The sequence below is a fragment of the Chiloscyllium punctatum genome, chromosome 49, assembly GCF_047496795.1.
Source record: "Chiloscyllium punctatum isolate Juve2018m chromosome 49, sChiPun1.3, whole genome shotgun sequence".
NCBI lineage: Eukaryota > Metazoa > Chordata > Chondrichthyes > Orectolobiformes > Hemiscylliidae > Chiloscyllium > Chiloscyllium punctatum.
The window spans coordinates 26,119,710-26,191,798 of record NC_092787.1 but is presented as its reverse complement, the minus strand read 5'-3'; the positions used below and the strand labels follow the sequence as shown (position 1 = coordinate 26,191,798).

At 48.8% G+C, this 72,089-nt stretch overlaps 1 protein-coding gene across 2 annotated transcripts; it reads right to left on the bottom strand.

Moving 5' to 3' along the window:
- Positions 1 to 28,407: 28,407 nt before the first annotated feature.
- On the bottom strand, positions 28,408 to 66,068 carry LOC140469438 (fibrinogen C domain-containing protein 1-like). Of its 2 annotated transcripts, none has more exons than XM_072565954.1 (7): positions 65,727 to 66,068; positions 45,376 to 45,849; positions 44,257 to 44,419; positions 40,275 to 40,411; positions 35,398 to 35,494; positions 33,049 to 33,228; positions 28,408 to 29,773 (listed from the first exon to the last, which is right to left on the bottom strand). In XM_072565954.1, exons 1-7 carry the CDS (start codon positions 65,790 to 65,792, stop codon positions 29,514 to 29,516), a joined length of 1,377 nt encoding a protein of 458 aa, XP_072422055.1. In that variant the 5' UTR covers positions 65,793 to 66,068; the 3' UTR covers positions 28,408 to 29,513. The 2 variants fall into 2 exon arrangements, with proteins under 2 accessions (XP_072422055.1, XP_072422056.1); XM_072565955.1 differs by lacking the exon at positions 65,727 to 66,068 and adding an exon at positions 65,588 to 65,659.
- Between the last annotated feature and the right edge of the window lie 6,021 nt (positions 66,069 to 72,089).

The window sequence follows — 72,089 nt, the reverse complement described above, 5'->3', positions numbered from 1 at the left end:
CTCAACATCTCTTCTTAGCGAGCACTCCTCAACCTCTCTTCATAGCTAGCACTCCTCAACATCTCTTCATAGCTAGCACTACACAACCTCTCATCAACGCTAGCACTACACAACCTCTCTTCATAGTGAGCACTACTCAACTTCTCTTCATAGGTAGCACTGCTCAACATCCCTTTCAAGCGAGCACTTCTCAAAATCTCTTCACAGCTAGCACTAGTCAACCTCTCTTCACAGCTTGCAGTGCTTAACCTCTCTTCATAGCGAGCACTACTAAACCTCTCTTCATAGCTAGCACTACACAACCTCTCATCAGAGCTAGCACTACTCACCCTCTTCATAGCGAGCACTACTCAACTTCTCTTCATAGCTAGCACTACTGAACCTCTCTTCATAGCTAGCACTACACAACCTCTCTTCAAAGCTAGCACTACTGAACCTAGCACTGCACAGCCTCTCTTCATAGCTAGCACTACTTCCTCTCTCTTCATAGCTCGCACTACTCAACCTCTCTTCGTAGCTAGCACTGCTCAACCTCTCTTCGTAGCTAACACTATTCAAGCTCTCTTCATAGCTAGCACTGCTCAACCTCTCTTCACAGCTAGCACTACACAACCTCTCATCAGAGCTAGCACTACACAACCACTCTTCATAGCTAGCACCACTCAACATCCCTTTCAAGTGAGCAATACTCAACCTCTCTTCATAGCGAGCACTCCTCAATCTCTCTTCATAGCTAGCAATCCTCAACATCTCTTCACAGCTAGCACTGCTCAACTACTCTTCATAGATAGCACTACTGAACCTCTGTTCATAGCTAGCGCCATTCACCCTCTCTTCATAGCTGACACTGCTCAACCTTTCTTCATAGCTAGCACTACTCAACTTCTCTTCATAGCTGGCACTACTCAACTTCTCTTCATAGCTAGCACTACTCAACCACTCTTCATAGCTATCTCTACTCAACATCTCTTCATAGCTGGCACAACTGAACCTCTTTTCATAGTTAGTACTACTTAACATCTCTTCAAAGCTAGCACTACTCTACGTCTCTTCATAGCTAGCAGTACTCAACCTCCCTTCATAGCTAGCACTACTCAATCTCTCTTCATAGATAGCACAACTCAACTTCTCTTCATTGCTAGCACTGCTCAACCTCTCTTCATAGCTAGCAGTATACAACCTCTCTTCATAGCTAGCACTACTTAACTTCTCTTCATAGCTAGCAGTACTCAACCACTCTTCAAAGCTAGCACCACTCAACCACTCTTCATAGCTACCTCTACTCAACATCTCTTCATAGCTTGCACTACTGAACTTCTCTTCATAGCTAGCAGTACTCAACCTCTCTTCATAGCTAGCACCACTCACCCTCCCTTCATAGCGAGTACTACTCAACATCTCTTCATAGCTTGAACTGCTCAAATTCTCTTCTTAGCTAGCACTACTCAACCTCTCTTCATAGCTAGCACGACTCAACATCCCTTCAAAGCTACCAATACTCAACCTCTCTTCATAGCTAGCACTACTCAATCTCTCTTCATAGCTAGTACCACTCAACCTCCCTTCATAGCGAGCTCTACTCAACCTCTCTTCATAGCTAGCACTACTGAACCTGTCTTCATAGCTAGCACTACTCAACTTCTCTTCATAGATAGCACTACTCAACCTCTCTTCATTGCTAGCACTACTGAACCTGTGTTCATAGCTAGTACCACTCAACCTCCCTTCATAGCGAGCTCTACTCAACCTCTCTTCATAGCTAGCACTACTGAACCTGTCTTCATAGCTAGCACTACTCAACTTCTCTTCATAGCTAGCACTACTCAACTTCTCTTCATAGATAGCACTACTCAACCTCTTTATCATAGCTAGCACCACTCAACCTCTCTTCATAGCTAGTACCACTCAACCTCCCTTCATAGCGAGCACTACTCAACCTCCCTTCATAGCTAGCACTACTCAACATCTCTTCATAGTGAGCAGTACTCAACCTCTCTTCATGACTAGCACATCTCAACATCTCTTCATAGCTAGCACTACTCAACATCTCTTCAAAGCTAGCACTACTGACCCTGTCTTCATAGCTAGCACTACTCAACTTCTCTTCATGGAGAGCACTACTCAACTTCTTTTCATAGCTAGCATTACTCAACATCTCTTCATAGGTAGCACTACTGAACCTCTGTTCATAGATAGCACCACTCACCCTCTCTTCATAGCTGCACTACTGAACCTCTCTTCATAGCTGGCACTACTCAACTTCTCTTCATAGCTAGCACTACTCAACATCTCTTCAAAGCTGGCACTACTGAACCTGTCTTCATAGCTAGCACCACTCAATTTCTTTTCATAGATAGCACTACTCAGCCTCTCTTCATAGCTAGCATTACTCAAAATCTCTTCACAGCTATCACTGCTCAAGTTCTCTTCAAAGCTAGCACTACTGAACCACTCTTCACAGCTAGCACTACACAACCTCTCTTCATAACGAGCACTTCTCAACATCTCTTCAAAGCTAGCAGTACTGAACCTGTCTTCATAGCTAGCACGATTCAACATCTCTTCATAGCTAGCACTACTCAACATGTCTTCATAGTTAGCACTACTCAACCTCCCTTAATACCCAGCACTACTCAACCTCTCTTCTTAGCTAGCACTACTGCACATCTCTACTCATAGCTAGCACCACTCACCCTCTCTACATTGCTAGCAATTGTCAACATCTCTTCATAGCTAGCACTACTCAACATTTCTTCAAAGCTAGCACAACTGAACCTGTCTTCATAGCGAGCACTACTCAACCTCCCTTCATAGCTAGCACCACTCAACCTCTCTTCATACCTAGCACTACTCAACCTCTCTTCAAAGCTAGCCTTCTGAACCTAGCACTGCACAGCCTCTCTTCATAGCTAGCACGACTTCCTCTCTCTTCATAGCTAGCACTACTCAACCTCTCTTCACAGCTAGCACGACTCAACCTCTCATCAGAGCTAGCAATACACAACCTCTCTTCATAGCTAGCATTACTCAACTTCTCTTCATACCTAGCACTACTCAACATCTCTTCAAAGCTAGCACTACTGAACCTCTCTTCATCCCTAGCACTGCACAGCCTCTCTTCATAGCTAGCATTACTTCCTCTCTCTCTTCATAGCTAGCACTACTCAACCTCTCTTCAAAACTAACACTACTCAACCACTCTTCATAGCTATCTCTACTCAACTTCTCTTCATAGGTAGCACTTCTCAACCACTCTTCATAACTAGAACCACTCAACATCTGTTCTTAGCTAGCACTACTCAACCTTTCTTCATAACTAGCACTACTCAACATCCCTTCAAAGCTACCAATACTCAACCTCTCTTCATACTAGCACCACTCACCCTCTCTTCATAGCTAGCAGTACTCAACCTCCCTTCATAGCTAGCACTACTCAATCTCTCTTCATAGATAGCACAACTCAACTTCTCTTCATTGCTAGCACTGCTCAACCTCTCTTCATAGCTAGCAGTATACAACCTCTCTTCATAGCTAGCACTACTTAACTTCTCTTCATAGCTAGCAGTACTCAACCACTCTTCAAAGCTAGCACCACTCAACCACTCTTCATAGCTACCTCTACTCAACATCTCTTCATAGCTTGCACTACTGAACTTCTCTTCATAGCTAGCAGTACTCAACCTCTCTTCATAGCTAGCACCACTCACCCTCCCTTCATAGCGAGTACTACTCAACATCTCTTCATAGCTTGAACTGCTCAAATTCTCTTCTTAGCTAGCACTACTCAACCTCTCTTCATAGCTAGCACGACTCAACATCCCTTCAAAGCTACCAATACTCAACCTCTCTTCATAGCTAGCACTACTCAATCTCTCTTCATAGCTAGTACCACTCAACCTCCCTTCATAGCGAGCTCTACTCAACCTCTCTTCATAGCTAGCACTACTGAACCTGTCTTCATAGCTAGCACTACTCAACTTCTCTTCATAGATAGCACTACTCAACCTCTCTTCATTGCTAGCACTACTGAACCTGTGTTCATAGCTAGTACCACTCAACCTCCCTTCATAGCGAGCTCTACTCAACCTCTCTTCATAGCTAGCACTACTGAACCTGTCTTCATAGCTAGCACTACTCAACTTCTCTTCATAGCTAGCACTACTCAACTTCTCTTCATAGATAGCACTACTCAACCTCTTTATCATAGCTAGCACCACTCAACCTCTCTTCATAGCTAGTACCACTCAACCTCCCTTCATAGCGAGCACTACTCAACCTCCCTTCATAGCTAGCACTACTCAACATCTCTTCATAGTGAGCAGTACTCAACCTCTCTTCATGACTAGCACATCTCAACATCTCTTCATAGCTAGCACTACTCAACATCTCTTCAAAGCTAGCACTACTGACCCTGTCTTCATAGCTAGCACTACTCAACTTCTCTTCATGGAGAGCACTACTCAACTTCTTTTCATAGCTAGCATTACTCAACATCTCTTCATAGGTAGCACTACTGAACCTCTGTTCATAGATAGCACCACTCACCCTCTCTTCATAGCTGCACTACTGAACCTCTCTTCATAGCTGGCACTACTCAACTTCTCTTCATAGCTAGCACTACTCAACATCTCTTCAAAGCTGGCACTACTGAACCTGTCTTCATAGCTAGCACCACTCAATTTCTTTTCATAGATAGCACTACTCAGCCTCTCTTCATAGCTAGCATTACTCAAAATCTCTTCACAGCTATCACTGCTCAAGTTCTCTTCAAAGCTAGCACTACTGAACCACTCTTCACAGCTAGCACTACACAACCTCTCTTCATAACGAGCACTTCTCAACATCTCTTCAAAGCTAGCAGTACTGAACCTGTCTTCATAGCTAGCACGATTCAACATCTCTTCATAGCTAGCACTACTCAACATGTCTTCATAGTTAGCACTACTCAACCTCCCTTAATACCCAGCACTACTCAACCTCTCTTCTTAGCTAGCACTACTGCACATCTCTACTCATAGCTAGCACCACTCACCCTCTCTACATTGCTAGCAATTGTCAACATCTCTTCATAGCTAGCACTACTCAACATTTCTTCAAAGCTAGCACAACTGAACCTGTCTTCATAGCGAGCACTACTCAACCTCCCTTCATAGCTAGCACCACTCAACCTCTCTTCATACCTAGCACTACTCAACCTCTCTTCAAAGCTAGCCTTCTGAACCTAGCACTGCACAGCCTCTCTTCATAGCTAGCACGACTTCCTCTCTCTTCATAGCTAGCACTACTCAACCTCTCTTCACAGCTAGCACGACTCAACCTCTCATCAGAGCTAGCAATACACAACCTCTCTTCATAGCTAGCATTACTCAACTTCTCTTCATACCTAGCACTACTCAACATCTCTTCAAAGCTAGCACTACTGAACCTCTCTTCATCCCTAGCACTGCACAGCCTCTCTTCATAGCTAGCATTACTTCCTCTCTCTCTTCATAGCTAGCACTACTCAACCTCTCTTCAAAACTAACACTACTCAACCACTCTTCATAGCTATCTCTACTCAACTTCTCTTCATAGGTAGCACTTCTCAACCACTCTTCATAACTAGAACCACTCAACATCTGTTCTTAGCTAGCACTACTCAACCTTTCTTCATAACTAGCACTACTCAACATCCCTTCAAAGCTACCAATACTCAACCTCTCTTCATACTAGCACCACTCACCCTCTCTTCATAGCTAGCAGTACTCAACCTCCCTTCATAGCTAGCACTACTCAATCTCTCTTCATAGATAGCACAACTCAACTTCTCTTCATTGCTAGCACTGCTCAACCTCTCTTCATAGCTAGCAGTATACAACCTCTCTTCATAGCTAGCACTACTTAACTTCTCTTCATAGCTAGCATTACTCAACCTTTCTTCATAGCTAGCATAACTCAACCTCTCTTCATAGTTAGCACCGCTCAACCTCTCTTCATAGTTAGCACCGCTCAACCTCTCTTCATAGTTAGCACTACTCAACCTCTCTTCATAGCTAGCACCACTCACCCTCCCTTTATAGCGAGCACTACTCAACATCTCTTCATAGCTCGAACTGCTCAACTTCTCTTCATAGTTAGCACTCCTCAACCAATATTCATAGCTAGAACCACTCAACATCTCTTCTTAGCGAGCACTACTCAACCTCTCTTCATAGCTAGCACTCCTCAACATCCATCATAGCTAGCACTACACAACCTCTCATCAACGCTAGCACTACACAACCTCTCTTCATAGTGAGCACTACTCAACTTCTCTTCATAAGTAGCACTGCTCAACATCCCTTTCAAGCGAGCAATACTCAACCTCTCTTCATAGCGAGCACTACTCAACCTCTCTTCATAGCTAGCACTACACAACCTCTCTTCATAGCTAGCAGTGCTCAACCTCTCTTCATAGCTAACACTACTAAACCTCTCATCATAGCTAGCACTACACAACCTCTCATCAGAGCTAGCACTACACAACCACTCTTCATAGCAAGCAATACTCAACTTCTCTTCATAGCTAGCATTCCTCAACCTATCTTCACAGCTATCAGTGTTCAACATCTCTTCATAGCTAACACTACTCAACCTCTCATCATAGCTAGCACTACTCAACATCTCTTCAAAGCTAGCACTACTGAACCTCTCTTCATCCCTAGAACTGCACAGCCTCTCTTCATTGCTAGCACTAATCAACCTCTCTTCATAGCTAGCACGACTCAACATCTCATCAGAGCTAGCACTACACAACCACTCTTCATAGCGAGCACTACACAACCACTCTTCATAGCGAGCACTACTCAACTTCTCTTCATAGCTAGCACGACTCAACATCCCTTTCAAGCGAGCAATACTCAACCTCTCTTCACAGCTAGCACTGCTCAACTACTCTTCATAGATAGCACTACTGAACCTCTGTTCATAGCTAGCGCCATTCACCCTCTCTTCATAGCTGGCACAACTGAACCTCTCTTCATAGTTAGTACTACTTAACATCTCTTCAAAGCTAGCACTACTCTACGTCTCTTCATAGCTAGCAGTACTCAACCTCCCTTCATAGCTAGCACTACTCAATCTCTCTTCATAGATAGCACAACTCAACTTCTCTTCATTGCTAGCACTGCTCAACCTCTCTTCATAGCTAGCACTGCTCAACTTCTCTTCATAGCGAGAACTACTCAACCTCTCTTCATACCAAGCACGACTCATTATCTCTTCAAATCTATCACTACTCAACCTCTCTTCATAGCTACCACTAATTAACCTCTCTTCATAGCTAGAATTACTCAACATCTCTTCATAGCTAGCACCACTCACCCTCTCTTCATAGCTGGCACTATTCAACCTTTCTTCACAGCTAGCATAACTGAACCTCTCTTCATAGTTAGCACTACTCAACCTCTCTTCATAGCTAGTATCACTCACCCTCCCTTTATAGCGAGCACTACTCAACATCTCTTCATAGCTCGAACTGCTCAACTTCTCTTCATAGCTAGCACTACTCAACCAATATTCATAGCTAGAACCACTCAACCTCTCTTCATAGCGAGCACTACTCACCCTCTCTTCATAGCTAACACTATTCAACTTCTGTTCATAGCGAGCACTACTGAACCACTCTGCATAGCTAGATGAACTCAACCTCTCTTCATAGCTAGCACTACTCAACATCTCTTCATATAGAAATGCAAAACTGCGCCTCTCCCCTCACTTCTCTCCAAGGTCCCAAGGAATCCTTCCAAATCCGTCACAAATTCACCTGCACCTCCACACACATCATTTACTGCATCCACTGCACCCGATGTGACCTCCTCTACATTGGGGAGACAGGCCGCCTACTTGCAGAACGTTTCAGAGAACACCTCTGGGACACCCGCACCAACCAACCCAACTGCCCCGTGGCTGAACACTTTAATTCCCCCTCCCACTCTGCCAAGGACATGCAGGTCCTTGGCCTCCCCCATTGCCAGACCATGGCAACACGCCTGGAGGAAGAGCGCCTCATCTTCCGCCTAGAAACCCTCCAACCACAAGGGATGAATGCAGATTTCTCCAGCTTCCTCATTTCCCCTCCCCCCACCTTATCTCAGTCCCAACCCTCGGACTCAGCACCGCCTTCTTGACCTGCAATCTTCTTCCCGACCTCTCCGCCCCCACCCCCTCTCCGGCCTATCACCCTCACCTTAACCTCCTTCCACCTATCGCATTCCCAACGCCCCTCCCCCAAGTCCCGTCTCCCTACCTTTTATCTTCGCCTGCTTGGCACACCCTCCTCATTCCTGAAGAAGGGCTTATGCCCGAAATGTCGATTCTCCTGCTCCTTGGATGCTGCCTGACCTGCTGCGCTTTTCCAGCAACATATTTTTAAGCTCTGATCTCCAGCATCTGCAGTCCTCACTATCTCTTCATACCTAGCGCTACTCAACCTCTCTTCATAGGTAAAAACAATGACTGCAGATGCTGGAAATCAGATTCTGGATTAGTGGTGCTGGAAGAGCACAGCAGTTCAGGCAGCATCCGAGTAGCTTCGAAATCGACATTTCGGGCAAAAGCCCTTCATCAGGAATCATCAGCCCTTCCTGATGAAGGGCTTTTGCCCGAAACGTCGATTTCGAAGCTACTTGGATGCTGCCTGAACTGCTGTGCTCTTCCAGCACCACTAATCCAGAATCTCTCTTCATAGCTAGCACTACTCAACCTCTCTTCTTAACCAGCACGTACAGACAGATGCAAGAATAGCTTCCAGTCTGCTGTTCTCAGACTTTGGAACGGACCTCTCAATGTTCCTGGTGATCTCCCTCTGCACCTTCTTTGTAGCTGTAACACAGTGTCCTGTACTCTGTTCCCTTACCCTCTTCAGTACTTGAGTATGATCTGCTTGCAAAGCATGTAGGGCAACACTTCATTGTATCTCAGTATACCTGACAATAATAAATAAAATCAAATCAGAACTGGGCGTGTTATTCCAACTGTGGCCTGGTTTATGATGTTGTTCTGTTAGAACCGGAGAATCAGAGACAGGGGAGGATGGAGGGTAATTTGGCATTGACTGGGTTGAGGATCCTGACTGATTCTCAATTTGCACTAATTTGGGAAAAAGTATCACTAGTATTTTTGACTGTAAGTGCCTTCTTAAGACTAACATTTTAATCAGATTAAAAACGCATGCCTGTGTTTGGAGTCTTCCATCAACTGAAGATCCACGTACACTGAATAATGTCATAGAATGACACAAAGTGTAGCACACAGAAACAAGCTGAACTGATCGTATTTATGCTCCACACACATCTCTTCCCATTTTACACCATCTCGTGTTTCTCTGTCTGCAAGCAAGTCCCAACATTTGGGCTGCTTCCTGTTTCACCATTTTACTCTCATGGTCCATATTTCTGTCCTGGATCTGCTGCAGTATTCCAGTGAACTCCAACACATGCTGGAAAAACAGCACCTCAACTTTGCAGCCTTCAGGACTTAACATTGAGTTCAGCAACTTCAGGCTATTGGCGCAATTTTCCATTTGGTTTCCCGCCCCTCTGTGTCTGAAACTTGTTTTCATTTTCTTGCTTTTCAGTCAAAGCTGACCTTTATTCTGTTATTGACACCCACTCTGCTTTCTCACTTCCCTCCACCCATTACCACTTGCGTTGCCATATGCTCTATGACACATTTGATTTCTAATTCTTTTGTACTTTAACCTTTCCATGGCGTTCCCTCTGTACTACTCATTGCGATGTTGAGTTTTTTCAGTGTTGTCTGTTTTTTTATTTCATCTCACACCATCAACATAACCTTCTACATCTTTCTCCTGTGTGTGTTTATGCAGCTTCCCCTTTAAATGCATCTGTACTGTTCACCTCAACCACACCCTCTGATTGTGAGTTCCTTGTGCAAGAGGAATATTTCCCCTGGAGTCTCAGAATAAGGGACAGACCACTTTGGGCAGCTTGGTGCAGATTTGACGGGCTAAATGGCCTTTATCTGCACTGTTTGGGTTCTGCGATGCAATGAGGACGAATTTTGTCACTTGAGCAGGACGAATCTTTGGAATTCTTTATCTCAGAGGTTTTGGAAGCTCAGTCATTGAGTATATTCAAGACAGAGATTGATTGGTCTCTACATATTAAAGTGATTGAGGGTTTTGGAGATAATGTGAGAAAATGGTGTTGAGATAGATGATTAGCCATAATCTAGTTGAATGGAGACTATTCCTGCTCTCATTTCCAATGTTTCTATGTTTCCACATTTCCCGTTGTCTGGGAAAAGAAATTTCTCTTGAATGTTTGATTGGATTTGCTAGGTATTTATTGATATTTGCAGGCCCTTGTTTTAGGATTTCCAGCACCCTGAATTATCTTATGTAAGTTTACTCTGTCAAGCCTATAATAAATTTAACTAGCCCCCATTGAGGCACTTTCTGAAATAAACAGCAACCTGAGGACAAGCGCAGACCCGCTCTCACCGAGACACAGGGTGTCAGGATCAGGGGCATGATGTTTACATTCTAACCCTCTGACACAAACAGGCTCCCCAGTCATTGCTTCTACCCCATTCTCCTGAAATGCATGTTATCCAAAATACAGGGAAAGGGACAATGTTATCAAGAAATATCAATGCCCCCCTGACAGCAGCAATCCTAGCTGTCTGTGATCCAAACTCCAACAGCAGTTTTGCAGCCAAGCTGCAAACAGTCAGCTGTAGCTGAGCACTCCCACTCCACAGTCATGATGGCTGTGGCTTTAATTCTTACACTTTATTACGCTACCCACTCCGCCACAAACTCCTCTCTCTTTACTTATGGAACTGTGATTGAGTCACTCAGAATGATTAAAATAAGAGGATTCTTAAGGGGCTTGAAAGAGTAAATGCTAAGAGGATGTTCCCCCTCATGGGAAGGCCTGTGAGCAAAGGGCACACTCTCAGAATAAAGGTGGGCAATTTTAAGAGAGAGAGATGAGGAGGAGTTCTATTTTTTAGAGGTTTATGAGCTTTTGGAACTCCTTGCCACTGAGAGCTGAGGGGGCAGAGTCCTTGTGTACGTTTACGGCTGAGATAGATTATTGATCAGCTGGGGAATCAAGAGTTATGGGGAAAATGTAGGAAAGTGGACGTGAGGAATGTCGGATCAGCCGTGATCCTATTGAACAGCAGGGTGGGCTTGAGGGGCCGAATGGCCTTCTCCAGTTCCGATTTCTATTGGTATTATAGTAACAGATTGTAAGTTCCAGGCTATGCTCCTTCATTGTCTTTCTATATTGCTCGACATGGTTTTCCTGCCAGGCTGGTGATAGAATTGTTGCTCCATTTGTCTCCAAGAGTTCCAGGCACGATGGGCCAAAGAGCCTCATTTTATGCTGTAACAATTCAATGATTCTGGCTTTGAAAGATGATGGATGTTTTGGTATTCAGGCAAATGATAGTTAAAGAACTAACAATGGTCAGGTGGATGGGCTGGTTGTGGGTGTTTGTGTGGGAGGGTTGGTGGTGGAACAAGACTCAGGTCCATGACTGCCTGAATGGGAACCATTGATGGGATCTCAATGTTGTTGGTGATTCGTCACATAAACAAGCCTGCATTGCCACCTACTGGCTGTATTTTGCATTGGCTTGGAACAGCCACAATATGAAGTGGGATTCTGGATTAGTGGTGCTGGAAGAGCACAGCAGTTCAGGCAGCATCCAAGGTTGCTGTGCTCTTCCAGCACCACTAATCCAGAATCTGGTTTCCAGCGCCTGCAGTCATTGTTTTTACAATGTGAAGTGGTCATGTTAGTAGTCACAGATATTTTAATACACCTGTTCAGAAATGTTATATACACCTCTGGAGCATGTGGGACTTGAACCTGGGCCTCCTGGCTCAGAGACAGGGACTACACTGTCACCTGAGCCTTTGTTAATGGTCACAGATTATTTTCATTCCAGCCTGCTCAGAAATGTTATGACACACATCTGGATCATGTGGGACTTGAACCCAGGCCTCCTGGCCCAGAGATAGGGACTACTCTGCCACAAGACACATTGTTAATGGTCGTAAGTGTTTTGAATCAACCAACTTGCACATGTTGTGAGACATTCCCAGTGGTGTTGGGACTTGAACCCAAACCTCCTGGCTCAGAGGAAGGGACACTATCACTCTATCACAAGAGCCTCAACCTCCTTTGGAAGTAATTCCCAAGCATCCTTTATAGATATAACAATAGACACCTCTGGAAGAGACAGGACGTGAACCTCGAGTGTCTGTCTCAGAGGTAGAGATGACTCTGCCATAAGAGACCTTGTTCATAGTCATTGTACTGGGCTAGCAATCCACAGGTTTGAGTTCAGCAAGTCCACTCAGGAGCTGTGAATAAGCCAGGCTCCCTCACGTGTGACACCCCTCAGTCCAATTAAATTCTTTGGCAGAGCAGGGATTCAGAGAGAAAACCTCATTCCTCAGCACTCTTGCCACCAACTGGCCTTGGGGGTTTGTGTCCTGGGGTATGTGTCTGGGTGTACGTGTCCATCTCTGGACATGACAGAAGGACAAGATCTGGCTGCAATTCTCCCATTATTGAATTGCTGCCACAATAATGTCCATTAGATCAATTGGTACAGGTGAGTTGCCTTGTGTTTCTGGCAACTGAAGAACATGCTGTGAATCTGTCTCCGGAACATCAGCGCTGAGGGAGCACTGCACTATCGGAGGGTCAGCACTGAGGGAGTGCCGCACTGTTGGAGGGTGAGTGCTGAGGGAATGCTGCACTATCGGAGGGTCAGCGCTGAGGGACTGCCACACTGTCAGAGGGTGAGTGCTGAGGGAGGGCTGCACTATCGGAGGGTCAGTGCTGGGGACTGCCACACTGTTGGAGGGTTAGTGCTGAGGGAGTGGACACTGTCGGAGGGTCAGTGCTGAGGGACTGCCGCACTGTCGGAGGGTTAGTGCTGAGGGAGCGCCGCACTGGCGGAGGGTCAGTGCTGAGGGACTACCACACTGTTGGAAGGTGAGTGCTGAGGGAGCGCTGTTCTGTCGGAGAGTCAGCGCTGATGGAGTGGACACTGTCGGAGGGTCAGCGCTGATGGAGTGGACACTGTCGGAGGGTCAGTGCTGAGGGAGCGCCGCACTGTCGGAGGGTTAGTGCTGAGGGAGCGCCACACTTTCAAAGGGTCAGTGCTGAGGGAGCACTGCACTGTCAGAGGGTCAGTTCTGAGGAATTGCTACACTGTCGGAAGGTGAGTGCTGAGGGAGTGCTGCACTATCGGTGGGTCAGAGCTGAGGGAGTGCCGCACTGTTGGAGGGCCAGTACTTGGGGAGTGCCGCACATTCGGAGGGTCAGTGCTGAGGGACTGCTGCACTGTTGGAGGGTCAGTGCTGAGGGAGTGCCGCACTGTTGCAGGGTCAGTGCTGAGGGAGTGCCGCACTGTCGGAGGGTCAGTGCTGAGGGAGTGGGCATTATCAGAGGGTCAGTGCTGAGGGAGTGCCACACTGTCGGAGGGTCAGTGCTGAGGGAATGACTGACTATCAGAGGGTCAGTGCTGAGGAAGCACCACACTGTTGGAGTGTTAGTGCTGAGGGAGGGCCGAACTGTTAGAGGGTCAGTGCTGCGGGAATGGGCACTATCAGAAGGTTAGTGCTGAGGGAGTGCCGCACTGTCAGGGGGTCAGTGCTGAGGGAGTGCCGCATGTCGGAGGGTCAGTGCTGAGGGAGTGCCGCACTGTCGGAGGGTCAGTACTGAGGAACTGCCGCACTGTTGGAGGGTCAGTTGTGAGGGAGCGCTGCACTGTCGGAGGGTCAGTGCAGAGGGAGTGCTGCACTGTCGGAGGGTCAGTGCTGAGGGAGTGCCGCACTGTCGGAGAGTCAGTGCTGAGGAAGTGCCGCACTGTTGGAGGGTCAGTGCTGAGGGACTGCCGCACTGTCGGAGGGTCAGTGCTGATGGTGCGCTGCACTGTTGGAGGGTCTGTGCTGAGGGAGCACTGTGCTGTTGGATGGTCAGTGCCATGGGACTGCCGCACCTTCGGAGGGTCAGTGCTGAGGGAGTGCCGCACTGTTGGAGGCTGAGGGCTGATGGAGCGCCGCGCTGTCGGAGAGTCAGCGCTGAGGGAGTGCAGCACTGTCAGAGGGTCAGTGCTGAGGGAGTGCAGCACTGTTGGAGGTTCAGTGCTGAGGGAGTGCAGCACTGTCAGAGGGTCAGTGCTGAGGGAGTGCAGCACTGTTGGAGGTTCAGTGCTGAGGGAGTGGACACTGTCGGAGGGTCAGTGCTGAAGGAGCACAGCACTGTTGGAGGGTCAGTGCTGAGGCAGTGGACACTGTCGGACAGTCAGTGCTGAGGAAGCGCTGTGCTGTCGGAGGATCAGTGCAGAGGGAGTGCCGCACTATTGGAGGCTGAGGGCTGAGGGAGTGTCGTGCTGTCGGAGAGTCAGCGCTGAGGGAGTGGACACTATCAGAGGTTCAGTGCTGAGGGAGCGCTGTGCTGTTGGAGGGTCAGTGCTGAGGGAGCGCTGTGCTGTTGGAGGGTCAGTGCTGAGGGAGTGCCGCACTGTCAGTGGGTCAGTGCTGAGAAAACGCCACACTGTTGGAGGGTCAGTGCTGAGGGAGTTCCGCACTGTCGGAGGGTCAGTGCTGAGGGAGTGCCTCACTGTCAAAGGGTCAGTGCTGAGGGAGCACCGCACTGTCAGAGGGTCAGTGCTGAGGGAGTACCGCACTGTCGGAGGGTCAGTGCTGAGGGACTGCCACACTTTCAGACGATCAGTGCTGAGGGAGTGCCGCACTGTTGGAGGGTCAGTGTTGAGGGAGTGCTGCACTGTCAGAGGGTCAGTGCTGAGGGAGTACCGCACTGTCGGAGGGTCAGTGCTGAGGGACTGCCACACTTTCAGACGATCAGTGCTGAGGGACTGCCGCACTGTTGGAGGGTTAGTGCTGAGGGACTGTTGCACTGTCAGACGGTCAGTGCTGAGGGAGCACCGCACTGTCAGAGGGTCAGTGCGGAGGGAGTGCCGCACTGTTGGAGGGTCAGTGCTGAGGGAGTGCCGCACTGTTGGAGGGTCAGTGCTAAGGGACCGCCGCACTTCAGAGGGTTAGCAATGAGGCAGCGCCGCACTATCAGAGGGTTAGCGCTGAGGGACTGCCGCAGTGTTCGAGGCTGAGTGCTGATGGAACGCCGTGCTGTTGCAGAGTCAGTGCTGAGGGAGTGGACACTGTCGGAGGGTCAATGCTGAGAGAGTGCCGTACTGCTGGAGGGTCAGTGCTGAGGGAGTGCCGCACTGTTGGAGGGTCAGTGCTGAGGGAGTGCCGCACTGTTGGAGGGTCAGTGCTGAGGGAGTGCCGCACTGTCAGAGGATCAGTGCTGAGGGAGTGCCGCACTTTCGGAGGGTCAGTGCTGAGGGACTGCCGCACTGCCGGAGGGTCAGTGCTTAGGGAGTGCTGCACTGTTGGAGGGTCAGTGCTGAGGGAAAGTTATACTATTGGAGGGTGAGTGCTGAGGGAGTGACGCACTGTCGGTGGGTCGGCGCTGAGGGAGTGCCACACTGTTGGAGGGTCAGTGCTGAGGGTGTGCAGCACTGTCGGAGGGTCAGTGCTGAGGGCGCGCCGCACTGTTCGAGGGTCAGTGCTGAGGGTTTGCCGCACTGTTGGATGCTGAGGGCTGATGGAGCACCGTGCTGTCGGAGAGTCAGCGCTGAGGGAGTGGACACTGTCGGACGGTCAGTGCTGAGGGAGTGCCGCATTTTTGGAGGGTCAGTGCTGAGGGAGCGTCGCACTGTTGGAGGGTCAGTGCATAAGGACTGCCGCACTGTCAGAGGGTCAGTGATGAGGGAGCACCGCACTGTTGGAGGGTCAGTGCTGAGGGAACACTGCACTGTCGGAGGGTCAGTGCTGAGGGAGTGCCGCGCTGTCGGTGGGTCAGTGCTGAGGGAGTGCTGCACTGTGGGAAGCTGCGGGCTGAGGGAGTGCTGTGCTGTTGGACAGTCAGCGCTGAGGGAGTGGACACTGTCGGAGGGTGAGTGCTGAGGGCATGCTGCACTGTCGGAGGGTCAGTGCTGAGGGAGTGCCGCACTGTTGGAGGGTCAGTGCTGAGGGAGTGCTGCATTGTCGGAGAGTCAGTGCTGAGGGACTGTTGCACTGTCAGACGGTCAGTGCGGAGGGAGTGCCGCACTGTTGGAGGGTCAGTGCTGAGGGAGTGCCGCACTGTTGGAGGGTCAGTGCTGAGGGAGTGCCGCACTGTTGGAGGGTCAGTGCTGAGGGAGTGCCGCACTGTTGGAGGGTCAGTGCTGAGGGAGTGGGCACTGTTGGAGGGTCAGTGCCGAGGGACTGATGCACTGTTCGAGGCTGAGTGCTGATGGAACGCCGTGCTGTTGCAGAGTCAGTGCAGAGGGAGTGGACACTGTTGGAGGGTCAGTGCTGAGGGAGCGCTGTGCTGTCGGAGGGTCAATGCTGAGGAAGTGCCACACTGTTGGAGGGTTAGTGCTGTAAGACTGCTGTACTGTTGGAGGGTCAGTGCTGAGGGAGTGCTGCACTGTTGGAGGCTGAGGGCTGAGCGAGCGCTGTGCTGTCGGAGAGTCAGTGCTGAGGGAGTGGACACTGTTGGAATGTGAGTGCTGAGGGAGTGCCGCACTGTTGGAGGGTCAGTTCTGAGGGAGTGCCGCACTGTTGGAGGGTCAGTTCTGAGGGAGTGCCGCACTGTTGGAGGGTCAGTTCTGAGGGAGTGCCGCACTGTTGGAGGGTCAGTGCTGAGGGAATATTATACTATCGGAGAGTGAGTGCTGAGGGAGTGACGCACTGTCGGAGGGTCAGTGCTGAGGGCGCGCCGCACTGTTCGAGGGTCAGTGCTGAGGGAGTGGGCACTGTCAGAGGGTCAGTGCTGAGGGAGTGCCGCATTTTTGGAGGGTCAGTGCTGAGGGAGCGCAGCACTGTTGGATGGTCAGTGCTGAGGGAGCGCAGCACTGTTGGATGGTCAGTGCTGAGGGAGCGCTGCACTGTCAGAGGGTCAGTGCTGAGGGAGCACCGCACTGTCGGAGGGTCAGTGCTGAGGGAGTGCCGCACCGTCGGAGGGTCAGTGCTGAGGGAGTGCCGCACTGTCGGAGGGTCAGTGCTGAGGGAGTGCCGCACCGTCGGAGGGTCAGTGCTGAGGGAGTGCCGCACTGTCGGAGGGTCAGTGCTGAGGGAGTGCCGCACCGTCGGAGGGTCAGTGCTGAGGGAGTGCCGCACTGTCGGTGTGTCAGTGTTGAGGGAGTGCCGCACTGTCGGAGGGTCAGTGCTGAGGGAGTGCCGCACTGTCGGAGGGTCAGTGCTGAGGGAGTGCCGCACTGTCGGAGGGTCAGTGCTGAGAGGGAGCCGCACTGTCGGAGGTTCAGTGCTGAGGGAATGCCGTGCTGTCGGAGGGTCAGTGCTGAGGGAGTGCCGCACTGTCGGAGGTGCCATTTTTGATGCAACTTTAAGTATGGCTCACATCTGTATTCAACGAAAGTCACCTCACAGCGAGTGATTCAGGTTGATCTGAGACTCGGACCATTGTTTGCTGTAACCCGGAATAATTCCCTTTTCAAACATTTGCTTTACACCAATTCACTTTTACGAAGACCTACATTAGTATCAATTTTCACTAACCGAAAGTGGATTTTCACTTTTAAGGAAAAACACACACAATGAGGGTAGTGCCGCCAAGCATCTTCCCTGTAAGTGTTTATCGATGACCCTCTGCCTCTCCCTCCTACTCCCCAGTCTCCTGTACCTCCCACCACCCCAAACTCTGACTCTGCCTAACATACCATCACCACCACCACCTCTTAGCCTTCCAGTGTGTTCTCTGTCTTCCTGATCCTGGTGAGTGAGACTCCACTGTAAATACATTATTGCTACTGTATATCGGCTGTGTAGTTATCATATCATTCCTGCTTTTACAAAATGTTCGTGTTGTTTTAGGGTTTGTGTGTTATTTGGTAGGTTATTTTTCATTTTCCCAGCTAAATTAATGGTAATCACTTCTTCACTTTACACCATTTTGGCTTACGAATGGTTTCATAGGGACATTCTCCTTTCGGGTAGCGGGGGACAGCTGTACTGTGCCAAAATTAATTATTCTCTCTATGTTTTGTTGATGAATCCCTTTGATGACGTAAGTGGAAATCCCAGAATCCCCTTTCTTGGGCCCAGGATTTTCCTCATTTTGTCATAACCCTTTTGTAAGGGGCGGCACGGTGGCTCAGTGTTCAGCACTGCAGCCTCACAGCACCAGGTTCGATTCCAGCCTCGGGCGACTGTCTGTGTGGAGTTTGCACATTCTCCCCATGTCTGCATGGGTTTCCTCCAAAGAAGTGCAGGTTAGGTGAATTGGCCTGGCTAAATTGCCCATCGTGTTAGGTGTATTAGTCAGAGGGAAATGGGTCTGGGTGGGTTACTCTTAAGAGGGTCAGTGTGGACTTGTTGGGCCGAAAGGAATCTAATCTAATCTAAATGAACAAAGTGCTGAAAGAAAAACTGAACATGTTAAATTGTAAGGTCAGTTTGCAAAATCTAGGCTGCAATCCCTTGAATTTAGAAGTTTGGGGAGTGATCTCATCAAGGTATTTAAAATGTTAAAAGGAGTCAGTAGAGGAGGTTATGCAGAATCTATTCCCACTGCTGAATGGGATTGGGATATGGATTCTTCACAATCTAATTGAATGGTAGAACTGACTCAGGGTGGGATGTACATGGTCGAGTATGTTAGAGAACAAGAGGATGAGGCAGACTCAGCATCCCCTGGGCCAATAGTTATTCCTCAGTTAACATCACGAGACCAGGTGATCTAGTGATTACAAATGTATGTGCTTTATTGACTACAGAGTTTAGGAAATTATGAAACTCCGTTTGCTCATAAAAGTGGAGACAGGGATTTAGAAATGGTCGAGATTAAACAGGAGGTGCGTGCTGACTGAAGATTTTCCAACGTATGGGAGATGTTTTTCTAACCACCCTCTCTCCTCCCAATCTGATGCTGCAGTCTGCCAGCTGGGAGCTGAATCAATAGAAAGTTTTCAGTATGATTCGCTGGGATTGCCAACATTCCTAGTAAATCCTCGGAAACACAGCTAATCCAACATTCATTTGCAGAGCTGTGAAGACAGTGAACAGATCAGGCCATTCCATCAGCTCGGGATAATGATGTGTGGACACTGAATGCACTCACAGGGCATGACCACCCTCAGTGCTGGCGCTGCCTGGTTTACTGCTGTGGGTCCATGTCAATAAACTAATTCTCATTAAAATCATGGACAGATGAAGCTTGCACAATCAACCTCCCACTCAAAATAAAATCTCTGAAGTCAGATGATGAGTTTCAACTACATTTAGGAGGCAAACTACTGGCATTTTAATTTGTCTCTGTCTGTGCAGAAGATATTCAAAGCCTTTCTTGTCTGATGTACCTGCAGCAGCTGGGCATGTGTGATAGGCCCTGTGCTGTGGGTGGTGTTGAGTGAGGGTTAAAGTGCTATAGTGGTCATGGGGTCGATCAGCATGTAACCTGCCAATGTTCAGTCAGGACTAAAACCAGCAAGATCATGGCATTGATCCAACGTGTGATTGCAACCCAGTGACCAGTGGGGCTCTGGGCGTGTGGAGGTGAGGCAGGACCTATGTGGACCATTTGCCATGAGGTGTGGCTGTTCCCTGAGTGGAATGCGAGTCTGTAACTGGGAAATCTGCTGCTTCTCCAGCTTCTTAAGGTGGGATGGGGAGGGGAAGCGATACCGCTAAGCGATACGGCACGGTGGCACAGTGGTTAGCACTGCTGCCTCATAGCGCCGGAGACCCGGGTTCAATTCCCGCCTCAGGCGACTGACTGTGTGGAGTTTGCACGTTCTCCCCGTGTCTGCGTGGGTTTCCTCCGGGTGCTCCGGTTTCCTCCCACAGTCACAAAGATGTGCAGGTCAGGTGAATTGGCCATGCTAAATTGCCTGTAGTGTTAGGTGTAGGTGTAGGTGTAGGGGTATGGGTATGGGTGGGTTACGCTTCGGCGGGGCGGTGTGGACTTGTTGGGCCGAAGGGCCTGTTTCCACACTGTAAGTAATCTAATCTAATGTTCTGGAGACCTGGGTGTGAATCCTACCACAGCAGGTGGTGGAATTTGAATTCAATTTTAAAAAAATCTGGAATTAAGAATTGAATGATGACCATGAATCCATTGTTAATTGTTGGAAAACCCATCTGGGTCACTAATATCCTTTAAGATAAGAGATTGCCACCTTCACTTGGTCTGGTCTACATGTGATTCCAGACCCACAGCAATGTAGTTGACTCTTAAGTGCCCTCTGGGCAATTAGGGATGGGCAATAAATTCTGCCTAGTGATACCCTCATCCCATGAATGAATGAAGGGAATAAAAAGAATGAACGGGACTCACTCACAGCGTTGGCACTTTCACAGGGCACAGGGTCAGAGCAATATCCATGGGGACCCAAGGAACTCTGTTGGGAAATGTAGCTCATTGCTCCCAATGTTGAGATGGGCCTAACTCAACTTCGTGTAGCGACTCTCTTCACTTCTGACACTTTTTTCCTATATTTTTACCGTATTCCACATTGTTCAGGGCCTGATAAGATTCTGCCCTGTATTTCCCATCGTATTAACACCATACGATGTGTGGAAGTTTTGAAACAAAGATCAACGTAGATATATTAAGTCAGGAACCCTGACTAGATAGGAACATCCTTTATTGCCGAATACCAAAATAGAGCCACTACAGGTCACTCTGCTATAACGCATTTCCTCAACGCGAATTCGCTACGACACAATAGAAGAATTGGGGAAAAAATAAGCACTACCGCAGTTAGGCGGGAGTGTGGGGTTAAAAAAAGAAGAAAAAAAATAAACATGAGTGTTCAGGGAGAGGTGGGCGCCGCAGGGAGTGGAGTGCATTATTTCCCCCTCCAACTCTATTTTGATTTAATCCCTACCCTCCCCTTCACTGTTCGATCACACAGCATTGCCCTTTAATGTGAAGGGCAGTGCTTGTCACTGGCCACTCGGGTGTTCTCCTTTCGAGAGCTGCATCAGTGTGAGTGTGTGCACGTGCAAAGAAAAATAGAAGAATTGGGGACCCTGTTTCTAAAGCACAAACTTTTAAAATACAAATTGGCTGTAAAGTGATTACATTGCCAACACTTTAAGTGCTGTTTCTAAAGTGGAATTTTTCTATAACATGGGGTTGCTCAAGGACGCATTATAGAAAATCTGATTACTCATAGCATGTATAGGTTATTCCCAGCCTGGGACAGACCCATCCCTGAGTCAGCTTTATGTTAAATTAACCTATATTTCTAATCACCCTGTTCAGTGGTGCTATTGCACACATCCGGAGCAGGTGAGACTTGAACCTGGGCCTCAAAGGACTCAGGTGATGAATTGCAGGTGGCCAGGCCATTGCCTGTTACTCTCCTCAATGAGCCTCGTGGCAATTAATTCGTGATTCCCAATGGTCCTTATTGTAGTAGAACATGATAACTGGTTGAATAATTGACAATTGTGTGAGGGTTAAGTGGAATGTTTTAATGAAAGATCCACATGCAAGGGCGTCATTTGAAAATGGTATGCAGCAGTACACAGGGATTGCTGTGTAATCCAGAGAGCCGGGCCAGTACTCTGGTTCAAATGCTACCACAGCAGCTGCTGGAGTTTAAATTCAGTAAATGAATCTGTAATATAAAGGTAGACTCACTAATGGTGAACATGATAACAATCTTTGATCATCGTAAAAACCCATCCCATTCACTTATGTTTCTTAGGGAAGGAAATCTGTTGACTTTATCTGGTTTAGCCTAGATGTGATTCCAGATCCACTGTAACGTGGTTCTCTCTGAACTGCCTATGAACAGGCCAAGCAAGCAATTCAGTTTGAGAGTAGTTAGGAATTGGTTGCCCATGCTATCAATACCCAAATCCTATCACAGAATAAATTGAAGAAAAAAAACACCACAGCAGGCAAGCTTGATAATTATCCTTTGTTAGTCATCAATATGAAAAGATTCCCACCAGCTTTGAACACAGTTTGGTTTTATATAATCAATCATGTTAAAAGATCAAACATTTGAACAAGGAGATCCTTCGATTTGGCTTACTTGGAGTTGAGGAGAAATTGGGATCTGAGGACTTTAAGAGTTCCTTTGATAACACTCTTCACCCCTCACCTCCCCCCTCCCCCCCCAGCCATTTAGGTCACAGCAGCTATCTTCTGTGGCCGTGGATAATTACTCCACTCTCTCTCATTTAAACACAGCTTTCCGCGAGTCCTCTTCTTTTGTCGATTGCCCTTTGGAACATTCAGAACGAACGGAGACCATTCAACCCCTCTTGTACAGTCCAGCATTCTGATCGACTTTCCTTATTTGCTCAAATAAGGAGTAAAATCCGCATTTGTCGAGCATTGAGCAGGTGGAGGTGACCCAGCCTGTTGGACCGCTGCGGTCTGTCTGGGCTAGGCTGACAAACAATGTTGTTAGGAAGGGAATTTCAGGATTTTGCCCCAGTGACAGTGAAGGAATGGTGATATATTTCCAAGTCAGGGTGGAGAGTGGCTTGGAGGGGAACATGCACAGGGTGGTGTTCCCAGGTATCTGCTGCCCACATCCAATCAGGTCGGGGTGATGATGGTTTTGGTGGGTGCTATTGGTGCAGTATATTTTTTAAATAGTACACATGACAGCCCCCTGTGTGTTAGTGGGGGAAGCCGTCAATGTTTAAAATGATGAATCAGATGCTGATCAAACAGGCTGCTTTGACCTGGATGGTCTCGAATGTTATTGAAGCTCAGCTAAGCAAGAGCAAAGTATTTGAATGCCTGCCTTGTGCCTTATAGGTGCTGGACAGGCTTTGAGGAGGCATGAGGTCAGTTACTTGCTGCAAACTTCCCAGCCTCTGATCTGCTCGTGGTCACAGTATGTTTTAAGGCCGGTGCAGTGAGGTTTCTGGTAAGTGGTAATATCCAAGATTTTGCCCAGCAGGGAAATTCAGTAATAGACATCACCTGAATGTCAGGGCTGCTGATTCGTTTCTCACTTATAGAACATAAAACAGTACAGCTCAGAACAGGCCCTTCGGCCCTCGATGTTGCACCGACCTGTGAACTACTCTCAGCTTGTCTCCCTACACTATCCCAAACTCATCCATGTGCTTATCTAAGGATTGTTTAAATCTCCCTAATGTGGCTGAGTTGACTACATTAGCAGGGGATGATCACTGCCTGGCATTGTGTGGTGCAAATGTTGCTGGCCATTTATCACCCCAAGTCTGCTGTCTTTGATCACGGGCTGCTTCAGTATCTGAGCAGTCACATACAGTACTGAACACTGCGCAATCATTAGCACATATCCCCACTTTACGATAGAGAGCAGGTCATTAATGAAGCAACTGAAGATGGTTGGGCTGAGGACCCCAACTCAATTTGCTCCGGACCACTCGATCCTCTCACCGAATAAAAAAGTTATTTATTTCTGACTTAAGCATTCCAATTAACCCCCAGCATCCTCTGCCTTTTGGGAGTCAGGGTTCAAGAATTTTATTCTCAGTTTGGAGAAAAACCCATTGTTCTTGACCAATCTCACCAGAGGAAACTGTTTTCTGGATCAAATCCTTTTAACATTTTGAACACTACGATCAGATTACTCTTCAATCTTCAATAATGAAGAGAATTGAAGCCTAGTTTAAAAACATAAGAAATAGGTTCAGGAGGAGACTGTTCAGCTGTCAGTGCCTTCTTCCCCATTGACGCAGATCATTGTTGATCTTCAGCTCAGCTCCATCTTCCCACCTAATCCATATATCCCTTCTTGTCCAAATTTATTTTGATCTCTGTCTTCAATACATGCAATGGCTAAGAAACCACAGTCCTCTGGATTGCAGAATTCCAAAATTTCGTAACCCTTTGAGTGAGTCTGACATTGGTGGTGGGTAAGATGTTGGAGATGATTCTGAAAGGTCGGATGTACTGGATTAGTGGTGCTGGAACAGCACAGCAGTTCAGGCAGCATCCAACGAGCAGCGAAATCGACGTTTCGGGCAAAAGCCCTTCATCAGGAATAAAGGCAGTGAGCCTGAAGCGTGGAGAGATAAGCTAGAGGAGGGTGGGGGTGGGGAGAGAGTAGCATAGAGTACAATAGGTGAGTGGGGGAGGAGATGAAGGTGATAGGTCAAGGAGGAGAGGGTGGAGTGGATAGGTGGAAAAGGAGATAGGCAGGTCGGACAAGTCCGGACAAGTCAAGGAGACAGTGCTGAGCTGGAAGTTTGGAACTAGGGTGAGGTGGGGGAAGGGGAAATGAGGAAACTGATAGTCAGCCGTGACATTGTGCATGGGAAATCACGCCACACAAACTTGATTGAGTTTTTTGAGGAAGTAATCAAAAAGATTGATTTGGGCAGAGCAGTAGGTATTTACTTGGACTCTAGTTAAGCCTCTGACAAGGCTGCGATTGGTAGACTGCTTAGTAAAGTTAGATCACACAGGATTCAGGGTGAGCTTGCTAATTGGATACAAATTGGCTTTACAGGAGGATACAGAGGGAGGTGGTGTAGGGTTCATTTTTTTGGACTGGAGGTCTGTGATCAGTGGCGTTCCACAGGGATCAGTACTGTGTCCACTTTTGTTTGTGATTTATATATATGATTTGGATGGGAATATAGGAGGCACGGTTAGTAAGTTTGCAGATGACACCAAAACCGGTGGTGTAGTGGAAAGTGAAGCAGGTTATCTAGGATTACAAAGGAATCTTGATCAATGGGCTGAGGAGTCAGAGATGGAATTTAATTTGGCTAAATGTGAGGAAATGCATTTTGGTAAAACAAACACTGGGAGGGCCTTGGGTAGTGTTGTAGAAAACAGAGAGACCTAGGGGTTGAGATACTTAATTCTTTGAAAGTTGCATCACAGGTAAACAGGGTGTTTAGGAAGACATTTAGCACACTTTTCTTTATTGCTCAGACCTTTGGGTATTGGAATTGGGACGTCATATTATGGTTGTATAAGATGTGGGTGAGGCCTTTTCTGAAGTACTGGTCACAGTTCTGGTCGTCCTGTTAGCGGAAGGTTATTATTAAACTGGAGAGGGTTCAAAAATGATTTACCGGCATATTACCAGGAATGAGGACCTGTAAGGAGAGATTGTAAGGAGAGATTGGGACTTTTTCACTGGAGTGTAAGAGTTCGAGGGGTGATCTTACAGAGGTTTATAAAATCATGAAGGACTAGATAAGGTGAACAGCAAAGGTCTTTTCCTTAGGGTGAGGGATTTCAAAACCATTGAGCATATTTTTAAAGTGAGGGGAGATAGATTTTAAAAAGACATGAGGGGCAACTTTTTTACAAAGAGTGTGGTTAGTGTGTGGATTGAACTGCCAGATCAGGTGATAGGTGCAGGTACAGTGACATCATTTAAAAGACATTTGGATAAGTTCATGAATAGGAAAGATATGGGCCAAAGTTGATGAGGGTCGAGCGGTGGATGTGGTGTATCTGGACTTCAGCAAGGCATTTGATAAGGTTCCCCATGGTAGGCTCATTCAGAAGGTCAGGAGGAAGGGGTTACAAGGAAATTTAGCTGTCTGGATACAGAATTGGCTGGTCGACAGAAGACAGCAAGTGGTAGTGGAAGGAAAGTATTCTGCCTGGAGGTCAGTGGTGAGTGGTGTTCAACAGGGCTCTGTTCTTGGGCCTCTACTCTTTGTAATTTTTATTAATGACTTGGATGAGGAGATTGAAGGATGGCTTAGCAAGTTTGCAGACGACACAAAGGTTGGAGGTGTCGTTGACAGTATAGAGGACTGTTGTAGGCTGCAGCGTGACATTGATAGGATGCAGAGATGGGCTGAGAGGTGACAGATGGAGTTCAACCTGGATAAATGCGAAGTGATGCATTTTGGAAGGTCGAACTTGAAAGTTGAGTACAGGATTAAAGACAAGATTCTTGGCAGTGTGGCAGAACAGTGGGATCTTGGTGTGCAGGTACATAGATCCTTTAAAATTGCCACCCAGGTGGACAGGGTTGTTAAGAAAGCATATGGTGTTTTGGCTTTCATTAACAGGGGGATTGAGTTTAAGAGCCGTGAGATCTTGTTGCAGCTCTGTAAAACTTTGGTTAGACCGCAATTGGAATATTGTGTCCAGTTCTGGTCGCCCTATTTTAGGAAAGATGTGGGTGCATTGGAGAGGGTTCAGAGGAGGTTTACCAGGATGCTGCCTGGAATGGAGGGCTTATCTTAGGAAGAGCGGTTGACTGAGCTCGGATTTTTTTCATTGGAAAAAATAAGGAAGAGAGGGGACCTAATTGAGGTATACAAGATAATGAGAGGTATAGATAGAGTTGATAGCCAGAGACTTTTTCCCAGGGCAAAAATTGTTAACACGAGGGGTCATAGTTTTAAGCTGTTTGGCGGAAAATACAGAGGGGATGTCAGAGGCGGGTTTTTACACAGAGAGTTGAGAGAGCATGGAATGCATTGCCAGCAGCAGTTGTGGAAGCGAGGTCATTGGGGATATTTAAGAGACTACTGGGCATGCATATCGTCACAGAAATTTGAGAGTTCATACATTAGGTTTACCTCACATGAGGATCAATGGTCGGTACAACATCATGGGCTGAAGGGCCTGTTCTGTACTGTACTGTTCTATGTTCTATGTTTAAACGCAGGCAGGTGGGATTGGTTGAGTTTGGGAACATGGTTGGCATGGGCTGGATGGACTGAAGGGTCTGTTTCTATGCTGTATGACACTATGGAGATATTCTGTCTGGATCTCCTAGTCATGAGACTGTAACATCTGAAATCGAGACTCTCCAACTAAGGGAAACAGCCTCTCAGAAGCTACACTGTCAAACCCTCTTATGACTTTATACATTTCAGGGGATCACCTCTCATTCGACTAATCTTCAGATGATGTCGGCTCAGTCTGCCGAATCCCTGCTTACGTGACAGTTCTGTGCAATCGATGTTCAGAAGATCATGTGGTCCTATAAACCCAGGTATTACCCTGAGTAATAGTGTCAGTCTTTCAATTGATGCCTATCCTCATTAACTTCACATGGATCCAGGAGTGTCATAACAAACAGACCCTCGGATTGGTTCATCATTATTTAGGAAAGGCTGTGATGTGAGGTTTAGAAATTTTAGTCAAACTCGAGATGAAAGCATTAAAAACACTGAAAGTAATTGCTTCATTTTAAATAAGCATTTCCACAACAGTGAAAACATCACAGCAAATCCATGGTCTCACAAACGATATTCGCCAAAAAAGGAACTTGGGTAGCTCACAGGGGGAGACATAGGAACAGGAAAAGGCCATTCTATCCCTCAAGCCTATTCTAGCGTTCAAGAGGTCGTGGCTGATCGGGGACATAATTCCATATCTCTGCCTTTGCCCCATATTCCTTAATACCATTACGTAATGAAAATGTATCAATCTCAGATTTAAAATTAACATCACAACTAGCCAGAGTTGACCGACCCTTTTCTCCTCTACTATAAACTGCTACAATTGTTTGAAATATGCCATTCTTGTATTTGTCAAGATGTGTTCAAGATAAAAAAAAATTCTGCAACTTATGTCTCTCTTCAACAATATTCAAGTTCGGTCCCCCAAACATCTCTTCAAAGGAATAAATTAATCCAGCACCAGTGCTGTTTGCAGGAGAGAGTTGTCAATTCGACCAGCTTTTGAGGACAGAGGACATATTTCGCAATTTCACTCCTGAAAATTCTAACCCTCATGTTTGATTTTCCAACCTGAAGAAGTTGTTTCTTTGCAAACAGCTCGATCACTTAGCCTTAATCTCTCAAAATCTCAGGTGAATCGAATCCAAAAGGGCTTTCCCCTTTGATCCAAGATTCATCGTCACTTTCTGCTGTAATTGATCTTAATCTCAATTCTCATTTCTCCAACAATGGGACCCTGACACTACTTGTGTTCCTTATGTAAATGTAGGAACAGTTAGATGAAAAAGGAACCAGAACATTTTAAAGGGTGAGATGGATGCTTCATGTTATCACCATAGCAGCACCTAGCAATATATAAAAAGGATACATAAACATCTATATGTCTGTCTATATAGAATCATGGGAACAGGAGGAGACCATTCAGCCCCTCAAGTCTGTTTTGCCACTCAGTAAGATCATGGCTGATCTGCATCCTAACTCCATCCATTTGCCTTGAATCCATATCCTTTCATATCCATCTCCAACAAAAATCTTTCTCCATCAGATTTAGTTAGTAATTCAGTAGGTTCTACACTTGTCGAGGGAAGGAGTTCCATATGTCTATCACCCTTTGTGCAAACAAATCTTTCCCAAAAGATCTGGCTCTGATTTTAAGCTTGTATTTCCTGTCCTCGACGTTCCAGCCAGCCCTCCCACACACTCTAGCGACCTTTCAAAATTATAAATACTCAAACCAATCACCCAGTAACCCTTTATACTCCAGATAATACAAGCACAGTTTACATAATCTCTCCTCATAGAGTAGACAGTGAACATGTTTGTGTTTTACATTTGCATGTGTGCAAGAGAAGGTGTATATGTGAGCTTTTTTGTGAGGGACTGTGAGAGAGAGAGAGAGTGTGTGTGTTTGTGTGTGTCAGTAAGTGTGTGTGTGTTGGAAAATGTGAATGGAAGTTTGTGTGTGTGGGCGTGTGAGAGTATGTGTGACAGTGAGTGTGGTGTTTGTGTGTTTAAGAGTGAGAGTCCACATGTGCATGTGAGAGGGTTTGCTATTGAGAATGTGAGTGTGCATGTGCATTTGTGAATGAGAACGAGAGTTTGTGGGTGTGTGTGTGTGTGAAGGTTTTTGAGTGCACCATGTGTTAGTGACTTTGACTGTGTGTGAGAGAGAATTTGGAAGTGAGTGTGTACACGAGTGAGAACTTACAATGGTGTGTAAGTGAGTGTGTAAGTATGTGTGCATAGATAGGTGTGAGGATATAATAATATGTAAGTGAATGTGTAAAGGAGTGTATATGAGTGAGAGTTTATAATGCTGTGTAAATTAGTGCCTGAGTGAGTATGTGTAGATAAATGAGTTTACAATGGTGTCTAAGTGTTTGTGTAAATGAGTGTGTGTGTGAGTGAGAGTTTATAAAGGTGTACAAATGAGTGAGTAAGTAAGTGTGTGTATTTGTGTGTGAGTGAGAGTTTATAAAAGTGTATAACAGTGTGTGTGTGAGTGTGAGAGTTTATAAAGGTGTATAAATGAGTAAGTGAGTGTGTGAGTGAGAGTTTATAAAGGTGTATAAATGAGTGTGTAAGTGAGTGTGTGTGTGTGAGTGAGAGTTTATAAAGGTGTATAACTGAGTGTGTAAGTGAGTGTGTGCATGTGTGTGAGAGTTTATAAAGGTGTATAACTGAGTGTGTAAGTGAGTGTGTGCATGTGAGTGAGAGTTTATAAAGGTGTATAACTGAGTGTGTAAGTGAGTGTGTGCATTATTTTGCTGGAGCTGTGTTAAAGTGTTTCATGGACTCATTTGCAAAAATTAAGGGTTAAAAGGTCTCATAGTTAAATCTTTCGTCACTGGCCTCCGTTCCTCGGCCTAATCTTCATCTCAATGAATTTGAGGGAGTATTGCCATCCAGTCCAGGAGGACCACTCAATACCATCTGCATACGAGATGTGATGGCCCTTCAGGTATTGGCCGTTGAGGTTGGAGGTGTGGCAGTTGTGGTACCACCAGGCACCATGGTAAAAAGTGGCACAGTTATTCTCAGAGTGATCATTGTCCTGGTCCTTGGTGGTGAATCTCATACCATTGTGTTTGATGAGGGAGTCCCCTGATGACAGAAAAAAACACAGGGGTTACTGCAATGGAACAAACGACACGCAGTTTCTCACGGAGTGCGATTCCTTCCTACAGAAAGTTAAAAATCACACAACACCAGGTTATAGTCCAACAGGTTTATTTGGAAGCACTAGCTTTCGGAGCGACACTCCTTCATCAGGTGGCTAGTGGAATAGGTTCATAACACAGAGAATTTATAGCAAAAGATTATCGTGTCATACAACTGATGCAATATATTGTAAACACCTAACTTGTCTGAACTGAGATGTCACTTTTTTTTATAAAATCTTAAGTTATCTCAGGAGTGTGACTTGAAGGAAGTTCTGGGATTTACAGCTTAATGCACTGAAACCTGCAATCCCTTCTAAAAGATGGAAGACTTAACAGCAATCTAGGTGCATTCAATATATCGCATCAGTTGCATGACACTAATCTTTTGCTATAAATTCTGTGTCCTATGATCCTGCCCCACAACTACCTGATGAAGAAGTAGCACTATATTTATGATATAGAAGATGGTATTAGTAATAACATTAGCAAATTTGCTGATGATACTAAGTTGGGTGGCAGGGTGAAATGTGATGAGGATGTTAGGAGATTACAGGGTGACCTGGACAGGTTAGGTGAGTGGTCAGATGCATGGCAGATGCAGTTTAATGTGGATAAATGTATGGTTATCCACTTTGGTGGCAAGAACAGGAAGGCAGATTACTACCTAAATTTAGGTAAAGGGGCAGTACAGAGAGATCTGGATGTTCTTGTACACCAGTCAATGAAGGTAAGCATGCAGGTACAGCAGGTAGTGAAGAAGGTTAGTAGCATGCTGGCCTTCATAACAAGAGTGATTGAGTATAGAAGCAAAGAGGTTCTTCTGCAGCTGTACAGGGCCCTGGTGAGACCACACCTGGAGTACTGTGTGCAATTCTGGTCTCCAAATTTGAGGAAAGACATTCTGGCTATTGAGGGAGTGCAGCGTAGGTTCACGAGGTCAATTCCTGGAATGACGGGACTACCTTACGCTGAAATACTGGAGCGACTGGGCTTGTATACCCTTAGAGTTTAGAGGGGATCTGATTGAGACATATAAGATTATTATATGTTTCCTCTGGAGGCAGGAAACATGTTTCCGCTAATGGGTGAGTGCTGAACCAGAGGACACAGCTTAAAAATAAGGAAAAGGCCATTTAGGACAGAGATGAGGAGAAACTTCTTCACCCAGAGAGTGGTAGCTGTGTGGAATGCTCTGCCCCAGAGGGCAGTGGAGGCCCAGTCTCTGAATCCATTTAAGAAAGAGTTGGATAGAGCTCTCAAGGATTGTGGAATCAAGGGTTATGGCGATAAGGCAGGAACAGGATACTGATTAAGGATGATCAGCCATGATCATATTGAATGGTGGTGCACGCTCGAAGGGCAGAATGGCCTACTCCTGCACCTATTGTCTATTGTCTATTGTCAATTTGAAAGCTTGTATTTCCAAATAAACCTGTTGGACTATAACCTGGTGTTGTGTGATTTTTAACGTTGTCCACCCCAGTCCAACACCGGCATCTCCACATCATTCCTACAGAAAAGCTGCACAAAACACCGAAACAACAGCCCGAATTGAACTGTCTATCCAACTGTGGTTCTCTCTCTCTTTGGTCTCTATCTCCACCTATCTTTAACTCTCACCTATCCCCCCGCTCACTCTATTTTCTGCACATATACCAACCTTTCCCTAGTTACCATGAGTTCCGAACAAGGGTTGTTGGACCCGAAACATTAACTCTGATTTCTCTCCGCAGATGCTGCCAGACCTGCTGAGCTTTATCAGCAACTTCAGTTTTTGTTTTTATATCTGAAAACCCTTGATTGCTCAACGCATGTTGTGTTGTTAGCTGCGAGTCAGTCAAGAGCGCTCACTCCACGGACATGAGGACTCAATCCAGGCTGCCACTCCCTGCACAGTGCTGAGGGAGTGCCGCACTGTCGGAGGGTCAGTGCTGAGGGAGTGCGGCACTGTCGGAGGGTCAGTGCTGCGGGAGTGCCGCACTGTTGGAGGGTCAGTGCTGAGGGAGTGCGGCACTGTCGGAGGGTCAGTGCTGCGGGAGTGCCGCACTGTTGGAGGGTCAGTGCTGAGGGAGTGTCGCACTGTCGGAGGGTCAATGCTGAGGGAGCGCCGCACTGTCAGAGGGTCACTGCTGAGGGAATGCCGCTCTGTCGGAGGGTCATTGCTGAGGGAGTGCCACTCTGTCAGAGGGCCAGTGCTGAAGGAACGCTGCACTGTCGAAGAGTCAGTGCTGAGGGAGCGCCGCACTGTTGGAGGGTCAGTGCTGAGGGTGTGCTGCACTGTCAGAGGGTCAGTGCTGAGGGTGTGCTGCACTGTCGAAGGGTCAGTGCTGAGGGTGTGCTGCACTGTCGAAGGGTCAGTGCTGAGGGAGTGGGCACTGTCGGAGGGTCAGTGCAGAGGGAGTGGGCACTGTCGGAGGGTCAGTACTGAGGGAGTGCCGCACTGTTGAAGGGTCAATGCTGAGGGAGTGCCGCACTGTCGAAGGGTCAGTGCTGAGGGAGTGCTGCACTGTCGGAGAGTCAGCACTGAGGGAGTGGGCACTGTCGGAGGGTCAGTGCAGAGGGAGTGCCGCACTGTCAAAGGGTCAGTGCTGAGGGAGTGCTGCACTGTCGGAGAGTCAGCACTGAGGGAGTGGGCACTGTCGGAGAGTCAGTGCTGAGGGAGTACTGCACTGTTGGAGGGTTAGTGCTGAGCGAGCGCCGCACTGTCAGAGGGTCAGTGCTGAGGGAGTTCCATACTGTCGGAGAGTCAGTGCTGAGGGAATGTTGCATAGTTGGAGGTGTGCCTTTTCGGATGAGACATCAACCTGAGACCGCCTTTGCCCTCTCAGGCGATGTATAAGATCCCACTATTTGCAGAGGAGTATGCAGGTTCTCCCTGGGGTCCTGAACAAAATTTATCTTTGAGCTACCGTCATTAATCAAAATTTGTCTGGTTATTATCATATTCTTGTTTCCGAGAATGTGCTGCTGCCAAATTGGCTTGTATGTTACATTTCTAAAGTCCTGTACGTCACTAATGGCAAGACATATTGATCCCATCAGCTAGCCTGCATCTGCATCCCTTGCTCCTCAGCACAGCCTCCTTTGCTCATCTCTTCCTTACCTGCAACCCTTCCCCCCCCCCCCTTGTCCCCTCCCCTGCTCCTCAATAATCCCATGCCCCCTCATCACCTCCCTGGACCCTATCAGTCAATTAGAAAGGGTGTTAAGATAGACCTGCAGTTCCAGAATATCCCGCCACGGTTAATGGGTAGCCATCTCTCTCTGGGTCAACGGAGAACAGTCCAATCCCAAACGTCCCATACTGAGCATAGGCAGTGCCATTTTCAAAGTCTTCCATCTCTATCCGGAGCTCATAGTGTGACTGAATGGTGAGAGCGTGAATTCGCTTCAGACCTACGGTGAAAGTGAAGACAGTCTGTGAACACGGTGAATCATGGGAATTGGCTACTTGGAGGGTTATAGACACTAGAATGAGTAGTTATCAAGGTCAGAGGGAGCTTATTGGGTCTCTAGAGAAGGAGGTTAAAGGTGTTTGGAGGGTGTTACTAGGAGCAGCAGAGGATTCTGAACCTTACAGCCGTCTGATCTCCTCCTTCCTTTGCTGGGGTGGCTGCCGATTGTACAATGAGACGTCAGTGTGAGCCAGTGAAGGCACTTGGGTTTGCAAGAGGAATTTTAATTCCAGAGTCAGGATCGAAATCTGTTTGAAGGGGCCACCGCTCGGAAATGTTGTGGCAAATAATGGAAACATTGGGTGATCCTTGAGCACCCCTTCCCAATGTCCTACTGAGGAATAATTCCTGGCTGTTAACTGTCACTCAATTGGTGACACTCACAATCATGTGACTGAGGCTGTGAGTGTTTAATCCCACTACAAATATTTGAGCACAAAATGCAGGTGGTTAAGCCGAGTTTAGGAGTGCTGTTTTTTTTTCAGATACAACATTAAACTGAGAACGCATCTCCCCTGCTCAATACTGATTATCTGACTAAAAGAGGGGGCGATTTCTTTGATATCCCAGCTAATATTTAAACCTCAAACAATACCATTGTGGAAAAAAAAGGCAGGTTATGCCATTGTTATTGCATTGCTGTTTGTGGGAGTCTGCTCTGTGATGTTTTCCTTACATTCACAACAATGATTACACTTGAAACGTTCTTAATTGGCTATAAAATAGTTTAGGATCTACTGAGATTATGAAAAGCACTGTTGAAATGCAATTGTTTCTTAATTTCTTCCATGAGAAATTTACCAATTCTCTGCATGGATTAAATAGCACAGAGAGGAAGATTATGACAACTATGCAGGCAACGTACAAACCCCAGTATATATTGACCGAGGGTGAAGAGTGAACCATCTGCCTCACCCTCAGTGGAATCCTTCAAAACCATATGTAAGAAATAAATCATCTGCTGCGTTTACTCAGGGAATGTATATAAGTTGTTTTGACTACAATACTGAGCAGTGGAACAGATTGAGTTATGCAGCTTTGCGTTAATTGCCCAGAAAAACATCTTTTACCTGCTTGTAATGTTTAATTAGAGAAAGTGAATTGAGTTATAATTCCCACAAATGATTTGAGGGATTGTTGTCCATGACAACGTGCATTAGTTATCAATGTTTGATCAAACAGGGTCTTGCATTCAAAATTTATCAAGCTAAAATCAGCTGGATTAACCCATCCTCAGTGTGACTGGTATTAGTAATCCTGTGGAGTGGGTAATGTGGAATTTATATAATCATAAAAATGCTATTAGCCTAACTCCTTTACCTTGTAGACTTAATGTGACAGGAATCCCATCAATTTTGAACGAGAAACAAGAAAGAAATTGTTTGGAACACTGGTACATCTGTGGAGAGATGTTCAGAACTGTTCTGAAGAAGAATCACTGGACCCAAAATATTAACCCTGCTTTCTCTCTCCACTGATGGTACCAGACCTGCTGAGTTTTCCCAGCAAATTCTGTTTTTCTGTCTGATTCTGAATGGGACATGGGCTGATGTAATCACGTGGCATCTCAGCTGATATTTTCGCAGAAATTGTCTGTGGAACATTAGCAGCCAAACTAGTTTTTATGTAAATGAACCACAGTGGCTCAGTGTTTAGCACTGCCGCCTCACAGACCCAGGTTCGATTCCAGCCTTGGGCGACTGTCTGTTGGAGTTTGTACATTCTCCCTGTGTCTGCGTGGGTTTCCCCCAGGTGTTCCAGTTTCCTCCCACAGTCCAAAGATGTGCAGGTTAGATGGATTGGCCATGCTAAATTGCCAACTGTGTCCAGGGATGTACAGACTAGTTGAGTTAGCCTGGGAAATACAGGGAATGGAAGGAGGGTCTGGGTGGGATCCTCTTTGGAGGATTGGTGTGAACTTGATGGGCCAAATGGCCTACTTCCACATGGTAGGGATCCTATTAGCCATTCACCCAATTACTGTGTGTCAACTATGACTCAGTGAACACACACAGACACACACACACACACACACAGACACAGACACACACACAGACACACACCACACACACACACACACACACACAGACACACACACACACACACTTACCCAACCAATGCTCTCCTGTAATCTTCCCAAAGCCATCCTTGTAAGCATCCCAACCTTGGAAAAAATTCACTGATCCATCCTTTCGCCGTTGAAAAACCTGTGAAAATACAAAGGGATTTGTGCAAAGCTGTGAGATTTAAACAGTGTGAACAAACTCTCAACATTCAATCAAACCAATACCACAAGCTGTGACAACCACTGCTCCCCAGTAACTGCTACAGTTTGGCAATGTCTTTATTTAAAGTTAAGAGGAAGCAGATGGAAGCTATTAATTGTTGAAGCACACACATCTAGGGACCACCTGCAAACCTGAGTGTGGGATGAAAGGGAATGACTGAGGCCTGCAAGACAATTTCTCCACAAAAGGAAAGATACACAGATTAGTTTCAATCTTAGCAATGGGCTTGGATTGTGTTAACATTGATAACTAAGGATAGGAGCTGGAAGGTGGGATTGGAATAGTGAGATTTGTTTTTGTTGGGAAAATGGCTGAAATCAAGTGCAAGGTGTCGGAAAACCCGTGTTCTCTGAATTTGAACCTCATAATAATTGGAAAAGTGAAGTGGATATGTTGACAGAGTTGAGGGGGAGCATGCTGGCTCATTAGTTAGTGCTGTTGCCTCACAGCACCAGGGACCCAGGCTCAATTCCACCCTTGTCTGTGCGGAGTTTGCACATTGTCCCCATATTTTGTGGGTTTCCTTTGGGTGCTCCGGTTTCTTCCCACAGTCCAAAGATGTGCAGGTTAGGTGGATCAGCCATGCTAATTTACTCATAGTGTCCAGAGGTGTGCAGACGAGATAGATCAGCCGAGGGAAATGCAGGGTTTCAGGGAAAGGGTGGGAAGGTGGGTTTGGGTGGGATGCTCTTCAGCGGGTCAGTGTGGACTCGATGGACTGAATGGCCACCTTCCACGCTGTAGGGATTCTATAAGTAAAAAAGAATCATGTGATATAGGCACTGTCACTTCCTACTGGAAGTAAGATGAGATGTAAAGTATTCTCAGAGCTCCATCAGCAATAGTGGGACATTGAGGAAGGTTTGGAAGTCCTATAAAATTTGTGGATCGAGTTGATAATAAAGATGACTTATTAAATGTGTCTGGGGCATGGTCAGACTTTGATAAATTTAGAAAGCCAGATGTATACTCAGTTAAAGAATATAAAATGGAATTTAACAGACTATGTGCAAGATCACTAAGGTTCTGCTTGGAGCCTCCTAATTCAGTGCTTGCCTTTAAAGTGTTGGATTGTACTAGTGTGTCAAACATGGATTAACTCCTAACATTAACTGGAGATCAATTTTCAGAAAGAAAATGCTTTTGGAACAGATATTGGCCTTGACTGTTGGACTGGGTCTGCGATAGTTGGTGACAGAACCAACATGATGACCTTATCCTTACCCATCTACTGTCTGCAGAAGCCTCTGTCCATAACAGTATTGGTAAGAGTGACAACCAAAAGTCCTTGTGGAGACAAAGTCCTGCCTTCACATTGAGAATAACCTCCATTGTGTTGTGTGTCACTATCACCGTGCTAAAGGGACAGACTTCAAACCGATCTAGCGGCTCAAGATTGGGCATCCATGAGGCTCAGCAGCAGAACTGTACTCCAGCACAATCTGTAACCTCATAGTCTGGTATATCTCCCACTCAGCCATTCCCATCAATCCAGGGGATCAACCCTGGGTCAATGGATAGTGCAGGAGGGCTTGCCAGGAGCAGCATCGGGCAAAACTGAAGATGGGGTGTCGACCTGGTGAAGCCACCAAACAGGACAATTTGTGTGCCAAGCAGCATAAACAGCGAGCGATAGACACAGCTAAATGATCTCGGATTCAAGCTCTGCAATCCTGCCACACCCAGTTGTGAATGGTGGTGGACAATTAAACAACTTACTGGAGGAATAGGCTGCACAAATTTCCCCATCCTCAACGATAGAGGAGCCCAGCACATCAGTGTAGAAGATAAGGCTGATGCATTCACAACAATCTTCAGTCAGAAGTGTCGAGTGGATGATCCATGTTGGGCTCCTCCAGTGCATCACAGATATCAGTCTTCAGCCAATTCAATTCACTCCGTGTGATATCAAGAAACGGCTGCAGACACTGGATACTGCAAAGGCAATGGGCTTTGATAACTGAGTGAGAGCAGGCAAATGGACTCACCACTTTACTGTTTGTTACTGTATCTGTAACCGTGAACCCCATCAGCTGTTTGAACCTGCTCTAGCTTTCTGTTCGATCCTGGCTGACCATCTACCTCAGTGCAGGAATGTGGCACTATCTCATAGAAACAGGAGTAGGCCACTCAGCCCCTCAAGCCTGTTCCACCATTCAATGAGATCATGGCTGATCTGTTTTTATCTCCACATACCCACCTTTGGCCCATATCCTGAACAAAAACTCCTTATTCCTTGAGGGCACCAGTCTCCAGGAATCGATCGATTTCGGTCTTGAACACGTCCAATGATTGAGTTTCCACAGCCCACTTGAGTAGGGAATTCCACGGATTCACCACCCTCTCAGTGAACAAATGCTTCTTCACCTCAGTTCTAAACAGACCCCCCTTTACCTCAAATGACATCCTCTAGTTTTAGACTCACCAGGGAGGGGTAATTTCTGTTTTACATCCCCCCTGTCATACCCAGTCTGAGTTGTGTAAGCTGCAATGAGGTCTTTGAATCTCAAGGGAATACAAACCCAATCTCTTTTCTTAAAATGACCTCAGGGATTCACCTGGTAAACCAGTATGACACTCCCTCTATCGCAAGTAAATCAACCTTTGGATAAATCTTTGTCCTGGCTTTGTTTTTGAAGAGAGATTGTAAAGCAGGGGCACACAACTGGCTCCTGAAGACCACTAGAGTCAACAACTTGCAAGACCTTGTTTTTTTTTGAAAAGTCGGAACAACAGAAACAGTCTGAATGGGTGTGGCCAGCTCTCACAAATCCAGATTTCTGGGTTTTTCAGTAGTATCTAAAGCCATTGGGATCTCAAAAGAGTCTTAACCTTCAGTGAATGATTCCTAGCTGCTACTTTCTCTGAAATTTCTCTTGATGCTTTTTTTTCCTCCTGGATTGGAGAACTGCATGTAAGAATCGGTGTCTGAATTTCTCTTTTTTGCCAAGGGGTGTGGTTATGGGATGTTACTATGTTGGAACAGTTAAATAGTAATCGGTACTGTATCTATTATTCGATTAAGGTATTCTAAATTCCTCTTTCTTTTTTTGTATTTTATCTGTAGTGTTTAACTAAATGGTGTTTTGCTTAACGGCGGGTAGTTTGACCAGTCATATTGCATCTGGAACACCCACTTCACATCCACCTTTAAAATAAGAAAAGGTGAGGGTCTTGGCTACCTTCTTAAAATACTTTGAGGGAGTCTGGTCTGATCCATAACAAGTATACAATATTCAAGGCACAAAATGGAGCTCACTTAGCCCTGACGTTGAAAAGAATGAGGCTATAGAAACAAGAATATGCCTCAGAAGATATTATCTCTCTACAGACTTCTTCCAGAGTCCGTCAAAAGACTTGGATGTACTAATCTGACTGCACTGCCTTAATGCTCCATGCCCTTTGAAGTGGAAGGAGAATGTGGAAGCACAGGATTTGCTCAGTCAATGCGCAGGAGCCCCCTGAGCCATTCCGAGAATTCAGAGCTTCATTAGTGTCAAGGCTTGGTGATGCCGTGAACTGCTGGAGGCTCAGAGCGATGAGGCTGATCCACAAGATGAAAGCGAAGGCAGAAAAGTTGCTCTGCACAAACAGTGGTCTCCTCTCCATTGTTCACATGGTGTTCACACTTCTTAAAGAAGCAATGCACAACCTTCATCGATGTGATTCTCTTCCAAGCTGTTCTGCTCCCTCCAGTGATCGAGAGATTAATCCTCAATTCCTGGAGGTCCCAGGGCAGTTCTGGAAGAGACTGCTTCAATACAACAAACGCAACATGCATTTATATGGTGCCTTTAACATAGCAAAATATGCTAGGGTGATTCAAAAGGGTGGTTCTTGTTATACAGGTAGTTCTTCTACAACGTGAGTGGTTGCGTTCTTGTGTAACCCTGCATGATAGAGAACTTGCACTTTACAAACAGCACTTAAAGTGTTGGCGATGTAATCGCATTATAGCCAACACGCGTTTTAAAAGTTCGCACTCTATAAACAATGTCCCCAATTTATCAATTGTGTTGCAGTGAGTTAGCATTGACAAAACGTGTTACAACAGAATGACCTGTATTACGTCAAGGATTGCAGAACAGATAGAACTGTAACTTTAAGACAGTCATATGGCATTACAAAGATATTGGCAGGGAGAGAATGGAATGGGATTTGGTCTGATAATGGATTTTCACCAGAAAAACTTTGAAAATTGATTTTCAAAGCTGGCATTGAATAGGAACATACAAACCCAGCCCCTCAAACCTGCTGTGCTAGTCAATAAGATTATAATGATCAGATTCATTCCTCAACTCCATTTTCTTTTAACCCTTCACATTCTTTGACTCCTTTGCTAGTTAAAAATCTGTCTACCTCTAAGGAGCAGCGCTCCGAAAGCTAGTGCTTTCAGGTAGATCTGTTGGACTGTAACCTGGTGATTTTTAACTTTGATCCCCTCCCCCCCCCCCAGACCAACACCAGCTCCTCAACATCCTGCCTTAAATATACATAATGTCCCAACCCCCACTGTTCTTTGGGGAAGAGAATTTCACAAAGGGTAGCACCCTCTCAGATTCTGTTGTACCTACACCCCACCAGGATCTAATGTGTTTCAATAAGTTAACCTTTCATTTTTCTAAACTCTGATAGCTACAGACCCTGACTCAAGCAAACATTTTTCACAAGAGAGCACCTTCATCTAGGCAATACTTACAGTCCAACCTCCTCCAGCTAGTGTCATATCGCAGGAGACCTGGAATCCAGCTGGGTAATGGGCTGGGAAAATGGAATAGATTCCATCCTGCGTGCGGCCACTCATGTAGATATCATAACAGTCTCGAGGGCGAGGAGCTGTGAAACATTTCCAAAGGAAAGAAAAGATAGATTATCAAACTAATTTATAATGTTCGTTGAAAATGGTAATGATTATTAAACATTAGAAAGGTGGAGAGCAAAATTGAACTGTTGCATTTATATAGCACCTTTTGTGACTCAAGCATATCCCAAGGAGCTTCACAGTCAATAACGCACCCTCTAAACTAGCCACTGTTATACTTCAGGATATCCAGCAGCCAATGGGTGCACAGCAGGATTCCACACTGCAGAATGTGATCCTGAGTGGATTTTTTGTTTTTGTGATATTGATTGAAGATTATGCATTGCCCAGGGACATTTGGAGAACTCCCCCACTCTTCTTTAGACTCATTGCATCACACCTTTTACATCCTCTGGAGAGGGGCAATGGAGTCTCGGAGAGGGGGGATGGACTCTCGGTTTAATGTCCTTTCCAAAAGACAGCAGATCCAATAGTGCGACACTCCATCAGCACTGACCCTCCAACAGTGCGACACTCCCTCAGCACTGACCCTCCAACAGTGCGACACTCCCTCAGCACTGACCCTCCGACCGTGCAGCACTCCCTCAGCACTGACCCTCCAACAGTGCGGCACTCCCTCAGCACTGACCCTCCGACAGTGCGACACTCCCTCAGCACTGACCCTCCAACAGTGCGACACTCCCTCAGCACTGACCCTCCAACAGTGCGACACTCCCTCAGCACTGACCCTCCAACAGTGCGACACTCCCTCAGCACTGACCCTCCGACCGTGCAGCACTCCCTCAGCACTGACCCTCCGACAGTGCGGCACTCCCTCAGCACTGACCCTCCGACAGTGCGACACTCCCTCAGCACTGACCCTCCAACAGTGCGACACTCCATCAGCACTGACCCTCCAACAGTGCGACACTCCCTCAGCACTGACCCTCCAACAGTGCGACACTCCCTCAGCACTGACCCTCCGACCGTGCAGCACTCCCTCAGCACTGACCCTCCAACAGTGCGGCACTCCCTCAGCACTGACCCTCCGACAGTGCAGCACTCCCTCAGCACTGACCCTCCGACAGTGCAGCACTCCCTCAGCACTGACCCTCCAACAGTGCGACACTCCATCAGCACTGACCCTCCGACAGTACGCCACTCCTTCAGCACTGACCCTCCGACAGTGTGGCACTCCCTCAGCACTGACCCTCCGACAGTGCAGCACTCCCTCAGCACTGACCCTCCAACAGTGCGGCACTCCCTCAGCACTGACCCTCCGACAGTGCAGCACTCCCTCAGCACTGACCCTCCAACAGTGTGACACTCCATCAGCACTGACCCTCCGACAGTACGCCACTCCCTCAGCACTGACCCTCCGACAGTGCAGCACTCCCTCAGCACCGACCTTCTGACAGTGCGACACTCCCTCAGTACTGACCTTGCAACAGTGTCCACTCCCTCAGTACTGACCCTCCGACAGTGCCCACTCCCTCAGCACTGACCCTCTGACAGTGTGGCACTCCCTCAGCACTGACCCTCTGACAGTGTGGCACTCCCTCAGCACTGACCCAGTATCGAGTTGTGAGGCCCACTCAGTACTAACCCTCTGTGCAGAACTCCTCCAGTAATGTGTTAGCATGTCAGCCTGGATTATGTGCTGAAGCCTTTGGAAACCTCACCCTAAACCTACGCCCTCTCATTCTGGACTCCTCCACCAAAGGGAAAAGAATTTGTCTATTTATCCTATCCATGCCCCTCATGATTTTATAAACCTCTGTAAGGTCACCCCTCAGCCTCCAATGCTCCAGGGAAAACAGCCCCAGCCTGTTCAGCCTCTCCCTATAGCTCAAATCCTCCAACCCTGGCAACATCCTTGTAAATCTTTTCTGAACCCTTTCAAGTTTCACAATTTAAGGTGCTATATAAATGTGGAGAAAGTGAGGGCTGCAGATGCTGGAGATCAGAGTCGAGAGTGTGGTGCTGGAAAAGTACAGCCGGTCAGGCAGCATCCGAGGAGCAGGGAATCGATGTTTCGGGTACAAGTCCTTTGTCAGGAATGACATTCCTGATTAAGGGCTTTTGCTGGAAACATTGATTCTCCTGCTCCTTGGATGCTGCCTGACCTGCTGTCCTTTTCCGGCACCACACTTTAGACTGCTATATAAATGTATATTGTTATTGCATGTTTAGGTTTGTTAGTGATGGCCCATGCATAATTCAGTAATATTCATCAGGGAACCTCAATGCAGTGGTACAGTGGTAACGCCCCTTGGCTATTCATCCAGAACACCATCCAAGGATGTGAATCTCACTGTGAAATTATCATTACCCTTGCAGCTATTGTCGATTGTTGTAGAAACCCATCTGGCTAATGGGGAGGAAATCAGTCATCCTTACCCGTTCTGGCCAAACATGACTCCAGGGGCAGCATGTGTAGATCAGTGATTGGCACTGCTGCCTCACAGCATCAGGGACCCAGATTTGATTCCAGCATCTGGAGACCGTCTGTGTGGCGTTTGCACGTTCCCCCGCCCCACCTCCCCCCCCCCCACCCCCCGTGGGTTTCCTCCGGATGCTCCAGTTTCCTCCCACAATCCAAAGATGTGCAGGTTAGGGTGGATTAGCCATGAGAAATGTGGGGTTGCAGGGACAGGGTAGAGGGTGTGTCTGGGAGGGTTGGTGTGGACTTGATGGGCTGAATGGCCTGTTTCCACACTATAGTGATTCTAATTTTAAAAAACCCACATAATGAACAGACTTTTACCTGCCCTCTGAAAGGTCCCTAGCAAACCACTTGGAACACTTTTGGGTGGCACAGTGGTTAGCACTGCTGCCTCACAGCATCAGAGACCCGGGTTCAATTCCCGCCTCAGGCGACTGACTGTGTGGAGTTTGCACATTCTCCCCGTGTCTGCGTGGGTTTCCTCCGGGTGCTCCGGTTTCCTCCCACAGTCCAAAGATGTGCAGGTCAGGTGAATTGGCCACGCTAAATTGCCCGTAGTGTTAGGTAAGGGGTAGATGTAGGGGTCTGGGTGGGTTGCGCTTCGGCGGGGCGGTGTGGACTTGTTGGGCTGAAGGGCCTGTTTCCACACTGTAAGTAATCTAATCTAATCTAACCCAATCAACAAGGAGCAATTAGGGATGGGCAATAAAGATTGTCCCAGGCAGTAATACCCATATCCCAGTAACAAATTTAAAAAATACTTATGCCACTGACTGACTGCCTGTCTGAATTTGCTCATATTGCTGTTTCAGTCCCACTCTTTGTGTGTATGTACTGCTCTTCTGAAATACTTGCATGGTCCTGATTTGGTTGGATAAGCCATAGAACTGGCTCAGTGGGTTGGACCACCTCTGAGTCAGTCGGTTGTGGATCCAAGTTGACCCCCTGAGATTTGAGGCAGGTTACTCTGCCCAGTATTACCCTGCTGAGGGTGGGCTGGAATTGTCAGTGGTACAGTGTCTCGGATGAAACATTAAACTGAGATCCTGTCTGCCACCTCAAGCAAACATATCAGATTCCACAGGCACTAATTCAGAACACGCTTTCAGAACAGTACTTATCCCTCAACAAATATCACTAAAAAAACATTTCGCCACACTGAGACTACCTTCTTTGGGATCTTGCTGTGTGCAAATTGGTTGTTGCATATCCTACATGGCAGCAGTGACTGCACTTTATTGTCTGGGAGGCATTGGAAGATATCCTGACGTTGTGAGAGATTTATTTTATTCCTTACTCTGTCTCTCTGTGTCTTTCTCGGTTATGGATGGCTATCTCCCAGGAAAGTGGTTCAAAGTTGGACAGAATGGCTGATGGTCCAGGAAGAATGCAGGAGGTGATGGGGCTGAGTCACAGCAGGGGTATGGAACTCACCATTTGGGCAAGCCCGGGGGTGCTCTCTGCTGGGCCCCCTCATTAGGTCAGCCTTGCCCTGGGACCTGGCAGCTCCTCCCAGATGTCCTTGCTGGAGAGAGTTGAGTGTGTCACCCACTGAACCCACCACCTTGGCCAGGTTCACCTGTGTCTGTGAAAGCAGCTGCGACAGAAGAGAATGAGCTCAATGGGCACATGGAGAAGTGGCCAAGTCAACCAGTCCGGTCCTAACCTCAAACCCACACCCCATCCCCATACCCCACACCCCATCCTCATACCCCACACCCCATCCCCACACCACGTCCCCATACACCATCCCCATACCTCATCCCCATACCCCATCCCCATACCCCATACCCCACACCCCATCCCCATACCCCACACCCCACACCCCATCCTCATACCCCACACCCCATCCCCACACCACGTCCCCACACCCCATACCCCACACCCCATCCCCATACACCATCCCCATACCTCATCCCCATACCCCATCCCCATACCCCATACCCCACACCCCATCCCCATACCCCACACCCCACACCCCATCCTCATACCCCACACCCCATCCCCACACCACGTCCCCACACCCCATACCCCACACCCCATCCCCATACACCATCCCCATACCTCATCCCCATACCCCATCCCCATACCCCATACCCCACACCCCATCCCCATACCCCACACCCCACACCCCATCCTCATACCCCACACCCCATCCCCACACCACGTCCCCACACCCCATACCCCACACCCCATCCCCATACACCATCCCCATACCTCATCCCCATACCCCATCCCCATACCCCATACCCCACACCCCATCCCCATACCCCACACCCCATACCCCACACCCCATCCTCATACCACACACCGAATCCCCACATCTCATCCCCATACCCACACCCCATCCACATACCCAATCCCCATACCCCATACCCCACATCCCACCCCCACACCCCATCCCCACACCCCATGCGCCCTACACCCCATTTCCCCTACACCCCATTCCCCCACACCACCTCCTCCTAGCAAGGTCAGTGTGTTAATGTGTGTAACTGTCTAGCCCGTCAGCCTTTACAATGACCCCAGTATCATTCCCTTTCGGTCCCTTACCTCGATTAACCTGCCTTGCTCAGACTGAAGCAAACTCAGCTCTTGGCTCAAGCCAGCCTGGCCTCGCCTCAGGGCCTCACAATCCTGCCTGAGCTGGGCCGTGCGGGTCATGAGCCGGGACACTTGGTCTGCCACGCTGACCAGGAGTGCCCTGTCTTGCCCCTCTGAGGCTTTCAGCTCATCCCGGTGACCGAGTACGGCTGTGAGGAGGGATGAGTGCAGAGCTTCCAGTTGGGCCAGGTCCCCCCTGTAATCCGGGCAGTTCGGATCGATGAAGATGTTGATCCTGGAGCTGTCGGCCTGGTCGATGGTGACCAGGGCCTGCATCTTGTCCTGGTTGGTGCTGATGAGAGGACGGGTATCCGCAGTGTGGTGGTACTGGTTGAGGAAGAGGAGAGCTCCGGTCACAGCCACAGCCAGTAACACTGCCAGGAAAAGCAGCACCAGACACAAGGTGTAACCACAGCTCAGCTTCTGGAACAAGCAGGGAATTGGAGAAATTAGGATTCATACTCAATACTTAACCAACGATCTGCACTTTCAGACTTCACCTTCGTAAATAAATGCCCCCAAACCGTTGTGGAACAAAATCGGACGCCAAGTCAACTCTGAATGGTCAAGGCTATGCCATGAACCAATCAGCACCCTCTTCTCATGCAGTACACTTTGCTGCTTCTTTTGAAATGTAGCATGTGGCTGAGTCTACCCAGGTCAACGCAAGATGAAACGTTTGCATAACGTCTGTGGCACCCATAGGTGGCTAGCATTGCTGCCTCACAGTGCCAGGGATCTGGGTTGGATTCCAGCCTTTTTCAGCAGTACTTCCTGGGAACAGCGGGGTCAGGGGTGTACACCTCAGTGTGGGTTGCAAAGGAATTGCATAGGATACACATAAAGGCCATTTGGTCCATTGAGTCTGCACTGACCCTCTGAAGAACATGCATCTGTATCCCCGTTACCCGTATTTACCAAAGTTAACCCACCGAGCCTGCACATCCCTAAACACTACAGGGCAATTTAGCATAGCAAATCCAGCTTTGGCAACACAGTGGCTCAGTGGTCAGCACAGCTGCCTCACAGCACCAGGGACCTGGGTTCGATTCAAGCCTTGGGTGACTGTCTGTGAGGAGTTTGCACATTGTCCCTGTATTGATGGGCCAAATGGCCTTCTTCCACACTGTAGGGATTCGATGATTCCTCTACAATTATATGTGGGAGGAACCCCACATAGACACAGGAAGAATAGACAAACTTAGACAGCTGACCAAGGCTGGTGTTAGGTTCTTTTCCCGAGGTTTCACACATGAGATGTGATTCGCACATACTAACTTCTGCAAACAGTTCAAGTTTATTAAAGCTTGTACAAGATAGGTGATCCCCCTTTGACCCTCCATGCACGAGTTGAGTCAAAGTGAGGCCCTGAACAAAGAAAGCACATCCCCTTTGTACAGGTCAGTTGGCCCTGCTTACAGATACTCTGGCTGCTCCCCCATAGTCACATACCACTCGACAACCCCCAGTTACTCACAGTCACACGTTACCCCAGGTACAATGGCAGGATGAGGTCATCCATGGAGATAAGGTAAATGCCCTGATCCTGGGAAATCACTACGCAGATGATTCCCTGACTCAGGGATTCCCCAAGACAATGTAGGTGCGACATACCTAGCTCCAGGGGATGGCTTATGAAAGCATTTCTGAACGGAAGAGATTGAATGATAGTTTAATTTGATAATAGTAGGAGAGTAGTAACAAATGACTGTCTAATTGGGGTGTGGGTGATTCACAGTTTTGCATGAATGTTACCCCCCCCCCCCCACTTCCAGAATATTCACTCAGTGCTGTTTAACTCTTTAATATTACATCAGTGTCAGAGAGATTTTCCAATTTAACTTTTAACATTCAACTGGAATGGAACCCGGGTCCCTGGCATTGTGAGGCAGCAGTGCCACCCACAGGCCTGGGAGTTTGTGCACATTGGGTGTAAGGATGAGGATTTAAGCTTTGATGTAATGAAGGTAAGGGTTTAAAACTCAAATAAAGAGCTTCAAATGAAGTGAAGTTCAAGTCCACAGTGGGTTGAATAAGCACATCTGATTTTGCCATGCAGTCCACTTGTTGACTGATGGCACTTCGAAGTGTTTAATGGAAATTAAAACCTACACAGTAATTAATGAGTCAAAATGCAAATATATTATAAACACTGAGGATTTTGTGCTGTGGGTTTTGTTTAGTTTTGCATGTCAGCTTCGAGCTGAAGTTAATGAGACAGGATCTTTGTCAGGATTCACTGTCATTTCCAACATCCTGGTGCCTATAGTGACTATCAGCTCTTGAGAAACAAGTGATTTTTTTTCTAATCTCCCCCACAAGTAGCCACTCATCACAAAGGGCTTGCATTTACATAGCACCTTCCTTAATGTCAGGAGGTATTGAAGTGCATTCCAACCAACAGAGTGGTCGCTAAATACTGGAATGTAGCAAAACAGCACAAAGCAAGATCCCTGAAACAGCAATGTGAAATGAACCCAATAATTGGCCGGCTCAATGGTTGGCGCTGCTGCCTCACAGCACCAGGGACCTGGGTTTGGTTCTACCCTCGGGTGGCTGTCTGTGTGGAGTTTGCACATTCTCCCCGTGTCTGCGTGGGGTTTCCTCCCACAGTCCAAAGAAGTGCAGGTTAGGGTGGATTGGCCATGGGAATTGCCCATAGTGTCCAGAAATGTGTAGGCTAGGTGGGTTAGCCATGGGGGATGTAGGGTTACAGGGAATAAGGGTTGGGTAGGATGCTGTCCAGAGGGTTGGAGCAGACTTGATAGGCTGAATGGCCTCGTTCCGCACTGCAGGGATTCGATGAATTTGCTTTGAAAATATTGGTTAAGGTGAGCATTAGTTTTTAGTGCTCCCAGTGGAATTCCCTGTTCATCCTCAAATGAAATGTATGAGGAAAGATTGAGGCACTTGGGGCTGTTTTCATTGGAGAAAAGAAGGTTTAGGGGTGACTTGATAGAGGTGTACAAGATGATTAGGGGTTTAGATAGGGTTGACCATGAGAACCTTTTTCCACGTATGGAGTCAGCTATTACGAGGAGGCATAGCTTTAAATTAAGGGGTGGTAGGTATAGGACAGATGTTAGGGGTAGATTCTTTACTCAGCGAGTCGTGAGTTCATGGAATGCCCTGCCAGTAGCAGTGGTGGACTCTCCCTCTTTATGGGCATTTAAACGGGCATTGGATAGGCATATGGAGGATAGTGGGCTAGTGTAGTTAGGTGGGCTTGGATCGGCGCAACATCGTGGGCCAAAGGGCCTGTACTGCTCTGTATTTTTCTATGATCTATGTTCTATGACAGCGAAAGGCTCTTTGCCTGTGAGTCTTGGTTCAGCATCTCTCTCCTGAAGGACAGCACCTCAGACAGGGAAGCTGTCAGGTCGTGCTGCACTGAGCTGTCCAGTCAGGGTTCTGTACTCACAGCTGGAGAGTGGGTCTTGAACCCACGATGAAAATAGCCCTTGAAATTTTGTAAGCAACGTGTTCGGAGAGCTTACGACACACCTGACTCTGAGAACAAGAGGCAGAAACCCACCACATCTCGTCTTTTAAGCTCCTCTGTTCACCTCCCCTCTCCTGACTGCTGGAGCGCCCTGCCTTCACTAGGTGTTAGTGTTCCTTGCTGGTGATCTCGCTGAGGAACCACTGGGTGTCTTGCTGAAGGTTAACGTGTCAGACATACCCTGTGCCTCTCCCCACAAATTCAGCATGTCCTGGGTTTCACATCGTGACCGCTGCAAACTTAACAAAACAACACACAAAGCTGGTTGTTTCTGAGTCTGTTTAATTTATTTTGCAGGATGTGAGCCCTACAATGTTGTTGGGATTTCCATCCATGCAGTTACCCCCCCCGGAGAAGTAGTGGTTGCCACCTTATTAAACTGCCTGTCGTGAATATGATTGCTGGATCGCCTCAGAGGAACAATTAAGAGTTGATTAATATTTCTGGTGGTGGTGGGTGAGTGTGATGTCACAGCCCAGATCCTGTCAGTTTGGTTTTATCATCCAATGGGACCCACAAATAACAATATGTTGATGAATTATTAATCTGAATCAGTAACGTGGGGTGAGTGATTAAGTATTGACGAGTAATGGCACATGTTACATTGCGAGTCACGCACTTAAGACAGTCTGTCTTCTATAATCGCTTGTTTGTCTATCAATGTTCAATAGGCTCTCCAGGTTGTCCCCTTCCCTCACCAAACCAACTCCCCAAGTGCTGCAAATTAACCCCTTTTCTTTCTCATTCTTGGGGCTGCTTTTGCACATCCCTGAAAATAAGCCCTGGAAATTTTCGAAGCAATGTGTTCAGAGATGCTATGACACACCTCAGGAGTGCATGGGATTTGAACACAGTCCTCCAGCCTCAGAGGTAGAGGCACTACCACTTGCAACAAGAGGACCCGAAAACTAGCCCCACTTTTTAATCCAGAGATGCTTCAAAGCACTGCTGTATGTTTTCTTTCCCACCGCCAAATTACCTGGGTTACAATGCTCTGTTATCCTCCACCAGGAAAGCACCCACGTTTCTCAATGAATTACCAATTGTAAATAGGCCCTGAACCATATGCTACAGGGAGCATCAGCTGCTTTCACTGTTCCTGAGCATGACCTGCCTCATTCTTAAAGGGACCACTATTTACAACTGACAATCGAGGGATCTTTTACACACACCTGAGGGAGCACACAGGGCCTGAGTTCATCATTTCATCCAAAGCAGCACGATCCCGACAGTGCGGCACTCCCTCAGCACTGACTCTCCAACAGTGCCCCACTCCCTTAGCACTGACTCTCCAACAGTGCAGCAGTCCTTCAGCACTGAACTTCTGACAATGCAGCACTCCCTCAGCACTGACTCTCCAACAGTGCCCCACTCCCTCAGCATGACTCTCCGACAGTGCCCACTCCCTCACCACTGACCCTGTGACAGTGCAGCACTCGCTCAGCACTGACCCTTCGACAGTGCGGCGATCCCTCAGCACTGACCCTCCGACAGTGCACACTCCCTCAGCACTGACCCTCAGACAGTGCGGCGATCCCTCAGCACTGACCCTCCAACAGTGCACACTCCCTCAGCACTGACCCTCAGACAGTGCGGCGATCCCTCAGCGCTGACCCTCTGACAGTGCGGCCCTCCCTCAGCACTGACCCTGTGACAGTGCAGCGCCCCCTCAGCACTGACACTCCGACAGTGCGGCACTCCCTCAGCGCTGACGCTGTGACAGTGCCCACTCACTCAGCACTAACCCTCTGACAGTGCCCACTCCCTCAGCACTGACTCCGTGACAGTGCAGCACTCCCTCAGCATTGACCCTCTGACAGTGCCCACTCCCTCAGCACTGACCCTCTGACAGAGCGGCAATCCCTCAGCATGACCCTACGACAGTGCGGTGCTCCCTCTGCACTGTCCCTCCGACAGTGTCCACTCCCTCAGCACTGACCCTCCGACAGTGCGGCACTCCCTCAGCACTGAACCTCCGACAAAGCGGCACTCCCTCAGCACTGACCCTGTGATAGTGCAGCACTCCCTCAGCACTGACCCTCCGACACTGTGGCACTCCCTCAGCACTGACCCTCTGACAGTGTGGCAACTCCCTCAGCACTGACCCTGTGACAGCACCCACTCCCTCAGCGCTAACCCTCCGACAGTGCCCACTCCCTCAGCACTGATCCTGCGACAGTGCGTCACTCCCTCAGCACTGACCCTCCGAAAGTGTGGCACTCCCTCAGCATTGACCCGCTGACAGTGCCCACTCCTTAAGCACTGACCCTCCGACAATACAGCATTCCATCAGCACTGACCCTCTGACAGTGCGACACTCCCTCAGCACTGACCCTGTGACAGTGCGGCACTCCCTCAGCACTGACCCTCTGACAGTGTGGCACTCCCTCAGCACTGACTCCGTGACAGTGCAGCACTCCCTCAGCACTGACCCTCCGACAGTGCCCACTCCCTCAGCACTGACAGAGCAGCAATCCCTCAGCATGACCCTACGACAGTGCGGTGCTCCCTCTGCACTGACCCTCCGACAGTGTCCACTCCCTCAGCACTGACCCTCCGACAGTGCGGCACTCCCTCAGCACTGAACCTCTGACAAAGCGGCACTCCCTCAGCACTGACCCTTCGAGAGTGCGGCACTCCCTCAGCACTGACCCTGTGATAGTGCAGCACTCCCTCAGCACTGAGCCCTCCAACACTGTGGCACTCCCTCAGCACTGACCCTCTGACAGTGTGGCAACTCCCTCAGCACTGACCCTGTGACAGCGCCCACTCCCTCAGCGCTAACCCTCCGACAGTGCCCACTCCCTCATCACTGATCCTGCGACAGTGCGTCACTCCCTCAGCACTGACCCTCCAAAAGTGTGGCACTCCCTCAGCATTGACCCGCTGACAGTGCCCACTCCTTAAGCACTGACCCTCCCACAATGCAGCATTCCATCAGCACTGACCCTCCGACAGTGCGACACTCCCTCAGCACTGACCCTGTGACAGTGCGGCACTCCCTCAGCACTGACCCTCTGACAGTGTGGCACTCCCTCAGTACTGACCCCGTGACAGTGTGGCACACCCTCAGCACTGACCCTCCCACAGTGCTCCACACCTTCAGCCCTGACCCTCTGTGGCACGCCCTCAGCACTGGCCCTCCAATAGTGCGGCACTTCCTCAGCACTGACCTTGTGACAGTGCAGCACTCACTCAGCACTGACCCTCCGACAGTGCGGCACTCCCTCAGCACTGACCCTCGGACAATGCCCACTCCCTCAGCACTGACCCTCTGGCAGTGCCCACTCCCTCAGCACTGACCCCGTGACAGTGCCCACTCCCTCAGCACTAACCCTCCGACAGTGCAGCACTCCCTCAGCACTGACCCTCCGACAGAGTGGCATTCCCTCAGCACTGACCCTGTGACAGTGGGGTACTCCCTCAGCACTGACCCTCCAACAGTGCCCCACTCCCTCAGCCCTAACCCTTTGACTCCGCAGCACTCCCTCAGCACTGGCCCTCCAACAGTGCGACACTCAGCATTGACCCTGTGACAGTGCCCACTCCCTCCGCACTGACCCACCGACAGTGCGGCATTCCCTCAGCACTGACCCTCTGACAGTGCCACACTCCCTCAGCACTGACCCTCTGACAGTGCCACACTCCCTCAGCACTGACCCTCCGACAGTGCCCACTCTCTCAGCACTGACCCTCCGACAGTGGCCACCCCCTCAGCACTGACCCTATGACAGTGCCCACTCTCTCAGCACTGACCCTCCGACAGTGCCCACTCTCTCAGCACTGACCCTCCGACAGTGCTGCACCCTCTCAGCACTGACCCTCCAACAGTGCGGCACTCCCTCAGCACTGACCCTGTGACAGTGCGGCACTCCCTCAGCACTGACCCTGTGATAGTGCCCACTCCCCAGCACTGACCCTCCGACAGTGTGGCACTCCCTCAGCACTGACCATGTGACAGTGGCCACCCCCTCAGCACTGACCCTATGACAGTGCCCACTCTCTCAGCACTGACCCTCCGACAGTGCTGCACCCTCTCAGCACTGACCCTCCAACAGTGCGGCACTCCCTCAGTACAGAACCTCCGACAGTGCGGCGCTCCCTCAGCACTGACCCTGTGATAGTGCCCACTCCCCAGCACTGACCCTCCGACAGTGTGGCACTCCCTCAGCACTGACCATGTGACAGTGGCCACCCCCTCAGCACTGACCCTATGACAGTGCCCACTCTCTCAGCACTGACCCTCCGACAGTGCTGCACCCTCTCAGCACTGACCCTCCAACAGTGCGGCACTCCCTCAGTACAGAACCTCCGACAGTGCGGCGCTCCCTCAGCACTGACCCTGTGATAGTGCCCACTCCCTCAGCACTGACCCTCCGACAGTGCGGCACTCCCTCAGCACTGACCCTCAGACAGTGCCCACTCCCTCAGCACTGACCCTCCAACAGTGCGGCGCCCCCTCAGCACTGACCCTCCGACAGTGTGGCACTCCCTCAGCACTGACCATGTGACAGTGCCCACCCCCTCAGCACTGACCCTATGACAGTGCCCACTCTCTCAGCACTGACCCTCCAACAGTGCCCACTCCCTCAGCACTGACCGTCTGACAGTACCCGCTCCCTCAGCACTGACCCTCCGACAGTGCGGCACTCCCTCAGCACTGACCCTCCGACAGTGCGGCACTCCCTCAGCACTGACCCTGTGACAGTGCGGCACTCCCTCAGCACTGACCCTCCAACAGTGCCCACTCCCTCAGCACTGACCGTCTGACAGTACCCCGCTCCCTCAGCACTGACCCTTTGACAGTGCGGCACTCCCGCAGCACTGACCCTCCGATATTGCGGCACTCCCTCAGCACTGCCCCTCGGACAGTGCGGCACTCCCTCAGCACTGACCCTCCGACAGTGTGTCACTCCCTCAGCACTGACCCTGTGGCAGTGCCCACTCCCTCAGCACTGACCCTTTGACAGTGCGGCACTCCCCTCAAAGGCACGGACCCTCCGACAGGTGCGGCACTTTCTCCATCACTGACCGTCTGACAGTACCCGCTCCCTCAGCACTGACCCTCCGATATTGCGGCACTCCCTCAGCACTGCCCCTCGGACAGTGCGGCACTCCCTCAGCACTGACCCTCCGACAGTGTGTCACTCCCTCAGCACTGACCCTGTGGCAGTGCCCAATCCCTCAGCACTGACACTCCAACTGTGTGGCACTTCCTCAGCACTGACCCTGTGACAGTGCTCACTCCCTCAGCAGTGACCCTCCAACAGTGCGGCACTCCCTCAGCACTGACCACTTGACTGTGGCACTCCCTCAGCACTGACCCTCCGACAGTGCAGCACTCCCTCAGCACCCACCCTTGACAATGCAGCACTCCCTCAGCACTGACCCTCCGACAGTGCGGCACTCCCTCAGCACCCACCCTTGACAATGCGGCACTCCCACAGCACTGACCCTCCGACAGTGCGGCACTCCCTCAGCACCCACCCTTGACAATGCGGCACTCCCTCAGCACTGACCCTCCGACAGTGCAGCACTCCCTCAGCACTGACCCTCCGACAGTGCGGCACTCCCTCAGCACCCACCCTTGACAATGCAGCACTCCCTCAGCACTGACCCTCCGACAGTGCAGCACTCCCTCAAGCACTGACCCTCCAACAGTCCGGCACTCCCTCAGCACCCACCCTTGACAATGCGGCACTCCCTCAGCACTGACCCTCCGGACAGTGCGGCACTCCCTCAGCATCTACCCTTGACAATGCGGCACTCCCTCAGCACTGACCCTCCGACAGTGCGGCACTCCCTCAGCAAAACCCTCCGACAGAGCGGCACTCCCTCAGCACTGACCCTGTGACAGTGGGGTACTCCCTCAGCACTGACCTTCCAACAGTGCCCCACTCCCTCAGCCCTGACCCTCTGACTCCACAAGCACTCCCTCAGCACTGACCCTCCAACAGTGCAGCACTCAGCACTGACCCTGTGACAGTGCGGCACTCCCTCAGCACTGACCCTCCGACAGTGCGGCACTTCCTCAGCACTAACCATGTGACAGTGTCCACTCCCTCAGCATTGACCCTATGACAGTGCCCACTCCCTCAGCACTGACACTGTGACAGAGTGGCACTGCCTCAGCACTGACCTCTCCACAGTGCCCACTCCCTCAGCCCTGACCCTCCGACTCTGCGGCACTCTCCAGCACTGGCCCTCAAACAGTGCGGCACTTAGCACTGACCCTCCAACAGTGCGGCACTCCCTCAGCACTGACCATGTGACAGTGCCCACTCCCTCAGCACTGACCCTCCGACAGTGCGGCACTCCCTCAGCACTGACCATGTGACAGTGCCCACTCCCTCAGCACTGACCCGATGACAGTGCCACTCCCTCAGCACTGACCCTCCGACAGTGCTGCACTCCCTCAGCACTGACCCTCCGACAGTGCGGCACTTCCTCAGCACTGACCATGTGACAGTGCCCACTCCCTCAGCACTGACCGTCCGACAGTGCGACACTCCCTCAGCACTGACCCTATGACAGTGCAGCACTCCCTCAACACTAACTGTCTGACAGTGCCCACTCCCTCAGCACTGACCCTCCGACAGAACGGCACTCCCTCAGCACGACCCTGTGACAGTGCGGTGCTCCCTCAGCACTGACCCTCCGGACAGTGCACACTCCCTCAGCACTGACCCCTCCGACAGTGCGACACTCCCTCAGCACTGACCCTATGACAGTGCAGCACTCCCTCAACACTAACTGTCTGACAGTGCCCACTCCTTCAGCACTGACCCTCCGACAGTGCGTCACTCCTCAGCACTGACCCTCCCCGACAGTGCGGCACACAGCACTGACCCTGTGACAGTGCGGCACTACCTCAGCACTGACCCTCCGACTATGTGGCAGTTCCTCAACACGAACCCTCTGACAGTGCCCACTCTCAGCATTGACCCTCTGACAGTGCAGCACTCCCTCAGTACTGACCCTTCGATAGTGCAGCACTCCCCTCAGCACAGACACTCCGACAGTGCGGCACTCCCTCAGCACTGACTCCTCTGACAGTGCGGCACTCCCTCAGCACTGACCCTCTAACAGTGCAGCACTCCCTCAGTACAGAAACTCCGACAGTGCGGCGCTCCCTCAGCACTGACCCTGTGATAGTGCCCACTCCCTCAGCACTGACCTTCCCACAGTGCGGCACTTCCTCAGCACTGACCCTCAGACAGTGCCCACTCCCTCAGCACTGACCCTCCGACAGTGTGGCACTCCCTCAGCACTCACCCTCCGACAGTGCGGGACTCCCTCAGCACTGAAACCTCCGACAGTGCCCACTCCCTCAGCACTGACCCTCTGACAGAGCGGCACTCCCTCAGCACTGACCTTCTGACAGTGCCCACTCCCTCAGCACTGACCCTCCGACAGTGCCCACTCCCTCAGCACTGACCCTCCGACAGTGCAGCACTCCCTCAGCACTGACCCGTGACAGTGCCCACTCCCTCAGCACGGACCCTCCAACAGTGCGGCCCTTCCTCAGCACTGACCCTCTGACAGTGCCCACTCCCTCAGCACCGACCCTCTGACAGTGCCCACACTCTCAGCATTGACCCTCCGATAGTGCAGCACTCCCTCAGCACAGACACTCCGACAGTGCGGCACTCCCTCAGCACTGACCCTCTGACAGTGCAGCACTCTCTCAGTACAGAACCTCCGACAGTGCGGCGCTCCCTCAGCACTGACCCTGTGATAGTGCCCACTCCCTAGGCACTGACCCTCCGACTCTGTGGCACTCCCTCAGCACTGATCCTCCGACAGTGCGGCACTTCCTCAGCACTGACCCTCAGACAGTGCCCACTCCTTCAGCACTGACCCTCCGACAGTGTGGCACTCCCTCAGCACTGACCCTCGGACAGTGCCCACTCCCTCAGCAGTCACCTCCGACAGTGCGGGACTCCCTCAGCACCGAACCTCCGACAGTGCCCACTCCCTCAGCACTGACCCTCTGACAGTGCCCCACTCTCTCAGCATTGACCCTCCGATAGTGCAGCACTCCCTCAGCACTGACACTCCGACAGTGCGGCACTCCCTCAGCACTGACCCTCTGACAGTGCAGCACTCCCTCAGTACAGAACCTCCGACAGTGCGGCGCTCCCTCCGCACTGACCCTGTGGATAGTGCCCACTCCTAGGCACTGACCCTCCGACTCTGTGGCACTCCCTCAGCACTGATCCTCCGACAGTGCGGCACTTCCTCAGCACTGACCCTCAGACAGTGCCCACTCCTTCAGCACTGACCCTCCGACAGTGTGGCACTCCCTCAGCACTGACCCTTCGACAGTGCGGCATTCCCTCAGCACTGACCCTTCGACAGTGCGGCATTCCCTCAGCACTGACCCTCCGACAGTGCGGTGCTCCCTCAGCACTGACCCTTCGACAGTGCGGTGCTCCCTCAGCACTGACCCTCCGACAGTGCGGCACTCCCTCAGCACTGACCCTGTGACAGTACCCACTCCCTCAGCACTGACCCTCCGACAGTGCGGCACTCCCTCAGCACTGACCCTGTGACAGTGCCCACTCCCTCAGCACTGACCCTCCGACTGTGCGGCACTCCCTCAGCACTGACCCTCCAACAGTGCCCACTCCCTCAGCACTGACCTGCCTTGAGTGCGGTGATTCCTTTGGCATTGCATGGGAATGAAGACTTAAACCAATGACCTTGTGATGACATGATGAGTGTACTACCCTGTCAAACTGACCCACAAGTAACTTCAATGCCTTTCGATGGAAGCTGGCTGAAGATCTGAGTGAAAAGGACCTGAAGCATTTGCTTTTCGGGTTAGAGGATGTAATGTGGAGCGAGCAACATGAACATGGATGTCACAAAGAGTGTACTGCAGGGCTATTTCCTCCTGTTCTTTGAAACTCGAGAGAATATAAAGGCAGTTTACCCTTCACGTAGAAGAACCTTTGGTCACAGTAAAATCACAGAAGTCCTAATTAATTTGAACATCTCCATGATTATATCCCTGAAACTTGTTTATCGAAAAACAGGAAAGAAAATGTTCAATTCCAGCACTCCAGGGCAAATTCTGAAGAATTGCAACAAAATTCAAGTTGCAGGAACTGCCTAACACTGATTCCTTCAAAAGAAAGCTCATGGCGAAAATATATCCGTTGTTGCCGTAATTATCAATGTTTTCCCTTCTCTCCTGTGCTGAGTGCATGACAATTAATATTTTGGAGTTCCTGTGACAAGATTAATTTCAGGCTGACGAGATTTTGAAGTTTTGCTTGTGTGTTTCGGGGTTTGACTGATGGAATTTCATATCCATATTTTGCTGCTGTTGATGATGATATCCCCATGGAATTGCAAAGATGGAAAATATTATTGATCGACTTTGTAAGTAGGGAAGCAAGCAAGATCGGAAAATTGCAAGCCAGCTGAATATCTTTGGTGACTTAATTAATTATTGTGAATGAGTGCCAGACTGTTATCAGAGTTATGAACAGACCTCCCAAACGTTTATTTTGATCTTTCTTTCTGCACTTTCTCTGCAGCTTTAACACTGTATTCTGCACTCTGTTCTGCTATCCTGGTGCACTCTGTAAAGTATGGTCTACCTGGGGAGCAGGCAAAACAACACTTTTCACCGTATCTTGGTACATTAACAACAATCAATTCATCAAGGCATGTGTGTACTAATCATCTTTCAACCAAATTGGACTGAAACCCACAAGGGGAACAGGAGAAAAGGGGAGACGGAGGAACCAGCATTAGATTCTGACAGCAAGGTGTACCCAAGAGGCTTATATTTGCTTAAGTAAAGCAGATTAAGAGGTGATCTAGTTATAGTGTTTAAGGCAGTTAAATGGATAGGATAGATCAAGATGATCTGTTCCTTGTTATGGTATGATTCAGAACAAGGAATCAGAACCAAAAAAATCCACCTCTGGGAGTTTGTGACACATTGGTAGTGTCCCTAGTCCTGCGCTAGGAGGTCTGGGTTCAAGTCCCATCTGTTCCAGAGGGTGGGTCATAACATCTTTGCAACAGCTTGATTAAAGATATGAAGACAAGGAGCCAGGATGTTTAAGGGTGACATCAGAAAGCAATTGTTAACATGAAGGGGAGTGATAGATGAAAGATAGACCGGAGAGAGGCAGGCAAATTGTTTCCGCTGGTGAGTGAGACTAGGACTAGGGGGCATGACCTCAAGATTAGGGGGAGTAGATTTAGGACAGAGAAGAGGAGGACCTGCTTTTCCCAGAGATAAGCGAATCTATGGAACTCTCTGTCCAAGGAAGCAGCAGAGGCAGCTTTCATTAAGTATATTCAAGATACAGTTGGATGGGTTGTTGCATGGTAGGGGGATTAAGGGTTATGGGGATAAGGCAGGTGGGAGGAGCTGAGACGATGGATAGATCAGCCATGATCTTAATGAATGGTGGAGTAGGTTCAATGGGCCAAAGGGCCTACTCCTGCTTCTATTACTATGATTATGTAGAATTCACTTTCCGCAAAGCACCATTGAGGCTGGGAGTCGATCAGTAATTTCAAAGTGAGATTGGTTGAATAAGGGGGTTTCTTCTTCTTATTCTCTCATGTGATGTGGATGCTGACCATCATCTACTCCCTGTCCCTAATTGCCGTTGAACTGTGTGATTTGATCAGCTATCCCAGAGAACTGGTGCCACACATAGCCAGGATGAGTAAGGACAGGAGTTTTCTTTCCCAGTTGGGTTTTTACGACAAGGTGAGAGCTGCTATGGTCACTACCAGCTTTAGATTCCAGATTTATTAACAAATTGAAGTTCACATCGAACATTACAGCACAGTACAGGTCCTTTGCGCCAACCTGTGGAACCAGCCAGAAGCCCATCAATCCTACACTATTCCATTCATTTGTCTATCAAATGACCATTTAAATGCCCTTAAAGTTGGTGAGTCCACTACTGTTGCAGGCAGTGCATTCCACACCCTACTACTCTCTGAGTAAAGAAACTACCTCTGACATCTGTCCTACATCTATCACCCCTCAATTTAAAGCTATGTCCCCTCGTGCTCACCATCACCATCTGAGGAAAAAGGCTCTCCCTGTCCACCCTATCTAACCCTCTGATTATCTTGTATGTCTCAATTAAGTCACCTCTCAACCTTCTCTCTAATTAAAACAGCCTCAAGGCCCTCCAGTCTTTCCTCATGAGACCTTCCCTCCACACTAGGCAACATCCCACTAAATCACCTCAGAACCCTTCCACATCCTTCCTATAATGCGGTGACCAGAACTGCACACAATACTCCAAGTGCGGCCGCACCAGTGTTTTGTACAGCTGCAACATGACCTCGTGGTTCTGAAACTCAGTCCCTCTACCAATAAAAGCTAACACACCGTATTCCTTCTTAACAACCCTATCAACCTGGGTGGCAACTTTCAGGGATCTATTTAAATTCCAGAAGCTGATAGATGTGGTGGGGTTTGAACCTATGTCCACAACGTATTAGCCTTGGCCTCCGCTATACTGGTGTGGTTACATTGCAACTGCTTCCCTGTAAATGAGGAATTAAGGGTAGGGGTACCAAGGCCAGCAGATAATGCTGGGATACCAAGACCAGTAGATAAAGTTGAGGAGCCAAGACCAGTAGATAAAGTTGAGTATTAAGACCAGTAGATAAAGTTGAGTACTAAGACCAGTAGATAAAGTTGAGGAGCCAAGACCAATAGTTGATATTGGGGCACAGATCAGGCAAGATCTAATTCAATAGCAGAACAGATCAAGGCCCTGAATACCCTGTTCCTGTTCTTCTCATTGTTTGGGATATTGATGAATAGAGTCTGATATAGAGTGTAGAATGAGAGGGTGTGGAATAATGCAACATGGTGTCATTGCAAAATGTTCAGGAGTAATGTGAAATCACTGGGAATTATGTGGAATGGTGTGAAACAATTGAGGAGAGAGTGAAATAGGGAGATGTATTGTGGAACTGTATGAACAAGGATGTATTGTAGAAACTGGAATAGAACAGATATTCTGGGGCAGCTTAAAATTCTCTGTGGTAGCTTGAAAGATCATGAAATGCAGAGAATTAGGATTGGACATTGTGAAATTGTTCTGTGCAGCCCAGAATAGACACAGTGTCATCAACTTGAGCAGCTTGCACACTGGCTTCTGGAGTTAATAATCTGGGTTTTGGAGTCACAATGTTGTGGATTCCAGCTCTCAGAATGTAGTGACCCTGCAGCTTCGAGGTGAGGAGCAGGGAGTGGGTGGCAGAAAGGTCATCAAGGAGAAAGGGGCAGAGAGCACACAAGTTGATGAGGCCTCTCCTGGGGAACTGTGTCCCGTTCTGGTCGCCCTGTTACAGGAAGGATGTTATTAAACTGGAGAGGGTCCAGTAAAGATTTACTAGGATGTTACCAGGAGTGGAGGGTTTAAGTTGTAGGAGAGGCTGGACAGGCTGAGACTTTTCTCACTGGAGCGTAGGAGGTTGAGGGGTGACCTTACAGAGGTTTATAAAATCATGAGGGGCGTGGATAAGGGGAACGGCAGATGGCTTTTAGCTAGGATGGGGGAATCTCAAAACTAGGGAGCGTACTTTTAAGGTGAGAGAAGAAAGATTTTAAAAAGACATAAGGGACAATTATTTTACACAGAGAATGGTTTGTGTGTAGCATGAATTTCCAGAGGAAGTAGTTACAGCATTTAAAGGGCATTTGGATAAGTACGTGAATATGAAAGGGTTGGAGGGATATGAGCCAGGAGCAGGCAGCTGGGACTGGTTTAGTTTGGGATTGGAGTCAATATGGACTGGTTGGAGCAAAGGGTCTGTTTCCGTGCTGTGTGACTTTATGAGTCTCGTTTTGCCCGAAATGGCAATTTTCCTGCCCCTCGGATGCTGCCTGACCTGCTGTGCTTTTCCAGCACCACTCTAATCTTGACTCTAATCTCCAGCATCTGCAGTCCCCACCTCCGTCTCTATGAGTCTCCTGCTGACCAGTCTCGAAACATTAACTCTGTTTCTCCCTCCACAGACATTGCAGGATCTGCTGAGTTTCTCCAGCATTTTCCTATCTCCATCGTGTGCATTATCAAGGGGAGGCCAGCAACGAGGCCAGGCACTAACTGGCATTCCCACAGCACGATGCTGGCTCTCACAGCCTCTGGGTCAGGTCTGTAAGTTTTTTTTGGTTATTTTCTGATCAACTTGTTCCAGGATGTTGTGACACACCTCTGGAGCAGGAGGGTTGAGTTCAGGCCTCCTGGTCCAAAGTTAGGGAGGTCACCACTACGCCACAAGAACCCTATTGCAATTTTTTATGGGTGAGGAGGGAATTTTGTTTTTAAATCCCACTTCCTGCCGTTTAACTGAGCTCCTAACCGGAGAGAGTGGGATTTCCAATTGTCAGCAAAGATGCTGGAGCATTTTGGATGAACAGCTGATGGGGTCACTATGAGAGAAAGGAAAGTTCTTCCCCATTTGTGATTTGTTTTTGTGAAAGATGAGGGTTCAACGAGGACCAATCGAGAGCAATAACTTGACATAGGAGCCCATGGCCACCTCCGTCCTCCTGGTTTACAACATCCTTCCTGTAGCAAGGAGGCCTGAATTGCACACAGTATTGCAAAAGTGGACTAACCAATGTCCTGTAAAGCTGCAACATGACCTCCCAATCCTACACCCAATACTCTGACCAATAAAGGAAAGCATACCAAATGCCTTCTTCACTGTCCTATCTACCTGTGACTCCACTTTCAAGGAGCTATGAACCTGGTCTCTTTGTTCAGCAACACTCCCCAGGACCTTACCATTAAGTGTATAAGTCCTGCTCTGATCTGCCTTTCCAAAATGCAGCACCTCGCATTTATCTGAATTAAACTCCATCTGCCACTCCTCGGCCCATGAGCCCAACTGACCAAGATCCTGTTGTAATCTGAGGTAACCCTCTTCGCTGTCCACTACACCTCCAGTTTTGGTGTCATCTGCAAACTTACTAACTGTACCTCTTATGCTCACATCCAAATCATTTATATAAATGACAAAAAGCAGTGGACCCAGCACTGATCCTCATGGCACTCCACTGGTTACTAACTATACCTCTGAATGATGGGAGATTGGTTTGGGGAACAGACAGGTATTTTCATGGCTGTGTGTGTGAATCCTGGACCTTGGGTCAAGGTCATTACTGAGAGGCTATGGAGTTCTCAGACACTGTGGGTGACAGAAGGTACCAGGAGCTGAATCTACTCAGTGCCAGAAACTGCAGGATAAACCTATCCTTTATCCCTGTACACTCCCCAACGCTAATTTTCCTCTCGCCTCCATCAAGTAATTCTCAGAATTCCATTTCTAATCTTTACAGAGATTTAAAAAAAACTTCCCTCAGCTCCTGGTGCAATAAACACCTTTGTTCACTGTCGATTTTCTCAACTCTATTACAAAATAAGCCACGCAGAACCTGCCAAAGCACAAACCGCACCATCCAGCCCACTCCCCACTGCCAGGTGCAGTGTCAGCTGTGATTCAGTGAGTAGCACCCTCGCCTCTGAGTCAGAACATTGAGTCGCCTTCCAGGGAGGGGGGGAGTACATGATCCAGGCCCAGGGCCGTCATGATGGACTGTTGCACTGCCCTGGGAGGGGGAGGAGGGGGATCATTTTTTAGATTTTCTAAATTACCTGTGCAGCGATAATATGCTTCCACATCTCTGAATAGAGGTCTCCAGAAGGGTGACACAGTGGATCAGTGGTTAGCACTGTTGCCTCACAGCACCAGGGATCTGCGTTCGATTCCAGCCTCGGGTGACTGTGTGGAGTTTGCACATTCTCCCCGTGTCTGTGTGGGTTTCCTCCCACAGTCCAAAGATGTGCAGGTCAGGTGAATTGGCCAAACTAAATTGCCCATAGTGTCAGGGATAAATGTAGTGAAATGGGTTTGGATGGGTGACTCTTCGGAGGGTCGGTGTGGTCTTATTGGGCCAAAGGGCATGTTTCCATACCGTAGGGAATCTAATCTGACCTGCCTCAGAGGTAGGGACACTACTACTGCATCACAATTAACTCAGTTGTCTGGATGGCAGGTAAGCAATGCCAACTGCATGGGTCCTGTTCCCGCACTGGCTGAGATTACCATGAAGCAGTCTGCTTCTCAATCTCTCCCCTCACCTGAGCCATAGTGTCCCTCAGGCTAAACCATCACATTCTCCCCGTGTCTGCGTGGGTTTCCTCTGGGTGCTCCGGTTTCCACCCACAGTCCAAAGATGTGCAGGTTAGGGTGGATTGGCCATGGGAAATGTAGGGTTACAGGGATACAGTGGGAGGCTCTTCAGAAGGCCGGTGCTGATTCAATGGGCTGAATGGCCTCTTTCTGCAATGTGATGATTCTGTGATTGTATAATAGGACACTCCCCCCTCCCCCCCCCCCCCCCCATGATCATAGAGTCATAGAGATGTACAGCACAGAAACCCATCCATACCGACCAGATATCCCAACCCAACCTAGAACCATGTGCCAGCACCCAGCCCATATCCCTCCAAATCCTTCCTATTCATATACCCATCCAAATGCCTTTTAAATGCCGCAATTGTACCAGCCTCCACCACATCCTCTGGCAGCTCATTCCATACACGTACCACCCCCTGTGTGAAAAAAGTTGCCCCTTCGGTCTCTTTTAAATCTTTCCTCTCTCACCTTCAACCTTTACCCTCTACTTTTGGACTCCCCCCTTACCCCGGGGAAAAAGACCTTGGCTATTCACCCTATCCATGCCCCTCATGACTTTATAAACTTCTATTAGGTCACCCCTCAGCCTCCGACGCTCCAGGGAAAACAGCCCCAGCCTGTTCAGCCTCTCCCTGTAGCTCAAACCCTCCAATCCTGGCAACATCCTTGTAAATCCTTTCTGAACCCTTTCAAGTTGGAATTTCTTTCCTATAGCAGGGAGACCAGAATTGCACGCAGTATTCCAAAAGTGGCCTAACCAATGTTCTGTAGAGCTACAACATGACCTCCCCAACTCCATGCACTGACCAATAAAGACGATGGTGACTCTATCCCTTTACTTAAGAAGTAAGGCAGTTTAGTCTCACAGTGCTGGGCTTGTCTTTTGGATGAGAACCAGGTTCTGTCCTGTCACATGAGTGTCAAAGATCCCCTGGAGGAACAGAGGAGGAATATCCCTCGTGCCCATCCAATATTTATCCCTTTATCAATTTCACAGGAACGGGTTGTCTGCTTCCCACCTCCTGTTTTTTTTTGGTGGGAGCTTGCTGTGCATATAGGGGGCGCTAACGCGTGTCTGCAGGACAAGAGCGAGAACACAGGTCTTTGATTGACTCTAAGACGCTTTGGGACACCCGGGGGCTGTGATAGGTGCGACCAAAACCCAGGTCCCTTATTAAGAAGCCTGTTTCCTGAGTCGGGCAGAGACAATGTCAGAGCTGGGTGGTCGGTACAATGAAGGAACCCTGACCCAGGCCAGACTTTCCCGAACTGGACAGTAAATCAGGAATCCAACACTACCCAGTCCCCCCAAGACCCTGTCCTAAAGCAGGGGGGGAAACACACCAGCCAAACACGCACCGTCCCAGTTTAATTTCCACATGCAAACTGACCGATGTTGATTTCACCCTGAAATAACCAGCAGGAAATTCCTCACGGTTTTAAGCTAACCTCCAGCTTTTCCGAGAATCCGATCCTCCAGTAAAATCTAAAGTAAAATTATTAACGAATTGTAAAACCCGACAAGAGAGGGTTGAATCGTCGCACATGTGGGAAATTGCGCGTCCGTGTCATCGCCAGGCTCATTTACCTGGGAGCTGCTCTCAGGGCTGTCTCTCTGAATGCCATCCACACCTTTCCACCGGCCATTCGTCATACTCAGAGGGAACAGGAAAGATGCTCCCTCATCCGGAGCTCAACACAACTGGACCAGAGACAGCACAGAGAGAGAGAGAGAGTGATGGGAGAGAGTGTGTGGGGGCGGGGGGGACAGAGTGTGGTGGGGGGAGAGAGAGAATGTGGTGGGAGAGAGAGAGAGAATGTGGTGGGAGAGAGAGAGAGAATGTGGTGGGAGAGAGAGAGAGAATGTGGTGGGAGAGAGAGAGAATGTGGTGGGAGAGAGAGAGAGAGAGAGAGAATGTGGTGAGAGAGAGAGAGAGAGAGAGAGAATGTGGTGAGAGAGAGAGAGAGAGAGAGAATGTGGTGAGAGAGAGAGAGAGAGAATGTGGTGGGAGAGAGAGAGAGAGAGAATGTGGTGGGAGAGAGAGTAGTGGAGGCAGAGGAGAAGATAATAGAGACGGAGAGAATGATTGTGATAGAGGTTGAGAGACTGAGAGAGAATAATGGAGAGGTACAGAGACTGATAGTGACAGCGGATGATAGAGAGAGAATGGTGGAGGGAGAGACAGAATGCTAATGATAGAGAGAGAAAGTGATAGAGAAAGAATGATGGAGAGTGATAGAGAGATGCAGACAGAATGATCGTGATAATAGAGAAAGAATGATAGAGAGAATGGCAGAGTGGGTGTATGGAGAGAAGAGATCCAGGTAGACTGTCAGACAGAGACACACCGAGAGAGGAAGGGAGGGTATTAGAGAGAGAGGGAGGGAGGGAGAGAGAGCTAAGGAGAGAGTGGCTCTAAGACATCGAGGACCAATCTTCCTATCCCTCACGGTGGACGGAGAGTGGAGTGGGGGCTCTGGTCTGTGAGAACATGCTGTCGAGGTCAGGAGATAGTTTCCTCGCTGCTTCCCGGAGTCAGTTTGAGAAGCTGGAGTGTGCACACAACTCCCCTCCCAGCCCAGCCCAACCCAGCACAGCCCAGCCCAGCCCAGCAGGGGAGAGAGCTCACCACAGCTTCCCTGCAGAGAGAGAGGGAACAGCCTCCTGCCTCCTCAGCCCCTCCACCTCGCCGCCTTCCAGCTGTAATCAGCGGCTCATTCAAATACTGCCGACCCCAGCTCCCCCCCTCCCCTCTCACACGACCCCAGCTCCCCCCTCCCCTCTCAAACAACCCCAGCTCCCCCCTCCCCCCTCAAACAACCCCAGCTCCCCCTCCCCTCTCAAACAACCCCAGCTCCCCCCTCCCCTCTCACACAATCCCAGCTCCCTCCCTCCCCTCTCACACGATCCCAGCTCTCCCCCACCTCTCAAACAACCCCAGCTCCCTCCCTCCCCTCTCACACGACCCCAACTCCCCCCTCCCCTCTCACACGACCCCAGCTCCCTCCCTCCCCTCTCAAACAACCCCAGCTCCCCCCCACCTCTCAAACAACCCCAGCTCCCCCCTCCCCTCTCAAACAACCCCAGCTCCCCCCCTCCCCTCTCACACGACCCCAGCTCCCTCCCTCCCCTCTCAAACAACCCCAGCTCCCCCCCACCTCTCAAACAACCCCAGCTCCCCCTCCCCTCTCAAACAACCCCAGCTCCCCCCTCCCCTCTCAAACAACCCCAGCTCCCTCCCTCCCTCCCCCTCAAACAACCCCAGCTCCCCCCATCCCTCTCAAACAACCCCAGCTCCCCCCTCCCCTCTCAAACAACCCCAGCTCCCCCCTCCCCTCTCAAACAACCCCAGCTCCCTCCCTCCCTCCCCCTCAAACAACCCCAGCTCCCCCCATCCCTCTCAAACAACCCCAGCTCCCTCCCTCCCCTCTCACACGACCCCAACTCCCCCCTCCCCTCTCAAACAACCCCAGCTCCCTCCCTCCCCTCTCAAACAACCCCAGCTCCCCCTCCCCTCTCAAACAACCCCAGCTCCCCCTCCCCTCTCAAACAACCCCAGCTCCCTCCCTCCCTCCCCTCTCAAACAACCCCAGCTCCCTCCCTCCCCTCTCAAACGACCCCAGCTCCCTCCCTCCCCTCTCAAACGACCCCAGCTCCCAGCAGAGTGGATCTGGGGAGGGGGAGCTCTGAAGGAACAGCGAGAGGCTGTGTCTGTAACTGCTGGCGACAGAGAGTGTGTCCCCCACCGCAGTCAGGCAGTGCATTAGGAATAAAACTCTCTCTCTCTCTGTTCAGGTACAGCCCTGCCCTGGGAATATTTAACCAGGGGAAGAAAACACTCCCCAACCTCTCAAACCCTCTCCTGGGCCGCGGGAATGTAGCATTGTGACAGGAAAAAGTAGGACAACACGTCTGTTATACACACACAGATACACTGACAGTGACACACACATAGATACACACAGATACACTGACAGTGACACACACATAGGCACACACACAGATACACTGACAGTGACACACACATAGACACACACACAGATACACTGACAGTGACACACACATAGATACACACAGATACACTGACAGTGACACACACATAGGCACACACACAGATACACTGACAGTGACACACACATAGACACACACAGATACACTGACAGTGACACACACACATAGACACACGCACACATACACTGACAGTGACTCACACATAGATACACACAGATACACTGACAGTGACACACACATAGGCACACACACAGATACACTGACAGTGACACACACATAGACACACGCACACATACACTGACAGTGACTCACACATAGATACACACAGATACCCTGACAGTGACACACACATAGACACATACACAGATACACTGACAGTGACACACACATAGATACACACAGATACACTGACAGTGACACACACATAGGCACACACACAGATACACTGACAGTGACACACACATAGACACACACACAGATACACTGACAGTGACACACACATAGATACACACAGATACACTGACAGTGACACACACATAGGCACACACACAGATACACTGACAGTGACACACACATAGACACACACAGATACACTGACAGTGACACACACACACACACACACACATAGACACACGCACACATACACTGACAGTGACTCACACATAGATACACACAGATACACGGACAGTGACACACACACACACACATAGACACACGCACAGATACACTGACAGTGGTACACACATATACACACACAGATACACTGACAGTGACACACACACATAGACACACACAGATACACTGACAGTGACACACACGCACACACATAGACACACACAAACATACACTGACAGTGACACACACATAGATACACACAGATACACTGACAGTGACACACACACATAGACACACACACAGATACCCTGACAGTGACACACACACACACAGACACACACACAGATACACTGACAGTGACTCACACATAGATACACACAGATACACTGACAGTGGTACACACATAGACACACACAGATACACTGACAGTGACACACACACACAGACACACACAAACATACACTGACAGTGATTCATACATAGATACACACAGATACACTGACAGTGACACACACACATAGACACACACATAGACACGCACACAGATACACTGACAGTGACTCACACATAGATACACACAGATACACTGACAGTGGTACACACATAGACACACACAGATACACTGACCGTGACTCACACATAGATACACACAGATACACTGACAGTGACACACACACAGATACACACACAGATACACTGACACTGACACACACACATAGACACACACACAGATACACTGACAGTGACACACACATAGATACACACAGATACACTGACAGTGACACACACACAGATACACTGACAGTGACACACACACACATAGACACACACACAGATACACTGACAGTGGTACACACATAGATACACACAGATACACTGACAGTGACACACACACAGATACACACACACACAGATACACTGACAGTGACACACACACAGACACACACACAGATACACTGACAGTGACACACACACACATAGACACACACACAGATACACTAACAGTGGTACACACATAGATACACACAGATACACTGACAGTGACACACACACAGATACACACACACACACAGATACACTGACAGTGACACACACATATACACACACACAGATACACTGACAGTGACACACACACATAGACACACAGATACACTGACAGTGACACACAAACACATAGACACACACACGTACACTGACAGTGACTCACACATAGATACACACAGATACACACACAGATACACTGACAGTGACTCACACACACACAGATACCCTGACAGTGACACACACACATAGACACACACACAGATACACTGACAGTGACTCACACATAGATACACACAGATACACTGATAGTGACACACACACAGAAACACACACAGAAACACTGACAGTGACTCACACATAGATACACACAGATACACTGACAGTGACACACACACAGATACACACATAGATACACTGACAGTGACACACACACACAGATACACACACAGATACACTGACAGTGACTCACACATAGATACACACAGGTACACTGATAGTGACACACACACACACAGATACACACACAGATACATTGACAGTGACACACACACAGATACACACACAGATACACTGACAGTGACACACACACACAGATACACACACAGATACACTGACAGTGACTCACACACACACAGATACCCTGACAGTGACACACACACATAGAAACACACACAGATACACTGACAGTGACTCACACATAGACACACACAGATACACTGACAGTGACACACACACAGATACACTGACAGTGACTCACACGTAGATACACACAGATACACTGACAGTGACACACACACACAGATACACACAGATACACTGACAGTGACACACACACACACACAGATACACTGACAGTGACTCACACATAGATACACACAGATACATTGACAGTGACACACACACACATAGACACACTTACAGATACACTGACAGTGACTCACACATAGATGCACACAGATAGACTGACAGTGACACACACACACACATAGACACACACACAGATACACTGACAGTGACTCACACATAGATACACACAGATACACTGACAGTGACACACACACACATAGACACACTTACAGATACACTGACAGTGACTCACACATAGATGCACACAGATAGACTGACAGTGACACACACACACATAGACACATACACACATACACTGACAGTGACTCACACATAGATACACACAGATAGACTGACAGTGACACCCACACAGATACACACACAGATACACTGACAGTGACACACACATAGATACACATAGATACACGGACAGTGACACACACACACAGATACACACACACAGATACACTGACAGTGACTCACACATAGACACACACAGATACACTGACAGTGACACACACACACAGATACACTGACAGTGACACACACACAGATACACTGACAGTGACTCACACATAGATATACACAGATACACTGACAGTGACACACACACGGATACACACACAGATACACTGACAGTGACACTCACACACAGATACACACACAAAGATACACTGACAGTGACACACACACACACACAGATACACACACAGATACACTGACAATGACTCACACATAGATACACACAGAGATACCCTGAAAGTGACACACACATAGACATACACACAGATACCCTGACAGTGACACACACACACACATATAGATACACACACACACAGATACCCTGACAGTGACACACACATAGATATACACACACAGACACATTGACAGTGACACACACACATAGATACACACACAGATACAAACCCACACAGACACAGATACAGACACACACAAATACACAGGCACTGACACAGACACAGACACACAGGCACTGACACACACTGACGCATTCAGACACACACAGATACACAGACACAGATACAGACACATACAGGCACTGATGCATACAGACACACACACAGATACATAGACACTGATACACACACTGATACATGCAGACACTGACACACACATACAGACACAAATAGAGATATGCACACTCACACAGATACAGACAAACAGATACTGACACACACACTCAGACCCAGAGACACACACACAGACACAGACACGGATATAGACACACAGGCACAGACACACGCACACACTCACAAACAGATACAGACACATACATTCACACTGGCACAAATGCACAAACCGCAGTCAACACAGATTGAGGTCAGTCAGGATGCTGGTTATCAATCAAGGTGAACTAAACAGTTGGATAATACAGTCCCCAAACACTCCAGGTGTTATTCAGGTTGGCATCAT

Coding starts and splice junctions, on each gene's coding strand:
- LOC140469438 (XM_072565954.1), bottom strand. CDS start 65,792: ATGACGAATGGCCGGTGGAAAGGTGTGGATGGCATTCAGAGAGACAGC. Junction 35,495..40,274: donor TAGCTGGAGGAGGTTGGACT/GTAAGTATTGCC, acceptor GTATTTTCACAG/GTTTTTCAACGGCGAAAGGA. Junction 33,229..35,397: donor TACAGGAGAGCATTGGTTGG/GTAAGTGTGTGT, acceptor CTTTCACCGTAG/GTCTGAAGCGAATTCACGCT.